The 71,122-nt window shown below is 51.4% G+C and overlaps 2 protein-coding genes across 2 annotated transcripts in view; both read right to left on the reverse strand.

The window, feature by feature from the left end:
- TTLL2 (tubulin tyrosine ligase like 2) overlaps positions 1 to 2,817 on the reverse strand; it is an 8,184-nt gene extending 5,367 nt beyond the window's left edge. Inside the window, 2 exon segments of the mRNA XM_033100401.1 lie at positions 2,196 to 2,285; positions 2,761 to 2,817. Coding sequence (XP_032956292.1) covers positions 2,196 to 2,285; positions 2,761 to 2,817 — 147 coding nt within the window.
- A 9,384-nt stretch (positions 2,818 to 12,201) lies between these two features.
- Positions 12,202 to 40,339, reverse strand: UNC93A (unc-93 homolog A). Its single transcript, XM_033100477.1, has 8 exons — positions 39,934 to 40,339; positions 34,509 to 34,690; positions 33,577 to 33,806; positions 32,378 to 32,503; positions 27,118 to 27,332; positions 24,800 to 24,935; positions 23,005 to 23,136; positions 12,202 to 12,958 (listed from the first exon to the last, which is right to left on the reverse strand). Exons 1-8 carry the CDS (start codon positions 40,018 to 40,020, stop codon positions 12,699 to 12,701), a joined length of 1,368 nt encoding a protein of 455 aa, XP_032956368.1. The 5' UTR covers positions 40,021 to 40,339; the 3' UTR covers positions 12,202 to 12,698.
- Positions 40,340 to 71,122: the final 30,783 nt, after the last annotated feature.

A 71,122-nucleotide genomic window follows, 5' to 3' on the forward strand; every position in this document is an offset into this window, starting at 1 on the left:
TTTCCAGCGCGGTCTCAGGTGGGAGGCTGGATTTCTCAGGTGTGGCTCACGGGCGGGTGTCTGCCAAGTGGGCATGCCCTTGGCAGGTATGTGACCCTCGGCCTATAGACACCAACCAGCTCAGTTGTCAGGAGGCCTGGTTGGGAAAGAGTCCCTGTGGGCGTTCCAGGAGGTGAAGGTCAGGTCGGCATGAAACCACTGGCAGGAAGCGGGAGCGCCCCGAGCTGCCCCCTAAGCCACTGACCCAAGGCAGACGGGAGCACCTGGCCCAGGGGATGAAGGTGTGCCATGTCTCCATCCTGCCAGTGTCCTCGTTAACTTGCTGATGGGCCACAGCACCCAGCACAGTGCCCTGACCTCGGCCTGGGGGTCAGCAGAGTGGTTCCCATCATTGCTGGCAGCAGCAGGAGACAGAGGAGAATGTCCTGTGTGTGTATGTGTGTGTCCCACTCTGTTACTTTGAACGTCACCCACTGGGACATTCTAAAGGTCAAAGCCCTCACCTGGATGGAAAATACAGCATGCCTTGTCACAGACCAGCATTTCACTAGGCTGTGTGTGAACCTGGGACAAGCAGAGGCGTGGCTAAGCTTGTCAGATGCCCCCAAAGACAAATGTTTTGTCAGCCGAGTTCTCATGTCTTCTGTTGGTCACAGCACGGCTGACTTAATCAGAGCATGGTTAGCAGCCAAACCACATCCAAGCACTTCATTAGGTCATTGTTAGAATCACAGGGCTGTGAGCTCTTGGAGTCTGGTTCCGCGACAACCACACACTCGCCTGCCTTTTGCCGGGAAGGCTTCTCGTCCCATACGGGGGCCCCACGGGGAGGAAGTCAGCCGAACACAGCATGTTCCATCACTGCCGGAATCGTGCATCCCAGGAACGCCCCCGTGGGCCCCTTGCTTCTCCCGGAACACTGATCCCCAAAAAACAGTTATGTGGGGGGGGGGGGTGGCTCCCAGCGCCGGGCCTGGCAGGCTGCTGGTTCTCACGCTCTCTGCCCTCCAAAATAGGCCCTCAGAAAAGAACGAGGAACCCATTCTTTCTACTCACACTGACCGTTACCACTTGCTGACTAAAGGACAGGCGACCTCAGGCAACTTTCCTCCGAACTGGGCTCCAGTTAAAGCATTCAACCATGTGGTCTAGTGCCTGGCACTTCACTTGTCACTGAACTCACAGAGGAAATATTTTGGGGTGGGGGAGGGGGACCCTTTAAAGGTGACCCTGAAATCAGATGCTTCAAAAGCAAACAGATTCCACCGATGCAGAGAGCCGATTTCTCTCAGGAGCATCAGCCAGGGGATGTAAGCAGTTTCTGTTTACATTTCAGACATGCAGAAGGTGAAAGGAATGGAGCAGTACAAGTTTCTATAAAAAGCCCCAAACTGGAGGACTTTAATTCCCCAACAGCCCTCTTGCCTTTGTTTGAAATTCCTGGGGACTTACTCTCTGCATCTTCAGATCTCTTGTGAACACGTGTTTTCATTAACGCAGAAGCCCTGCTTCCAGTCATACTGCAGACATAGGAAACCACATGCCATCCTGTTGTGAATATAAATTCATACCCACATGGGATGTTTTCCACTACTTAGCACAGCAGTTCTCAGATTCAGAAGGGAGTTGTTTAGACATAGAAACATTCCATTTTTATTAAAGAGGAGCGAGCAGTAGCCGTGGGTTCTTCTGTGAGTTTTCCAGGTAAGAGAAGCCCCTGACTGAGAAAAATGACCATCGTCTCGTCCGTCCTTATAGGGAGCATAGGCACCTTCTCATGATAAAAAACACACATATACCATTTGCCCCATTTTTTAAGTTGGCTGATTTAAAAACAGAGTTCCTACACACTACATACATGTCCTTTTGAAAAGAAGCTGGTATTGCTTTAAACCCAGAACAATTTTTTATGATTTTAAGTCAGAGTCTATGCACTATGTTTTGTGTTAACCGTAAGGAAAGTTCTGTGTAATCGTTAGAAGCTTCAGGTTCCCGAGGGCAAAGACCACTTGCAATACTACCTCGCCCCCAGACTGCTGAGCGTGTGCTCACATCAGTAAACGCTGGTGGAACAGAACTACCTGAAATGAACACTGCCCGCAGTGAAGGACTTACGGCTGACAGCGCCTTCACAATGGACACAGGAAGGCAGTGTTTGGCCTCCTGGGGAGGCTTCAGCAATGCCCTGCCTCCACCTGCAGGCCGCACTTCTTAGCATGGCGTTCAAAGCCTTCACCTGCGGTCTGGCCTGTGGCCCGTCGCAGGCCCACATCCCAGCCCCTCACCTAAGGGTCATGAGCCCAGTGTCTGGGCACAAGGACACAGGACCCAAGGCACTAGAGGGGCCCAGGCGTCTGCATCTGCGGCCTCTGGGCCCAGAGGCCTTCCCTCCTCCTGTCACAGTCCCTGTGGCTTCAGAGCCCACTTGCTCGCTCTTTCTTTCTCCCCTTCTCTGAGCCCCACGCTGCTTCCTACTGATGAAAGGGAACTGGCATCCTGAGATGACTAACCATAGAGCCGGGAGGCCTATGGGTGGAGCTGGGCCCCTTGTTAGCTCTCTAGTCCTGACTTCCTGTTAAAACTTTATGGTTCCAACTTCTGGGAGAGGGATCTGGGAAGAGTTCTCTTCTTTCCGCATGTGGACGGCCGGCGGAGGTGCGTGTCCCACACTGCTGTGGTGGTGTTTCATTTTCTTTCCCGAATAAACCCTCCTGTGGTGGACTACCTGGAGAATTATTTGGTCCAGTCGACACTACTTACCTTACGGAGAAGACTGTTCCCTCCCACCTTCCGGCCACTTGTGCTCCGGGAGACCATCTCGCTCCGACTTCTAAGGCAGCACCTACCAGTTGGGGAGACACTGGCCGTTGGATTTCCCACGCTCACGAGGGGCTGCATGTGAGCCGAGCTCTCTCCCTCGGATAACTTGTCGCAGAAACCGTTTACCTTATTCACCTTGTATCGCTACCTCCTAGCACACAGTGGGCACTGCACGTGATTTCTGGGCTGAAAGTGCGTTGAAGAGATACGACCCGGGTGCGGGAGGCTTTCCTCCTAGTCCTCGTGAGGGCTGGACGGTGCCACGTGCCCCTGTTGGAATGCATACTCACCGCTCCTAGTGGTCCCGGACCCCTGTGCTCTCGGGAAGGGTGGGGACCCGGGATGGAGGCACACACTGCCATCCAGCTCTGGGTGTGACGTCCATAGGCTTGTCCCTGGGCCTGGCTTGGTGTAAGGACCACAGGAATGCTTTCTCGTCAGGCCTGATCCCGAGGGTGGATGTGGTGGTCTTTTTTGAACAGCTACAGAGCCCAGTTGAGAAGGGCAGGACTGGACATGCTGGTTGCTTAGTGACACAAACCTGCTCTCCTCACAAAGGGGGCAGTCACCACCTCAGGGACAGGTCAGGGCTAGGGACCCCATTCAGAAGATGGACCCAACGGCTCACTTGCATTTTCCTTCGTCTATGCCCCGGAGGAAAATCTTTCCATGGACCCACACACAACCCTGGGAGTTGTGGCCCCTGTCAGCTACAGACTTGGGGCCTCAGAGGGGGCCCCGAGCAGCTGACGGATGGACAAGAAGAGGCAGGAGGCTTTCTCTGGTGGGCTCCCTGGGTTCTCATTGTGTTTCACCCTAGTGGGACCTCAAATGGATTATTTTTACCTGAAAACAGTTGCATTTCCAAAATGAATGTTTATTATTTGTTTAAGGCAAATTTGCACCAGGACCCCAGTAGGACCCATCCTTCCAGCCAAGGCTGAGCACTGCTCGCTGATCTCACTCCGTCTCCAGGTCCTATGTGTGCCATGCCCGTGGACCTTACGACATCAGGCAGAGAACATTCTGGCATTTCAAAGCTGGGAGCCTTCCTGTGGCATCTCTGTGCTCAGCTCCTTTAGGCTCCAACCTGTTACTGCGTCTGTTGATTAATGTTTAATGTTTTGTTGCCTTGTCCTTAATTGCATGCATTGTTATAAACTTTCAGGACCAATAAATTGCTCCTCGTAACTATAAAAAGTTCAGAACACAGCAGCCAAAGATGTTGGCAAGTTGCATCAAGCTGAAGGGAAACTGCAGATTTTCCAATTAGCAAAACGAGGATGAAAACAATTCATCACGTGTAGCCTAGAAGGCATTTTCCTTTTGTGGTTTGACACGTTCGTTTGTTCATTACTTATTGTTACCCTGCAGCCCTTTGTGCGGGTGAGCTTCGTATCAATGGAATGATGGTCTTCTCGAGCAGCAGCGGGTAAGGCCTGGAGACGCAGTGATGCTGAGGGACGGGCTCAGCAGACAGGTGGTCCTGCCACAGGTAAGGATAGCTGGGCCCGAATTTTCTAGCGGAGCAATCTCTAAATCCTGAATTTGTTCAACGATTTTTAATCTTCCCCTGCAATCTGAGATGTTCCCATGTTTCCAAACATCATGGTAACTCTTTACCTGGATGTCTGGGCTGAGAAGGGAGAACAGCTCACACATTAGAGGAGGATCCTTGGGCTACCAGAAAAAGCCGCGTGTACTCACCTGATGAAGACGTGTTGCTTGTCCCCCAACGCGCTCTGAGCAAACAGATGTCCCCAAATTGTTTCTCATCCACATTCAGCCTCCTTTGGATGACTTCTCTGAGTTTGTTCCTGGGGTCAGTCTCCTTGGCTTCGTTCTCATGGGATGGCAGGTCCTCCTGAGACATGGAAAGGTGTGGGGATGGCTCAGTGCCTCCCCACGTCTGACCGCGTGGACTTTGGACCTTGTGGTCAGAGAACCCACCCAAGCGCATGGCAGCCTGGTTCTGGACCACCTCCCACCCCTCTTTCCTGCTGAGGCGGACGCCATCTGGGCCCTCCTTCAGGTATGTGGACAAGCAAACATCTGCTATCTGCGGCGCCAGTCGAGGCTCTCCAAATGGACACTTGCTCTTTGTGCCAGGACGAGCTTTCTGACCTGCCTCCTCTCATGGGACCAAGAGGGAGTTGGCATTATTATGACGTTGAAGTCTAGAATCTTGGTGAAGTCCAAAGAAACTCTGGACCAATACATAGAATTGTCCTTATTTTATGACCTCTCAGTCCTACCCACCCCTTTCCCCCAGTGAGTGCAAAGACCCACACCCAGGGTGACTGACGGAAAAGAACCCCCTGTACCATCTACCAAGGGAGAGACACAGCAAACCCGCATGATCCAAGGGGTCCTGGGGACCTTTCCCACTGAGGTCCTCCAGACAGTGACCAAGCCTTTGACATTTTGCCAGTGGGCACTCCCTGAAAATCCACAGCTCGCACAGCACCTGGCTGGTTTGAAGGATGGTGACACTAAGTGAGAACGGACTTGTATTGATTAGTATGATCACTTCAGTGCTGCCTGAAGGATTCACACAGACATGGTGCTTTTATACTAAAAACTTAATCAAGAGAGAAATAATGCAATTAAGTGGAAAACATGAGTCGATGTTTTGGGGAGTTGTCGGCCTTGGGGAAGTATTGGGCCTGGATCCCCAGGGGTCCACGCTTGCGGTGTTCTGTTTCTTGGTCTGGGGCTGGCTACATGGCAGCATTCACTTTGTGGAAATTTATCAAACTATACCTGTATCTGTACACTTCCTGTCTTGATGCTGTAATTCAACAAAGCATTTCAAAACATGAAGCGCGTATGTCTCGGTTGAAGAATAGCACTTGCAGTTATTAACTAGCCTTTTAGTAGAAAAACACCCGCGACCAGGAATTACAAATCCAAGTTCTGGTCCCATTTCTTCAACTAACCACCCATGTGACCCAGGCCAAGCCGTTAGCTTTCTTAAGTATTCTTCCTTTTCTCATCGCATCACATGACGAATTTGAACTACAATATTCTTCATCCTCTGTCCTTCCCAAGCCCTGCATACTCCAACCAGGTAATGACCCCAGACCCCATGCTGGGCTCTAGCTCATGAGTCTTTTCTGGAGATACCCTCTGGGGAGAATCGGACTTCCTCACCGGCTACACTTCTCCCCTATCTTTGAGCCATTTGCTTCAGGTCTTCATCTCCCAAATCCCACTTAGCTGCTCTGGCCGTGGACACTGTGACCTCACTGTCACCAAATCAGTGATCCATCCTCCATCCTCATCTGACCAATATACCAGCAGCAGTGGACACCGGTGCTCACCACATCTTTGTGGACCACTTTCTCTCGCTGGGCTCTGGGCTATCACTTTCTCGGGGGTTCTCATTTATCCCACTGGTTACTTTCTCTTGCCTCCCTTCCCCCTGACCTCTAAAGCCAGGACGATGCAAGGATTCAGATCCCAGATCTTGGTTTTTCTTCCATGCCCCCTCCTCACTCAGGGTTGGTCTCTTTCTGTGCCATGACTTCCAACTTGATCTGTCTGTGTGTGAGATCTCCCATGAATTCCTGTCCCATATCACTAACTGCCAGTCAGGAAAACCAACTGATGTCTCATCACATGTCAAAACTAACATACTTAACACCAAACTCTTGATGTTTTTCACCCCACAAACCTGCTTCCCTGCCAGGTTTCCCCAATCTAAGTAAGTGGTCAGTTCATTCTTCCAGTTGTTCAGCCCAACTTCTGGAGTTTTCTTCCTCTGCTTCAGCACATCCTATAGACTCTGCCTTTAGAGAACCTCCTGAATCTGACCACTTCTCACTGCCACAGCCACCTGCGTGCAGCCACTGTTGTTTCCACTGGGGTAGGGTGGGTCCTAATCCAATATGATTGGTGTCGTCATGAGAGAAGGGAGAAGACAGAGACAGACACAGGAAAGCCGGCCACGTGACGCGGAGGCAGCGGTCAGAGTGATGCAGCCACAGGTAAGGACACTGAGGGCTGTCTGTACCACCAGCAGGGGGGAGAGGCCGGGAGGACGCCCCCAGGAGCTGGCTGTCAGAGGGGGCCTCGCCCTGCCTACACCTGGACTTCTGACTTCTAGCCTCCAGAACTGGGAGAGGATACAGTCGTGCTGTGTTAGCCTCCCAGGATTGTGGGACTTCATTACAGCAGCCTTGGGGACTGATGCAGGTCCCCACGCTGTTCACAATCAACCCAAAGTCTTTCCTTGGTCTGCGGGCCCTCTGTGACCAGACTGGGTCGCCGCCCCACCTCCTCTGACCACCCTCACCCCACACTGCAGATGCCCTGGACCGGGCTGCCTCGGGCTGCTGGCAGCTCCCTTTTTTCTAACTAAGCCCTGTTCTGCCAGACACCTCCTAAGTGTCCCCTCAGAGGAGCTGGACACTTCCACTTCTGACTTCCCCTGATACCCTCCTGGTTTATTGCTCCTCGACCGCCATTCAGGACACGACTTACTACGCATTCCTCGTTCAGAACAGAAATTTTATGAGAGCAAAACTTTGCTGTTTGGTTCACTGGGCATGCCTAGAACAAGGGCGCTTAGCAAGCTCTTAAAGCTGCTTTGCTCGTGGCATGAACGAATGAATACACTTTAATTTGCTTGCTCGATAACTTCCTTGTGTGACAGGGTACATTGCGTCTTCTTGGACCTTGTGGGGGTCAAGGATGGAAGCCACAAGGACAGCATCAAGTTTCAGGGAGGTTGCCGGGGAGCAGAAATCAGGGCTCCTCTGAGGCGCGGTGAAGCAGAGTAGAGGGCTGGCGGGAAAGGTCTTCCAAATGGCTCTGCTCGGTGTGAACACCCCCAGGTGGTCTTTGCTTTAAGGACACAGCTCCTCGCTGTGTGTGAATGAGCACCGGTGCCTGCTGCTGCCCTTGCAAGCTGGCCAGGGAGGCCTCTGGGCCTCAGGGTCACAGTTGAAGTCTCCAGTGCCCTCACTGACCACCTCTGCGGAGAGGAAGACAACTTGCAGAGACTGGAGGGAAAGAACTATTCCCTAATTAAGGACCGGCATACTCTATGAAAACACCGTCCGGGTACGGGACACGTCACCGAGTGCGTGGAGGATTGCTTTTGAACTCCCAGCGGTGTAGATGTTTGTGGGGACAGAGCCCCAAAAAGCAGTTTCCAGGCTCTCGGCCTCACATAGAAAGGTGCTGGCTCAGGTAGTAAATGGCCATCGACTGTGATCAAATGGCCAGCAGCTGCGGCTAGTTGGCCGTCAGCTGTAACCAGTGAGCCATTGGGCACTAATATAACTGCCATGGCTAGGCTAGCAGAAAAAGGGGGAGCGAGCAAGAAGATGGTGGCTGAGCCTGCAAGCGGCACAGTGAGGGTTGAGAACTGTGTTGCTCCTGGTTCCTGTGTCTCCAACCCAGCCGCCAGCGAGAGTATAGTGGTGTGACTCCCCTACCTATGGCTCCGTGGGTGTTCCTTTTTGGCCTCACCATGTCCTGCGTTCTTGTGTGGGGAGTGGGACCAGAGACCCCGCCTGACACCCCGCACGACAATGTTTCTTGTTTTACTTTTCTAAGGAAACTGGGGAGCAGAGGTGAAGCGGCGTCGCGCTGGCAGATTTATGTTCTCCCATAGAGAAATAATAAACAGGGCACCAAGCCGGCAGCAGGTGGACAAGGGACGTGGACACTGACGGTCGGTCGGACCTGTGTTTTGGGGCGCCAGGAAACTGATGGGCGGTGTATTCGCCCTGGGGGAGGGGAGGACAGATCCTTCTCCGCCCACGTCTGTTAAGGCGACGATGGCCACCAGGGGGAGCCCTGTGACCACCGTCGTCCGCTGCTGGCGCCGGGGATGGTGGAGCCCGGCCAGGTCGGGGACGTGGTCTGCCTGGCAAGGGCAGGCGCATGCGCTTGCGCGCACTTGGCTTTCTCACGCTCACGGGCCCACTGGTCACGCTTCCTTCCTCTGTCCCGTCGTGCGGGGCGCTGAGCCCCAGTGGGAGAGAAGAACAGGGGCGTCTGACGGCCACTCCCGGTTCAGGTCTCCCCGGCTGTGTCATCAGCCCACTCCCTCACCCTCACCCTGGGGAGGGGACAGAGAAGGGGACAGGTTGTTATTGCGGGAAGAGCTTCAAGTGCCAGCAGAAGGGCACAAGGCTCCAGCGAGCGCCTGCACTGGGAGGGCGCCTGACTCAGCAGGTTGCTTCCTGGGGGAGCAGGGCAGTTTTAATAAGATTTCCCACAGGAAGAGCCATCTAAGCTGAATTTTGAGCACTAAATTTCTGCTAGGACATGGGAGGTTGGTAGAGCTGACATGACCCAGGGGACAGACCATTGGTCCTTGACCCACAGACCAGCCAGAGACGCGCCGAGAGGAGCGTCCTGGACTGGCTCCAGGACACTTGGGCACGTTCACAAATTCTTCTCCTCACAAAGTTTAAGTATGAAGAGAAAGCAAACGGGTGCGGCAAGGCAGGCGGTCCTCCAGGGAGCATGAGGGTGCCCAGCCAAGTATCTGCTTGCAGGCGCCGCAGATGGGAGAGGGCGCCTGCCGGCGCCGCCAGCTGCTGTCCAGACCACCTGGCAGCGCGCGCCCTACACCTGAGCCTGCCTACACCTCCCCGTCACTGGAGGGGGCTTGGGCTCCTGGCCAGAGCATCATCTGGCACATTTTCCTGTGAGCATACACAGCAGCAAAGTGACATGTGCTCACCAGATTCCGGGCACCCTTTAGCCGCCAGCAGTCTTTTAATCCAGTGACATCTCTGCTTTGGGAACACCCAGAGAAGCTGTCCTGTCCCATATCACCTCTTACCCTGAAATAGGCTTTGCTGCCTACTCTTCGGACAAGTGGGTCTTTGGGCCTGAAGTTCAAGACTGGGCAGATTATGAAGTGTCTGATGGATCATCAGAGAAACCCCTATGGGACCCGGGCTTGGGAGGAACGGGGCTTGCCCAGCTACAGGCCTGAGCATCTAACCGTGGCCTCCTAACCATGCCGGCCCATCTGAACAGCCCACGCAGGTTCTCAGGAGCAGGCTGCCCCACTCATCAGGTCATACCCGATGTCCAGGACCACTGAGGGCGCCGCCGAGGCATCCAAGTGGCTTGGCCCCCTCCGGCCGTGGGCTCTGACACCAGGACACTCTGGGATCTGTTTCTCTGGAGGTCCCTCCAAGGTTGTGCATGCACCTCCTGACTCTTTTCTCAGCTCGGAGGTCCTTTCCCCCTGGACCTCTGGCACAGGGCACACTGCTCAGTGCCACCTACAGCTCAGGAGATGGGCTTGGTGGGGTCAGGAAAATCTGGTCTGTCATCTCCAGCATAATCTCCAAGGGCCTTCCTAGAAGGTATGAGGGACCCCTGAGGAAGTTAGGGTAACTCACAGTCAGATGCTCTGAGCTGAGTGAACGACCAGCCATCACTTCCAAGTCAGGCTGCCAGCAGCACCACACACTTACTTACGGAGCCTGAACCTCCAAGTCGGAGGGGACGCATGTGTCAGCTTCCTTCACTGAAGGCTTTCTACACAAATGCTTATTGAGCTTTGACTCTTTGTGAAATAACCCAAGCTCCACATTGTGGGAAATACAATGCTGGTCCAGTCTGTAGAAACAAATACAACCCCAGGCAGCCTGCGATAGAGGGCAGGAAAGGGGAAAACCGTGTGACGAGGCTGAGAGGACATAGAGAGCCAGCTTTGCCAAGAAGATTATTGACAACTTCAAGAAGTTATGGCATCTCCTTTGGGTCTGGGAGGATGGAAATGCTTTGGAGAGAGACTTAGGAGCAGCAGAGCTGAGGGCCCACGAGGGGGAGAAGCCGGCGTCCAGGAGAAATGTGGGATAGTTCAGTTTGGCTCAAATGGACGTGAGGCAAAAGAAGCAGCTGGGAAGAAATCACAAAGGGCCTGGAAAGTCATGGTCAGGTGTTCAGACTATAATTGTTAGATGGGAGAGAACCCTGAAAGGGGTTTGAGCTGCAGGGTGGAGTCTAAGTCCTGTGCCAAGGGGAAGGGCTGGTGTCCTGCGGGAAGGACGGGAAGTTAGGAAACAAGGGGGAGAAAAGGTAGTGGTTCCATGAATGGACCCAAAGGGACTGATGGGAGAGCTGAGCCAATGGGCGGTGGAGAGACAAGGTACCACACAGCTGAGGGACAGCCGAGCCTGGGTGATGGGAGGAAAGTGCTACCAGTCACAGACTCTGGGAGTGAAGGGCAAGTCCTCAGAGGTGGGAAAGGGACATCTGAGAGGCCATTAACTCGAAGGAGTAGAAATCTTATATTTATTTGATCAATACCTGTCTCCTCACTTGGCTGAACACTGACCGCAGGAAGAAAGGCGCATGTGTGTATTTGCTCACCATTAGACCCCCAGCTTAACTATTAAATGAGTGAATGAATGGAGGAGTGAGTGAAGGGGCCAGGGTTTGGCTAGAATTTCATGGAGTGGCCAAGAATGGGTTAATGAGTTTTTGAATTGTTGATACGTTTTCTTCACTCAACAGACATTCATTAAGCACCTGCTAGTGTTACATACTAGACACCAGAGAGCTTAAGGTCTGGAGTGGGGAGACATTCCTGCAAAAAATAAATCTAGTGAAGTATATGTTACATAGGCTCTGAGGACAGTCCAGAAGCTTGATGAATGGGTGTTGAGAGGCAGGAGGGGTTCAAGGTTGAGGAAACGTGTGAGCCAAGGTCCAGGGAAAGAGTGCCCTTGAGAGGAGGCTGGCGGCCCCCTGGAGGGCCCTGAGCTGGATTCAGGAACTTCCCTCACCCCGACACGACCCGGGAGCCGCTGCAAGGTTATAAACAGGAGTCTGACCTGACAGGACTTTGCTTCAGGACTGGAGGAATGGCAGGCCGGGGTGGGGGCTGGGGCCGACCCTCAGACAGGTGGGACTTGCCGAGGACATGCAGAGGTGCCACCTTCACAGGACGTGTACAAAGAAGCCGTGGAGAAGAGCACAGACTGAGGAGAAAAGTGGGGGAAGGAGGCATCTTGGGGTGAGTGAAGAAAAGAGAAAAACACAGGGAACACTGGCAGAAAACGCCAAAAGGCGCAAAGTGATGAAAGGAAGAAGCGCTGAAAAAAAGATAGCTGAAAAAAAGGTAGCAGATTACCAGTGGTTTATCCCAGCCATTAAAGACAACGAGGAATGGAAAAGATGGTTGATAAACGTAGGCACTGATTCAAGATGGACCTAGAACACATAACAAACATGCCGTGTGTCTAGTTTTATCGCGTCAGGAGTCTTACGTGTTGTCACCTGTTTGAAGACTTCTCTGGTCTACGGCACGCTAAATCACTTATTTGATGACTGGTGTATGCGATCCAGATGAGTGTTTAGAATAAAAGTACTTGGACAGAAGGTAAGTTCGTAATATAATTACATTTATTTAGAAACTCGAACTCTGTAAGTTTGAAGAAACATAGACTCTAGTCGGGCTGTGTTCCTCACTGCCTCTGGGAGGTAGTCAGCTGACACACCTGGATGGCAGTTTACCCTTTGTAAAATCCTGGTATTGGATTCATTATTTTAGACAGACTTCCAATTCTGAGAACATCCACAGTGACAACAACGAGAACAAGTGTAAGTTGTCGATTCTGTGATTCTAAGCAGGTTCTAACTGACTGTGCCCTAAACATTTTTCTTTTCTATCTGAAATTAACTGAAGTTTTTTCACGCATACCCTTGATCTCTACTGATGAGATGGTGGACTGAGAATGTGATAGAATAGAAAAAAAATTTACATAAAAAATATTACATCTTTCAAATGGCCACATATTGCTAAAATAGTTGTAAAAATCAACTATAAACTCTGAGGCAGCTTCAGATAAAACTCTTGCCGACGCCCAGCTCGTCTGCCATGGAGTTTGCTGCTTTCACATTTTTGTCTGTGTTTCTGTTTCCTCTGCTGCTTTTGTCACAGCAAGTGGCCTGGTCAGGTTCTTAGCCTCCATGTACTCCACGATTCCGTAGGCCACCATGGTCAGACACAGGACTCCCAGGAGAATGTAGAGCTTCACACTGACACACAAAAACGTGCTGTACCCAAACGCGATGACGAAGCCCAGGGCTTCCCAGAGGCGGTAGTTGGCAAAAGCGGCCTCCTTATTCTTCTCAAACAGAACGCCGAACAGAACTGCGGGGGGCGGGGGGTGGTGGGGGTGGGGGAAGAGACAGAACACAAATGTTACTGGAAAGAACTGGCGGGGAAAGACCGAATGGAAATGTTACCAGAAAGCCTCTGATGATTCAGAAAGTAGCTTTCGCACTGTCCAGTGTTCTTGGCAAAGTCAGGACCTTTTTCTTATTAGAAAACAGAATAATCTTATGCTGTGCATTATAGCATAAAAATGGTGACATTTCTCACAGGGAAGACTCATCCTATGTATAAGAAACAGGATTCACGAAATGTGAGCAGTAGCGGGCCCCTTGTGTGCTGCCCCCCAGCCCTCGCCACTGCCTGCCCTACCTGTGACTCTGTTCTCTGTGACCACCATGCCACCAACGTCCTCAGGGCTCTCCCTCCTCTTCTCACAGCGTAGGCATAGTCCTGTCACACCTTTTACACTACTCACTGTTTTTTCAACATCTGTCCTCTCGTAGACTGTTTACTCCCTGAGACAAGGCCCATTCTTATCTGGAATGATAATTCCAGCGAAAATGCTTATGAAATGACTAAGCCGACGAATACATGGCAGTGACTTCAGGAAGCAGGTGGTGAGACTGCACGGGAACGTCGCTTCCTTCGCATGCATTTTGCTATAATCCAAGCTCCTTTTGTTTCGCCTGATAGAACTCTGACTCACCTGTGTTCTCTCGCTGGACCCTCCTGCCTGTACGTATACTGCACGTCCACTCCTTGTAGTCAGTGAGCCCTTAGGACAGTGGGTTCTGCTCAGTGTCAGACTCTCTGAAGAATAAAGTCAGGTCTATCAACCATAACCAGGATACAATGAGCACACTGGAATGAGGTTTTAGTCAAACAAAGCTCACACCTTGGCCTCAGTTACGTGTCAGCTCCGGACCCACGAGAGCAGCACAGCCCCACGGACCAATCCCCTGGGAACCGGACCAAACGATGCCGTGATTGACAGGAGGACCTGATGATCAGTCGCTCCCGCCTTAGTCCCGACCAATCAGGGGAGCCCTCGCCCCCAGCTCCCACAGTAACCGTGATTAACGATTGTTCCCTTATCTAACCTGGCACTGAAGGCCATCAGGGAGCGGCTTTCTGAGAGTGCTGGCTCACCTGTGTCCCCAGGTATGGCGCCAACACCTCAAATAAACCTTTATTTCCTTTGCTGCAAACTCCTGCTCGTGTCTTGTTTGGCTTGGATATGCGCTGGCAAGCGGACCCTTTCAGTCTGTGGTGACAGTGGGGCACCAGCAGGTAAAGCACCAAGCCCGTGGTCAGACCTAACATCCCTTTTCAAAGGTTTGGACGAAAAAGGCGTTCTGTGGAAAGTGTGACCTGACCATAACTTCCTCGCTGGGCCGGTCATGGTGAGCAGCCACGCCCCCGGCCGCGACGTGTTAGCGAAGGCTCAAGTTTGCTTTACGCCAGGCCTGCCCACTGTTTCTGTGAATCTCCCTTAACACACCTTTGAAACGCCGTAAGTAATACCCCTCACAGGGGGTCAATGGGGAGCACACAGTCGCATTCATTAGCCTATACCCAGCCCCGCCTTGCTTTCTCCCATCCGCATGCAATCTTCCTCACATTCCCTCCTTAATTCCAAATGCATAAACGAAGCTGCAAAACTGGCATTCTCGGGAGCATTTGAGGTCTTGCTGCCGGCACATGTCGTCAGTTTGGCTCAGATAAACTCATAAAAATTCTCTACAGGTTTGGACTTTTCTCATGTCAACAAAAGATAAATAATTAACACAATTATACAGTGGGGCAATTCCAGGGGTGGGGGGCTGTCCTTTCCTCTTCTCCCTTTTCTGTTATAAACAAAAGCCCACCCCAGGGAGGGAGTCGAAGTAATATGGGACATGTAACCCCAGACATCAGGGGACAGACAAGCAAAGGCACCACTTTTGCATGAGTGAGGCAATCAGCAAAACAAAATGTCAAGTGTGGGCCTCTGTGTTGGGCAGGATGAACAGACAGCCCTCTGACCCCAGGCGCAGTGAGACCAGATACCATTGTCACCATGGAGACCATTATTCCTGGGGGCAGCTGACTTCTTCAAGGTTGTGAAGATTTTCTTAGCACTGTCCTTCCTCCAGGGTGAGCTAATGATGGACTTTCAGACTCACATTCTTTTTTCAGCTTTCATTCTGTTCCTCTCCCTTTGCCCTTCTCCTTCTTCCTGCTTCAAAGGGGAGTGGCGAGGGTGGTAGGGATTACAGGCCCTGCCAGCGTCGGGAGGAAAGTTGGAAACCAGCAGCAAAGTCTCCTGCAACTCTTCTTGGAAATGTCAACTCCCAGAAGACGCCTCTTGGAACCTGGTTGCTCACCTGTTCATCCACTGTGGGAGTGACTCAGGAGGACAAGGCCATCAGGCAGATGTGATACAAGATAAGATATGCGTTTTAAACAACATCTGTGTGTTTGGGAAAACAAGAATCTGTTTGGAGCACTCAGAAGAAAGTGCCTTTCCTGCCTGAGAGTCTGCAAAACATTCCCCTTCGTAAAAGGAAACATGCAAAGAGAGTCCAATAACAACATCTGGGGGTCAGTCAGCTTCTGATACTATTCTCGAGACCTCCTGTCTCTCTTTGGAGGGGGACTCTTAAAATTGGATCCCAACATAAGATGCTAGAGAAGAAAATCCTCATTGACACCTATGGATACACATTGTAGACTCTTTCATATTCTGTGGCACACAGGCTCCACTGCGCCCCCAGAAGGTTGCAGTGTGAGAGCAAACGCACCCAACTTCATGCATGTTCTGGCAGAATGGGCAGCTCGAAGCCAATATTTTTGCTCCACAAGTCAGTGTCTTGTGGGGATTTCAAGATTCAACTTAGATTGTGATGATTACAAATCAGTGCGCTCCAGGATCGGGGGACTTTCTCCTGCTCTCTCTTGATCAAGTTCAAGTTCAGCTTGGCCTCTTAAGCAGCCACGTGCTCCAAAACTTCCTGAGTCTTTTCATCATCTTGGCTTTCCGGGCCTCCATAGGCTTCTATGCTGAGTGAAGAACTTGACGTGCTCTGAGTCTGATTCTGGAATTGACCTCCAGTGAGGAGACCCAGCAGCAGGAAAGAGGTCCAGAATGTCTGCTAGCTCACACCCTCACGTTCAAAATAACCTCCACGAATTTGGGAGGCGGAGGACCCCCTGAGGACAGGAGGACTCAGAACCCAGAGGCTGGTGGGAAAGCCAGCTGTGCCTCTGGCTGTGCAACAGAGCTGACGAGACTGAAGACGTGTGGCATCTGGATTAGAGGTGGAAGCCTTTCTCCTTCCTCCTTCCTAAGCATGGCTCCGACCAAAACGGCTGGATCACAGTCAGGAGGAGGAGTAAGCCAAAGGACCCTGACGTCGGCAATCAGAATGGGCTTAAGAAAATGCAGAGAAAGGAATCTGGGGGAAATCCATTTGCTCCATTTAGGAACATGCACGAGTGACATCAGGCGCAGCCTGAAGGAGGCAGAGCCAGTCATGACTGAGCACTGATGGTGTGAACCGTGATCTCTGGTTCAACCTTAAACAAAGCCAGGCTTTTTAGGAAGTTACTCATGATCTGGTCCCTATTTTAATCCAAACATCAAGAAAGCAAACACATTAACTATGTCAAAGTCCAGCAGTCAATGAGATGGTGGGCAGAGGGGAGAGACATTAAAAACAGGAAAAGTACGCTAAAAACAGTATTTCCACGTTTCTGAAGGCATTGTACATGTCTACCAAGATTGGACAAATATGTCGATATGGCATGCCTGGTGGGAACCAGGTTTCTCACGGTCAGAGGAGGAAGTGACAGAACGGCACGCGGGGGATGAGAACGAGCCCGGGCTGCTGGAGTGGGGGCGGCCGTCAGTGTGAACGCCTTATTCAGTACGTACACAGAGAGGCAGGTAGAGAAGGAAACACAGGTGTGTGTGCAGAAGTGCTGAATGGGCTGAGAAGCAGTGTCACTTCAGTAACACCCCCACACAGACCTGGTTTCCGACACCATTCTCCGGGGAAATGAACCCGGCGCCTTGGAGAAATGGCTGGCTCCAGGGCTGGCACAGGAGAATGACAGACGGACCTGGAGTATTTCATAGTGTAAGAAAGTAAGAAAGTTCTTAAAAAATAGACGAGGCGTGTCAAAGGACACAGGTCGCAACGTGAAAGAGCTCCCAATGGCCAAAGTTGGAGCAACCAAAGCAACCCGATATACAAAGTGCTAGGATTGTAAGCAAAGGATACAGTCTATACACTGCATTCCATGGTGTGTAGGTGAATGGCTGAGCCAATAACTACATAAAATGGGAGAAAGGACACATATTCCTTATGAAGAATTACACGTAATTTCTGTGCACACCCCCTCGAGGAGATAGAGATTAATCACTCCCCCTTGGTTGTTGGCTAGCCATGGTGAGTAGAAAGGACAAATAGCAGCTCTGAGTTGGGGACATCTGGCAGATGCCCAGTCGACTGGCGACCAAGGTTTATGCCACCAGGATTAGTCATGTGCTGTCAGATACCCCTGACTGATGTGATGAGAAAGGCACTTCACTCTGGGGTCTTCCTCCCCCAAACCCATCACCCGAGCCAAATCATGAGAAAACATCCGACAAACCTAAATTAAGGGACAATCTATAAACTGCCTGACCAGTATTCTTCAAAAGTGTCAAGGTTGGGGTGGCCAGTTAGCTCAGTTGGTTAGAGCGTGGTGCTGGTAGCACCAAGGTTGCCAGTTCCATCCTCTTATGGGCCACTGTGAGCTGTGCCCTTCTTAATAAATAAATAAATTTTTTAAAACTGTCAAGGTCACGATAAAAAACAGAAAAACGAGAAACTGTCACAGTCCCGACAAAGGAGAGGTGACGACTAAATGCTACGTGGTGCCCTGGATGGACTCTTGGGGACAGAAAAGACATCAGTGGGAAAACTGGAGAAATCCAAATAAAGTCTGAAGTTCAGTTCAGTCATGAACCCAAACTTATTCTTCGTTTTGACAAATGTTCCAGGGTTTGTAAGATGTTAGCAGTGGGGAAACTGGGTGGATGGGACTTCTCTGCACGGGCTTTGCAACTTTCCTGTAAATGTAAAATTATTCCAAAATAAAAAGCTTATTTACAAAGGAAAAAAACCTCGCTCTCAGCCTGACCTGCCTGCCTCATCTTCCCAGGGAAGACACTAGATGCAAGCCCTGTCTTCGGATGAGAAGACGTCGACAAGGGGTCAGGCAGTCTTGTTTGGTTAGAAAATACAGGTTAAGTGAACTGGATACGTAGAGAAGTCAGGTTTTCTGAGTTTATCAAACCAATAACAGCCCCTTTGGCAGCTACCAGGGCACAAGAGTATTTTTAGAGCAGACATTCTGAGTCTTAAATGCAGCGCATTGGCGTGTAAGGGTTGCTATGGCAATGGCATCCTTCTTTCATGAACTGTCAGGGCGAATAAACAGATAGGAGTTACTGGCCCAGACTGACTGCTCCAGAGGCTGGAGGAACTTGGAGCCCAGTGGGAAACACCGAGCGGGGAGTTGCAGTTTCCACCCCAGGCCCAGGGGCTCGGGTGGTTCATATGACCTGCTTCTGAGTTTCCACTGAGAATGATCAGTGTTTCTTTCAACTGAGACGGGATGAGGGGAGAAAAGGGTCAACTTGCTCTGACATGTACTCAGTCTCATTCATTAGGAAAGTATGTGGCTCACATATTTTCTTAAAAAAAAAAAAACAACACTCAGGGAGAAAAGGATTAGAAATCCAATTTGCTATTAAAAATTAAAAACAAGAATGAGAGAGCAGCTCTTGGGAGGTGGCAAAACCTACACACAATTTCCTGCTTTAAAGAAATACAGAGACCGTACGGATGTGCCACCCTGCAGGGTGGCAAGTTCTGGGAGAGCCCGGTGGAGTCAGCCGGCCTGGATTCAGTCAGCAAAACATCACTCTCGACGATTGCGAGTAGAGACCCCAAAGGGAATGCTCAAATATACGAGAATAACAATGTTCCCCAACAACTGATTTTTCCTTGAAAAAAATTACTTTTCATCTGTACAAAAAGACAGAAATAATTCATTTTAAATGAGCACCCCTTCTTCAAGGGAGTCTCTGCAAGTCATTCGTTGGACCTCATGTCGTTCTGCACCATCTTGACAAAGGCTTTACCTGACAGCCTCTCACGTCCGTGACCAGAGAGGGAGAGTTAAAGCAACCATTCCTAGAGCTCAGGGAAGGAAACTGTCATGCAGGGTGTCATGCAGGGTCTCTGGTCCTGCTCCGCACATAAGAACGCGGGACACGGTGAGGCCAAAAACAAACATGGAGCCATAGATACAGGAGTCATACCACTATAGTCTCACTGGCGGCTGGGTTGGAGACACAGGAAGCAAACATCCGCCAGCACCCCATTTTCTGCTAGCGCACCCACAGCAGTTATATTAGTGGCCAGTGGCTCACTGGTTACAGCTGACGGCCATCCAATCACAGCTGATGGCCGTTTACTACCTGAGCCAGCACCTTTCCACGTGAGGCCGAGAGCCTGGAAACTGCACTCCTGGCTCTGTCCCCACAGAAACCAAACACTTTTTCTGCAGTTATTTGAAGCACCTAGAGAATTATTGCAGAGTTTTGTGCAGCTTCTTATCCCGGTCCTTTACCTGACTTTCATGTGTAAATACTTTTAAAACTTCAAGTGACTTCAGAGACACCAGCTAACATCTTAGGAAGCAAGACAGCATATGCATTTGGGGTGTTCAGTAAATACTGGGTGTCTTTCACACGTCACAGGGATGTTGAAAATCCTCTCCTGATGCTCGCTGGGTAAGGTGTGTAGGATTGCTGCAGGCGACGTGGCCTGCCTGTCACTAGTCGGATTCCAGACTGCCAAGAGAAGCTGAGACTTTCTGTTTCTCTCTACTGCCCTGACTCACGCTTCTGCTGTTGAGCAACGCTGAAGCCTCGCCTGTGAGAAGTTTCGGTCATTCCTTCCGAGTGTTGGCCTTCATCCACACACACCAGATTACAGCACCGAGCCAAACACATTTGTCACCTGGGTCAGAACTTCGCAGGAGCCACCTGCATTGCTGAGCCCGTAGAAAGGATTGTGAAACCCGCACTCTTCAAACCCAACAACATGACGTTTTTTCAGAGGTGTTTTTACAGCTGTCCTAAGCTGGCAAAGCACTGAGACCCTAAGGCAGGGGCCATCCTGTGCTGAGGCCACGGGCACCAGCTGTCCTTGGTGTAGGGACAGCAGCCGGGCCTCCCATCCCTGGAAACGCTGGCTTGTGGCTTGTTTGGGGATTGGCCCGACCCAGTTTCTAGTCGCCAGGTGTTTCCTGGATGAGGGCTGAACGGTGATGTCTACAAGGGAAGAGGCTGTCTTCTGAGGGGCCCCGGGTGTCTCACTGCGCTGCAGACTGCCAGATGCACAGCTGGAGGCCTCCTGGGGCCTCCGACACCCCCAGCCCCGCCCTGTGCCGGCCGTACCCGGGCCTGTGGGGAGCTCAGGGCTAAGGGTGCCTGCCCTAAGCCCTCCCCTGCCATTTTCAACAACCACCCAAATTTGCCCTGTAGTCCCCGTCCCCCACGTGCTGTCACTCACTCTCTGCTTCCTCCTCTCCTGGTGGCCTCCCTCCGAAACTCGCTCAGCTACAGCTCATCTTGTAGAAAACAGGACCAGCCAGCCACCCAAAGGTGTCTTGCTGGCGCTCCAATCGCCTGGGTAACGCTGACTCCCACGTCCAGCCCGCATGCCAGCTGCCCCAGCCTCCCTGCTCAGGCCTCGTGTAGCACCCCTCCTCCTGGCCCTGCTGTCCTGCTCAGCACGGGTGACTGTGACCTCCACCCCACAGCCAGTTCTCCCTGCTCAGCTGGACAGCTCCCTGCACGTGGCAGCTCCCCCCACGTTCACTGTGGACATTCGCCTCCGGTTCCAATGCCCTGCACCGCAGCTCTGACCCTCTGACCTCTTTGATGCCACCAGCCCCCCTCCTGTGTCCCTCTCACCATCCTCCTGTGTCACCGGATCACCCATGTCAAGCCTGACACCTCCTTGCCCTGCCCCACCTCTGCTCTGGTGATGAGTGCTGAGGCGCCAGGCCGCAGGGAGCTCTACTGTCACCGGCCTGAAGGCAGCTCAACCCCAGCGCCCTGGCAGGCCCTTCCCGCGCCCTCAGCAGCTGTCCCAGGCCTCCCTTCACACCTGTTGACCTCAGAGACTGCATAACGTAAAGGCTGAGGGCTTAGGGTACCGGGCACACAGGAAGTGCCAGGGCTTAGGGTACCGGGCACACAGGAAGTGCCAGGGCTTAGGGTACCGGGCACACAGGAAGTGCCAGGGCTTAGGGTACCGGGCACACAGGAAGTGCCAGGGCTTAGGGCACCGGGCACACAGGAAGTGCCAGGTGTTAGGGCACCGGGCACATAGGAAGCGCTCAGTAACGGCTCTGCACGGAAGCCATCGCTGTTACACGACTCCTCCCCCCACGACGACAAAGTCTCCCATGCGTCTTTCATTCCAGCATCCTGCCCCTTGTCCCCAAAGAAAGGGCACCGCTCCTCCTGGTCAAGGGAAACCTCTGCTCAGTCCTCCCATTGCACATGGCCCCTTAAATCATCATCAGCCCCCACGTCCTCTCAGCTTCCTTCCCTCCCCCATCTTCTCATCACAATCATTAGCTCTGAAATGAAAAATAACCATCATAATAGATAGACATTAAAACAGCCACTCCTAAGTGCTATGTCCCCCTGATCAGTGACTCTCTGGGCCCCCTTCAAAGCCAAGGCCGTCAGCAGGTGCACCCAGCCCTGCCACCTCCGTCCGTCTGCACTCCGTGCCTCCACCTGTGAATCCAGGTCCCACCATGCTGGGGACGCTGTGCCACGTGGCCGCTCACTCCGACGGCCCTGCAAGGACTTCCACCTCCTGCGCTCTCAGCCCGCTCTTCCCACCCTCTCCCCTCCTTGTGCACCGCTGCTGCCAACCTGCAGGTCAGCTGTATCAGCCAACTGACTGACAGCTGGGGTTACCATGCAGCCCTTGTCCGCACACAGCTGAGCCTCACTCCCTGCTGTAAACCCTTTCTGTTGCTTCCACCGGGGGGCCAGCCAGCCTCTGCCCTTCACCCCTCAGCAGTCCCCACTGCGGTGGGAGGAATGCTGTGTCCCCCAAATTCACATGCTAAAGCTCACCCCAATGTGAGGGTGTTGGGGGCCCTCTGGGCAGTGATTTGAGCATGAGCACGGAGCCCCCATGATGGGATCAGTGCCCTTAGAAAGTGGACCTTGAAGCTCCTTGCCCCTTCCACCCCATGAGGACACAGCAAGAAGACGGCCCTCTATGAACCAGGAAGAGGGCCGTCCCCAGACACGGAACTTTCCAGCGCCTTGATCTTGGCCTTCCAGCCTCAGAGGGGTGAGAAGTGAGGTCTGCTGTGTCCACGCCTCTGACCTGTGGTGGCCTGGTCAGCATCCCACACTGACTGACAGCTTCCTCCCGAATCCCGCTTCCTGCTGCTTGGGCCTCCTTCACCACCGGCTCCACCAGGAGCTGACTCAGGAGTGACCTCCCCTCCTACCTCTCACTTGGTTCTCCCAGATGGACAGCCCCAGCGTCCACTGCTTGGACATTGTCACAGTAACCTGTAAGCATTCTCCTACAGAAGTCACACATGTACCTCCCTGTCTCAGCCAGAGCACCCAAGGATTCTCCATCCCCCGTGGGCCAGCACCAGGCACGCAGCAAGCACGCCATGCCGCTCGGACAGGTTCCTCAAGTGCCAAGCCACGAGGAGCGTCCCTCTTAGGACTGGAAGTCGCACACTCGGGGTGATTTCTCTCTTTTGCCTCATGCATCTGAATAAATGCTCAGAGAAAGTACTTCGAACCCACAGTATGGATGAAGCCGGAGTCCTCTTGCCTGTTTGGTCCCCATTCCACTCCCCTTGCTGCAGCACAGCGCCATGTTTCCTGGGTGTCCCGCAGCTGGCCGGTCCTCCAGCCAGCCCATGTCCGCCCACAGCGGCCCAGGTAGGGGACCTGAGCAGGAAAGGGCTCTGTGCTGGGTACTCACCATTGTTCTGTGTCTGCCACACGGCGTCAGCAATGCCCCAAAGGCCAGAAAAAACAAAGAACACAGCCAGCTGGTCAGGGTTTGGTTTCCACAGCAAGAGGGCGATTATGCAAGAGAGGTGGGTGACCGCACCTGTGCACGTGCAGAGGGGACAAAATCGCCCAGGAGATGAGTGCTGTGCCAGGAGCTGAGCTAACGTGTCTTAGATGTGTTCATGCTAAAGGAAATTTCTTCCCGATCATTTGCTTCATGCCTGAAGTGTTCTTTCCTTAAAACACTCCAGACCGATTTCTGCAGGTGGGTTTTGACATTGAACATGGGGGGGCTGATGTGTGTGCACTTCGCACAGTCTGACTGCAGCTCTGCTCCCCTCTGGTCTGCACACCGACAGGGCAGGACAGAGGGGTGACGAGTCACAGAGGGACACATCGTCTTGCCCAGGCTGAGGAGCCCCTAGAGTATGAGGGTTCAGACACAGTGAAAGAGAGAAGGGCTTCTTCATTAGGGGTGAGTCATAGGACCCCCGCTTCTCACTGAGTGGTGGGGGAGTGGGGAGTGGGAGGGAGGGGTGTGCCTCCTGTGGGAGCTGGGCCTTCACAAGGAGAGGCCAGCCAGCGTATTCCTCCTGACTTTTACCCCAGTGCATCCTAACTTGTGGCCTCATGATTTCTGCAGACACTGTGGCGTCTCCAGAATGTAGTAGCAGAACAGCTTATGACACTCCAGAAACTGCTGCCCAGGGGCCGCCGGATGGCTCAGTTGGTTAGAGAGTGAGCTCTGAACAACAGGGCCACTGGTTCAATTCCCACATGGGCCCGTGAGCTGCGCCCTCCACAACTAGATTGAAGGCAACGAGCAGCCGCTGAGCTTCCGGAGGGGCGGCCGGAGGGCTCAGCTGGTTAGAGCGCAAGCTCCCAAAAACAAGGTTGCCGGTTCTAAACCCCAACTGGACTTGGAGCTGAGCTGCACCCTCCACAACTAGATTGAAGGACAACGACTTGGAGCTGATGGGCCCTGGAGAAACACACTGTTCCCCAATATTCCCCAATAAAATAAAACAAATAAATAAAAAAAAAGAAACTGCTGCCCAGTGGGAAGAGCAGGGTCTGCAGGGTCAGAAAGAGCAGGTGCATACTGGGTTCCCTGAAGCTGTGTGACCGTGGGCAAGTCACTACACTTCTCTGTTCCTCATTTCCTCATCTGTCAGGTGGGCAGTGTCTGCTCCACAGGACGATGGTGAGGATGAAATAGAGAGACATGCACAGGACTTGCCCTTAGTGGGCCCTGACAGAGGTTTATTGTTCCCCCTCTTCTTGCTCCATTGACACAGACCCCTTAGCCCTGGACTGGGAGCTGGGTAACTGTTCTGTTAGCGCCCTTATTTCTCACTGCTCACATCGTCCCTGATTCTTCTTCCTTCCTTCCCAAGGGAAATAGAAGGTGCCGCGTGTTTAGCATGCAGTCTGTCCGCTTTGAAAGGTCAGGCTTCATGCACTACGTAACACAGGTCGTGTCCTTCAGAAGCCAGCCCTCACTCGCCCTGAGGGCCAGTCAAGACACCCCTTCACGTGCCTGCAGAAACCCTGTGCTTAGCCCAGTCCTAGCCCTCATGACACGACCCCACAGCGGGGCAGCCCTGCCTGCTGGAGGGAGGGAGGGAGGGACGGAGGGGGTGAGTGGCTTTCTTAGGGGCTGGACAGATTTCCAGGCAGTTCCCCGCGTGCTCTCAGCCCTCACCCACCCTCTGGGCGGCAGTGTCGCTGTTCTTGCTGGCGTCTGGGAAAATGACACTTACCGAGTGCGTAGAGAGCAATCCTGCCCGTGTACTGGGACAGCCGTCCGTACAGCTCGGAGCACAGGGAGTTGGTGGCTGAGAAGCAGATCATCACGTAGCCCACAAAATGGATGCCCAGGGCGCAGGTGGTGTAGGACTGCGGAGGGAGCACAGAGCTGCGTCACAGCCGTCCTCGGCCGGCCTGGGCCCTCGGCAGGAACTTGGGTGGCTTTGATCAGGCATGTGCTGTAGGCTAACACGGGTCCCACCGGGTGACAGCTGACTTGCTGAATTGGCCTGAAACCTCTGTCTAGGATTTCTAGCTCCCAGTGTAGAGAAAAATGCTGGTGCTGGCGCTTCTAAGAAAAATCCTCTCCAGGGCATAATCTAACAAAGTGTGGCTGGGACAGACATCTGGACATATTTGTGGCACACGTATTATTTATTTAGGGGCTAATCGGAGCTCCTCCTGGTGGGGGCTGATCGTTTCCTGCCCAGCTGATTAGACGGTGGAAAGGTGGAGGGAGAGCGGGCTGCGTAGGGGGAGCACAGAGGGTTTTAGGGCAGTGGGTACGTGTCACCATCCAAACCACAGAATGTGCAACACCAAAAGTGACCCTCACGTCAACTACGGACTCAGGTATTTATGACGTGTAGGTACAGATTCACGGATGGTGACAAATGCACCCTCCAGGGGGATGTTGACAATGGGACAGGATTTGGGGGGCACACGGGACATCTCTGTACCTTCCACTCAATTTTGTCGTGAACCCAAAACTGCTCCAAAAATAAAGTCTCAGTGAAAGAGAAGATGGAAAGCACGTGAAGGGAATCTCAACAGAGATGAGGAGAAAGGGCTTCTGCACAAGAGCGTGAGGCTCCCAGAAGCCTCCATGCCTGTGCCCAGGCAGAGTCAGGACAGACACACAGACAAGGGAGCTGGCTGGGGGCCCACTGCATCTGGATGGCGGGGCGATGGCTGAGGTCACTTGAGGGTGGTCAGCAACACGTCCGATGGGAGGTGCCATGGCCAGACACCACGGGACTGTGTGGTTATTTTGTTTTTACTGTTTGGAGCTCTGAGACGTCCCATCCGGACTGCCCTAGGAGAAGGGAGCCAGAGAAAATCTAGGATGCCAGGTACTGCACGCACCAGACTTGTACTACAGACATTTGTGCTTTATCTGAAATTCCAACTTAGCAGGACCCTACTTCTCATCTTGCTGATTTGGCAAGTCTACCTGGGAGGGAGAGTGGTGGGGACGAGACAGGCAACGTTCCCTTCCTGGATAAGCTGGGCGACCCTCCGAGGGGTCCCCTGGGCTTGGCCCCGGCTCTCTCCACACCCACATGGCCCAGTTCCCACACAACACTTTCTGGAAAAGGGAATTTCAACTCTCTAATGTCCCCATTTGTGACATCGCTTCTATGACATTCCACAAGGTTGATTAGGACAGGATACCACCTGGGCAAGGGAACTAGAGAGACAGAGACTAAGTGACAGATCCACGAGGGAAGGTAGCTGTGAGTTCCAATTGTGTCCACCCCAAGGGATAAGGGTCACTCTGCCTGCCTGTCCAGTGTTCCCACACTGCTCACCGCCACCAAAGAGGGCGTCCAGCTATCCACAAAGGGGGCATCTAGGGAAAAAGGGTGATCTGAGTAGACAGGGTGACAAGGCCTGAGAGCCACGTCCATTTCTAGATGGTGAGGCATAGTTTAAAAACTAGAGTGATAAGGAATATCAGCGTTATTTGTGGATTTCATGTTTTCCCTGTTTTTTTTTTTTTTTACTCTAAAATAAGGACATGAGGGAGATGCAAGTAAGCACTACACAAATGAATGTTCTATGTAGTGACTCACAAATAGCTTTGGTCCTTTCCCCTGAAGGGACATCTCAAGACAGAAAGGTCCTCTTCCAAGCTCAGGGGGGTGGAAGTCACCTAGAAGGTGACATCCTGAGCAATAAACTCAGCTACCCTCGGGCCAAGAAGGACCTAGCACAGCACCAAGAGCCCTGTTCCCCCGGCCGGGCTCAGGTAGGTGGCCCTGCGACATCCAGTCATCCCTTCAGTTACAAACACAACTTGGTGTAATAGCCACACCATATTCTGTGCGTGTGGCTTTTTGCTTTCTCTCCTTCCCTCGCGGACTCGCCCTCCGGGCCACACCCTCGCGGAGTCGCCCGCCAGGACGCACCCTCACGGAGTCGCCTGCCAGGCCGCACCCTTGAGGAGTCGCCCGCCAGGCCACACCCTCGCGGAGTCGCCTGCCAGGACGCACCCTTGAGGAGTCGCCCGCCAGGACGCACCCTCGCGGAATCGCGCACCAGGTCATACCCTTGTGTAGTCGCCTGCCAAGAAGGCCTGTTCGAATCCACTGTACATTGGTAGCAGCACGAGGAAACGCAGACGTTTGTCTCTAAAAAGCTTGAAAGTCGACAGCAAAGTGGACCAAAACGATGGTGGTTTCTTCTCTCCTTCACTTTTCTGCTGATCGTCTCTTACGGGTTCGAGAAAGAGCGCTACCAGCAGGACCCCTAGGATGCCACTCCCTGAGAGGCAAACAACAGACAAATGCTTCTGTTATGGGACCCGGGGCCACGAGACCCTGGCACAGGCGGATTCAGTCACTTCTTCCCTCTCTGCAGGTGCAGGGCCAACGGTGAACCCTGACGGGAGATCAGAGCACACAGGCCGAGCCTGACCACGCCTCACACCTCCAGTGTGACATTGGAGCTGACACACACTACCTTGACCGCACACCTGTCGGTTCTGTGATTAACTTGTGACTGTCAAGCTCTCACAGGAGACCTGTCACCCTAGGTCTGTATTGTCTTCAGTGGCATAAAGTACAAAAACTTGGGGAGAGACCCCTGGATGTCCTCAGCACCCTTAACCATCAACTATTGTCTCGTCCTAACACTCAAGCCATTTCTTCCAACAGCCAGTGTCCCTTCTCAGGACTGAGTCCCAGGAGGTTACCGTCCGCTCCACGTTTATCCCAAATCTATTTGTCTAGACGTTGTGCAGGAGGCACATGCATCATGGTCTGTCCCCTGCCTGGGGAGCGTACACTGCCTTGGTGGGCTGAGACGGGGAGGTGCCCCAGAGAAATGGTCGAATTGAGAGCAAAAACAGGGGTGGGACCGTGTGTCTGTTGTGCCACCGTTGTGTTTAATAAGGCGGGGAGGACATGAAAACATATTTCTTTATATGCTCATCAAATACATCTAAGAATGAAAGAAGACATAGTTGCCTGTGGGTGCAGGAGAACTGGGTGGTGAGACATGGCCGTCACAGGGGACTGGTCCTTTTTACAATGTTTGCATTTTGAACCATGTGAACGGGCTATTTACACACACACACACACACACACACAGAAAATCAAAGAAAACGATTCAGTTTCCCCCGTGAGGGGACGTCCTCCCCTAACCCCAGGACAATGACGAAATGGCTTTGTCTACAGTGGCCTCTCATTAGTAGAAACACCTCCTTTCCTCTAGGTCAAGAAGCAATGTGTGGTTAGTCTTGGTTTTTTCTTTACACGACAACCTCTTTGCTCCCTTCCTGACTTTAATAGCTCTGTGGTATCTTTCTATCTCCACTGCTTTTCTTCTGTCTGGCCGTGGTCATTATGCACAGTGCTTGGGAGTCACTCCAGAGCAGCGACCGTCTTCCTTCCCCTGCTGGGTTGTACCAGAATCTTTCAGAACAGGCTTTAGTCACTTGTTCCTACCCGACCCTACCACAGCGTGGGTCTGTCATCCTTTAAGGATGATTTGAGTTACTTTATCTCTTTACTTTGCCTTGCGTACCTCATCTACCATATTTTCCATCTCTTACAACCAGCAGGTACCTTCCTGCGGCCCATGGCCGCCGGCTCGCCACCGCATGACGGCACAGCCGGCTGAGCATGACTGAAACCGTGAGGTGTACAGTCAGCGCTCTCCCCAATTGTTTGCAGAAATGGTAAAACCAGTCTTGCACCCATCTCAGAAAACTATGCTGTCAACACTTTTCCACCCAGAGAAGCACTAATGTACTTCTACGCTTTATTTCTGTAAACATAACCCCTCCCCCCACTTCAACATTTTAATAAAGTTTATTAAACACCGTGTGACAGCCCGCAGAGCTCATGCCCACCAAACCGTCAAGCCAGGTTACCGTGCCTGGGTGCGGGGCTCTCTTCCAAACCAACCTCATCAACTGACTGTGTGCAGTCACGTGAGAAAGGCACCTCCATTGTCCACTCACTGGCCACAGGTCCTTCTCCACAGTCTCACCTTGTGGGTTCTGACTGCCTCCCTAGGACCCTCCCCCTCCCAGCCCCAGGGACAAGTGCCACGCAGGCGCCTGTGAGACGAGGTCATGGGTGTAGAAGCTGCATGTTTACTAGGAAATATGTGTGTGTGCAGAGCTGCCCTGTGACCCAGAGCCTCCTCAGGGGCGTGAGCTGGGAAACTGCCGGCGTTGCACAACTAACATGCTGTATTCTAAAGAGAAGCGCTTTGCAAGACACCTCTTTATGAGGACAAAGCTCAGAAATCCAGGAAAATCACTCCAGGAAGATGGTGTTCTGTCTCCTTTAGTCCATTTTTCTCCTTTGCTATTTTTCTTTTGTCTTTATGGTAACGTGGCTTTGCTTAAAGGAAAGAGACATATAAGATCCTGTAAGAAAGCCTGGATTCAGATAATAAGAGACAGCCCCTCCATGTTACACATGCACAATGTGTGTTTCACGTAAACCTCGGATTTCAGCTCCCTCAGGCTGCAGGATTCTCTGCAACAGGAACTGTGTGCAGCGTGCAGGTGGGACTGGGCTGCTGCCAGACTACGTGCAAAGGGTTCTCCAAGGAGAAACACACAGAGAGCCTGGCGTTGAGGAGAGAACGTAACAAAGGGCCTGCAGTGCGGACAATCTCCTTGCCATGGCCCGGGCTGTCCCATGAGAACGGGGTCAGCAAACTCCAGTCTGGGGGCGACATCCTGCTGTGCACCGGCTTTTTAACTAGAGTTTCACTGGCACACAGCCGTGGTCACTCGTGTACACGTCTGTGTCCTCTCCATGGCAAAGATAGCACTGAATAGTAAGCAGACCATGCAGTCCTCACGCCTAAATATGTACTATCTGGCCCGTCACAGAAACAGCTCGCCACCCCTGCTCAGACCATCACCGGTTCACAGAGGGGAGGGCTCATGCCGGGGACTGCATGGCCAGAATGACAGAGCCGGGACGAGACACGAGGACCTGGACTCGGCCAGTAATTTCCATGAGGCCCTGGCCTGTCTGCGGGGGGCTGGGGGGGAAATGTCGAGAGGGCACCGGCTGGGCTGACCCCCGTTCCCCTCACTACGTTGATGGGACACCGGGACCTGCTGGGAAAACACACGAGCAGCTCCAGTCTGCAGAAGCCTTAGAGGCGGTGGGAGCCCAGCACGCCTCCTTTCCACAGGTTCCCTTCCCACCTCCCACTCACTTCTCAGACCACTCCTCTCTGGCCCGGCACCCCAGCCTGACCACATCGCTTTCTCAATGGGTGTCCATGCCTCTTGATGGGGACCTCACTGCCCGAGTGTCCCGGGAGCCTTTGTCCCTTGTGACCATCTTAGCCCCCCGAGCCCCGCTGCTGCTGCAACCTGGGGTGTCCCCCAGGACCTCTGGCTTTGTGATCCACCTTCCTCAAAGGCTCCCACTCTCCACCAGGCCGTCAGCATGGGTCACCCAGTTCCAGGCTGCACGTACCTCCTCCCTAAGAACCACATCTTAGGGAATTTCTTTCCCTAAGAATCTTGTCAGCTCCCGAGGTTTCAGCCATCACCTGAAGAGCTGCTCCCAGCTGACAGCCGCTCTCCGGTCTGCGGCCTGAGCCCACACCACTCCTAATTGCCTGCCTAGTGGGAGCCCTGCAGCTTTGCGGGCACATCGGGGGAGAGCGGCCGAAACTGAGCGAATTCTTCTTTCGCCCTCAGGGTTGTTTGGCCCTTCCTCTCCCACGTTCCACGTCCACTCCGTGGAAAAGCCCTGTTGGTCTTTGCCCTGAACTCTCCTTATCTCCCTCTCCCCTTGCTCGGCCACTGTCCTTCTTCTTCATTCCTCTGTGGGTCACTGTACTTGCCCCTAACTGGACTCTGCCCACCGTCTTTCCACACTTCCTAGTAATGCTGACACTAGATTGTGTCTAGGGAACGAACCTGTGCGTGTCCAGACCCTTTGGCACAGCAGCAAGGCCTTTCCCAATGGGCCTCAGCTAGCCGCCCCCACCTCCGGCTTCTCCGCCCCTGCTCACAGCCATCCTCCTTCCCTGCCGCCCCTTGTCTCTGCCTTCAGTGCCCTTCTCTGCTTGGGTACCACCTCCTCGTCAACGCGGCCCTAAAACCCAATTTCCCAAGAAGATGTAACTACGTACCAACTGGGAACTTGTATCCAGTTTTGGTTAGTTGAATGTGTACCTGTGCCCTGTGCAGGACTAAGCTTACCGAAGGCGAGCTTCCTGTCTTGCTAGGTCTTGGGCCTTAGAAGGTCTAGCACACCGCTTGGCACACACTAGAGCTCTCTCTGCTTTGTCACCATCAAGTGACTGTTTTCCAGGGGCTCACTCAGCGCCTCCGGTTTGGAGACAGTTTCAAAACAGATATAAGTGTTGGTGGCACCTTATCATGTCACCGTGGAGACACTCCGACAGAGCATGCGGCCTTTCTAACCTTTGATGCCCAGCAGAATCCTGGATGCCGTCCCACCAGATCGACATGCATCAGGCCCTTGAGTCTTAAGAAGGAAACATTCCAAGACCTTTATGAATTCCAAATTCGAGAATGACAAAAAACTAGATGTAAATTCCCTTCAAAATGGTAAAAAACAAACAAACGAAAAAACTTTCAAGGTGTTCCCTTCGAAATAGTAATACATCTATGACTGCAGAGTAAAGCCACTTAGAAAAGAGGTGACGTAAACGTTTCCCACGAAGAGGAACTTCTAAGGATTAGAATCGTTACACAATTACCTTCTCTGGGCAGCCCTCTTTTGTGTGCCATCAGCTGCACTGTGACCAGTAAATGGCATCCCTGAGGCCTCATTCATCCAGGGTGATGGGGGCAGGAGAAACCCGTGCCCCACATTAGCCTTTCAGGAGGAGCCGCTCAAATATATTCCTCAGAAAACGATGACAATGTATAGGGATTTTGGATTTCCACGGTCACGTGGACGTAGGTGAAACAGGCCACCCACCGGTGCCATGTTCTACCATGTTCCACCATGGTGGCCATCAGCCCCACGGGGCCGTGGAACACTTGGAATGTGGCTGTCACACTTAGCAACAGTATTTTTAATTTACTTGATTAAAATTTAAATAAGCACCCGTGGCTAATGGCTGCTGTGTTGGACTGTACCAAGGTACAGCGACTGCCTCATCACAGGAAACCATGGACCAGCACTGTCGGCTGTATGCGACTCTGTGTGAAAATCCCTGAGTGCGATCCAGCGGAACACGCCGTGTGGGAGGTCATTTATACTCTGGGGAGAGAGTCTCTTCCAACACAGGAAGGAGTTGCATCTGGCCTCTGCTGGGACTCGGCCCGGAGCCGCGGAGACCACTCATACCTGTGTAAATGCCCAGCAGGGTGTAGACGAGCTCCTGGGAGGGCCGCTGCGTGCCGTTGGTGGGAACCGTGGCCATCAGGCAGTCACTGGCCCCACAGGACAGGAGCTGCTCCTCAGGGATGGCACCTGTGAAGTGAGAGGAAGCAGGTGACATGAGAACGCGGGTGTTTGATAGGACGTGGGACACGAGGAACGGCAGTGCCCAGTGACGAGGAGTGTGGACACGCCCAGGGCCAGAAACATAATGACTCCATGTCACAGAACATGGTTTGTTTGACCAAGCGTCTCAAAATACGTTTCCCTTAAGGCACATGTGTGTACGAGTAATTTTAAGACACTCTGGACAAATGTGCAATAAACGTTGGTGACTTGTTATATTACTTTCTTGGACATAAATGAACATTTTCAACATTTAAAGAGTTAATTAAGAAGAAACAAAGTGTAGGATGGCTGGGTTGTCTTTCTGATTCATCTATATCAAGTTCCATGACCTTGGGCAGGTTATTTCATACCTTTTCTAAAAGGTCGTTTCGATGTCTGTTAAAAGAATAAAATTTGAACTATCACATCATATGAGAAAAAAGGGAAGAAGGATTTTGATTACAGTTTACATGGGCTAGCAGGATGGAGGCCCAGGAGGAGGAGATACTGTAACTGTCAGGAGAGGTAGGACTCTTTCCCTCCATCCCCACAAAAGTCTCCTGTGAGAATTGAAGAGATCTGTATCCCCTGCCTTTGGTTGGAACCCTCCGACATCAAAGGTGCAGACTTTATACCCATGTCTGGGCCAACTCAGGTAAAAACAGATGCTTTAAAACGTCAGTCGTCAAACGTTCAAATCAGTTAAGGAACAAACGGTCTTATGTGTGACATTTAAAACACTAGTCAGCGGGTCAATTCAGAGGGAAAGGAAATCAGTGAACCCCGTTCTCACACAGCCCAAAAGCTAGGGCTCATCCACGAGCCCAAGGTCCGCTGGCAGCGACCAGTGGAGGGCAGGGTCAGAATGGCAGGGCAGCTGTGGATGCGACGGCCCTCAGGCCCCCCCACGTGTGGGGAAGAGGCTGAGGCCCAGGCCAGCTGAGAACCACGTCGTGTGGGCCTCATGTGTCCACCCACTCAAGTCACGGGATAAAGACGTGGGATGTCCAAGGGGTTGGGGACCCTCAGCAGTCATCACCGAGCCTTGTTCCTTGTACCTTGCGTGGGCGTCTGGCCAAACACCAGAGATGAGATCAGGTTGCCCCACACACCGGACGACTGGAATATGAGAAAGAACATGCCGAAATAGTGGTTCACCACATCCTTGCCAACTTTTCCTGCCTTCTTGGCGTGTGTGTTTCCCATGATGGTGAGGTAGGTGGAGTGAGCAGACCAGAGCGGGGCGGCTCCGAGTCCCAGCAGGATGGACGTGGGGATCAGAGTGTACCTGTGGAGTGAAGAACAGACATGCGGTGCCCTCTGGGGAGAAGGACAGTCAGGACGGGCTCACTGTGAGCAGGGTGATGTTTGTGGGTGGGTTACGTGGATGGAGTCACCGTGAGACCCAGTATAAATGCACAAATTCTGTGCCTTTTCTGGTTCAGGCTTGTCTGTAAGCATGAAATGCAGAGCTGGTGAACTGCCACGGGCTGGGGTGACAAACGAGGATGGCAGGTTTTAGGTGCTTCTAACAGCTTTGCATTTAAACATCACTGATTGAGATTGATTGGTTTTTGCCGTCCTCGATGAGGGTTCTGCCTGAAAACTCGCTGGTAACCAGAAAAAGAAGACTGTGAAGCCACGTAATCAATCAGTGTCCTGGGTAACAAGGGGGTGTCTCAGGTTCTTAGGACATCTTAGGTTCTCCCCTACGTTCATCCCTGGGGCCACAAAGGTACCCTGGTGCGAAGAGGGAGCCCGGCACCAGCCTTAGGAAGGGTCGGCAGGGGGCGGTGTGCCAGTGGAAGGGACGGAGCCACCCAATTGTCCTGACCCAGAAGCTGAGAGAGGGTGTCGGGAAGCAGAGTTCATTTTAAGGCGGAGGCAGTGGGCGGGCAGGGGGCGAGGGATCGCGTGTGCCCGCTGAGGGTCCCGAGCGGCTAGCCCTCCCTGGGCCCGGGTGCCCGGGGCCGTGAGCTGCGCGCTGTACCAGCTGGCGTAGAAGTTGCCCAGGGAGAAGGTCACGTAGCAGCTCATCGAGAGGACGACGGTCCACTTGCAGCCCAGCATCCTGATGAGCAGCGGCGGCAGGAACATGGAGGACAGCAGCATGGCGCCATACAGGGTGCTGAGCACTGTCACCCCCAGGCCCTCCTCGCTGTACAGGCTGCTCTGTGGGGACAAGGCAGCCCTGGTCGGGGCCCGGGCCGCGGGCAGACGGCTCTGCTCCCCGCACGCCCCAGCCAGCGCAGCGGGCTTTCCGGACGTGGCCTCTTCCCCTGCACGCTGAGGGGTGCGGGAGCAAACTGTTGGGGATGCTGAAAAAAGTGAGTCAAACGCTTCTACACCCGGCAGAAGCGAGCCCCACGGGGCGGGGCGGGGCCCTCTGTGCCACCTGACTCATCTATAGGACGAGGCTGCTGGACTATGAGTGTCCCTCTGTCCCCAGGCCCCTCAGGACGGGGCAGGGCAGTCAGGGGCAGCCGGCCAGCCTTCTGGTTCACTCTATACCCCAGAGCTCACTGCTGCCTCCTGGTTCACACTGTACCCCGGAGCTCACTGCTGCCTCCTGGTTCACACTGTACCCCGGAGCTCACTGCTGCCTCCTGGTTCACACTGTACCCCGGAGCTCACTGCTGCCTCCTGGTTCACACTGTACCCCGGAGCTCACTGCTGCCTCCTGGTTCACACTGTACCCCGGAGCTCACTGCTGCCTCCTGGTTCACACCGTACCCCGGAGCTCACTGCTGCCTCCTGGTTCACACTGTACCCCGGAGCTCACTGCTGCCTCCTGGTTCACACTGTACCCCGGAGCTCACTGCTGCCTCCTGGTTCACACTGTACCCCGGAGCTCACTGCTGCCTCCTGGTTCACACTGTACCCCGGAGCTCACTGCTGCCACCTGGTTCACACCGTACCCCGGAGCTCACTGCTGCCTCCTGGTTCACACCGTATCCCGGAGCTCACTGCTGCCTCCTGGTTCACACCGTACCCCGGAGCTCACTGCTGCCTCCTGGTTCACACTGTACCCCGGAGCTCACTGCTGCCTCCTGGTTCACACCGTACCCCGGAGCTCACTGCTGCCTCCTGGTTCACACTGTACCCCGGAGCTCACTGCTGCCTCCTGGTTCACACTGTACCCCGGAGCTCACTGCTGTCTCCTGGTTCACACTGTACCCCGGAGCTCACTGCTGTCTCCTGGTTCACACTGTACCCCGGAGCTCACTGCTGCCTCCTGGTTCACTCTGTACCCCGGAGTTCACTGCTGCCTGTTTTTGTCATTTTTCACTTGAGACCTAGCAGCTGGGTATGGTGACCAAAAGATCACATAGGTGACTAGACCCAGCTTGGCCAAGGCAGTCACAGGGGTGAATTGTGGCTTTTGCTGTGAAAGAAAAATCAGCATAACTGTTTCTTTTTATTACCCTTGTAAGAGGAAAGAGGATGAGGTAGAAGAGGAGGGGGAGGAAGAGGATGGAAGACGGCAGGGAAGGAGGGACGGAGTGGGAGGGGAGGGGAGGCGAGGGGGAGGGCGTGCCCAAGGACAGCACGTCTTCCTGTCTTGTGCTCCAGGTAACTGGCCAGACCCCAGAGGAGAAAAAACGTCTGGCACAGGGGTTCTCCTTGCAGAGCCAAGACCAAATCACACGTAAGCACCTTCCCCGAGTGCTGACAAGCAGACCCTGGAATGACAGCATTTATTTTCCTTCTGCTTTATGGCCTGGCCGGGAGACGGCATTACTATCCTCGTGGAAAAGGTGAAGGAGTTTGCTGAACGCCTTGTAGCATCACAGGCCCAGCCAGGGAGTCCAGGTGACCCCACGGTGCCTGCACTTTAATAGTGCCTCCTACCTGGTCTCCCATGCGACGGGATCGCAACAAAGGGTCCCGCAGCAGCAGGGGCAGCCCTGGAACACCCCTGGGCGTCATCCTCCTGCCCACTGGTCTCCCAAGCCCCTCGGGCGGCGCTCTGACCAGCATGGTACCCAAACCCCCGGGTTTTCTCCTCCTTTCCTCTTCCAGCCACCTCCAGCCCCAAACATGCTCTGACCATTCTCGTTCTCTTTCCAAAGGTGCCGTCAGGGGTCTCCAAGGCCCTCCCTGAAACACGCCCCCCGAGCCTACAGATCTCTGCTTTGACACTGAGTTAAAATTTCTCTCTGGACAGCCCCTGCCCTCCAGCGCACACCACCTGGTGACCCTCAAGGTCACCCCAGCCTTCCCAATGCCTTGCCTAAAGGTACTGGAGCCAGTACTTAATAATATGTGTTGATTCATTTAAACTGAAAGTATTATAAGAACATCCGGGAACATTCTGAAATCTGGTTGGAAGATGAGAACTGAGAACTGCGCTCCGAGGTGGGGGCAATCTGGAAATTTCTGTGTATAAAACTCTAGCTGCCAAGAATAGGAGAGAATCGGTTCAGCCTCGGCCTTTTGTTTCCTTGATACTTGTGTGTTAGATTCTCATGTATTAATGAGCTCACCATTTTGTATGCTAACGAGAAGCTCAGCACTTCTCTGCACAAAAATTCCTTCCCCCCCACAGAGCTTGCACATCAGCAAGCTCTATTTGTCACTTGTCACTTATAATCGAGTATGATTGCAAACCACTGTCAATATCCAAAGTGGGAACCAAATTTTAAAAGCAAATTTCTTTTCTTTGTGAACGACCACTTTCAAACACTCGTATCTGCTTGTGTGAGGAGAGCCAACCCACAAAATACGCACGTGGAGATACGCACACGTGCACGTAGAATTTGTGAAGCCTGTTTGCATAAACAGACATTCGCTCAATGCCTGCAACACAGATTCTTCAGCAGTTACTGGTGGAGGCTCTCTGCGTGGCTTTAGTGGCACAAAAAATGCAATAGCCACCGCCTTCCAGGAGTGGATGGTGACAGGAGCTGACAGGTGTCCGTAACACCAGCCAGCAGGCCACTGCAGTGGGGCTGTGAGTCCTGGGGGTGGGGTGGGGATGGAGCTCAGGGGCTGGCTCCTGGAAGGCTGCTAATGTCAGCCTAGTACAATCAGGAAGACCTTCTAGAAGGAGTGAAGGCCACGTGAGAACCAGACTGGGAGGAGGTGGCGTGGGAAAGAGCAGGAGGGACAGCCGGGGGGAGATGTTTGGGGGCTGCGTTTGCACAAGCCTGTCCTGAGGTGAGACAGCAGGGAATGTGTGATGCTTCCGGTGGGATGACGGTGCACAGCCGGCCAGACAGACCCGGGGGTGCGCTGGACTGCACCCTGGGAAACTGGGTTGGGTCTTTAAGCTCTTGGAGAGCCCCTGAAGGGAGTTCAGCTGACTAACACGCCTTGCCCAGATTTAGTTTCCAGGGCACAGGGAAGGGGTAGAAGGATGTGACATCCAAGCTGAGCTCTCAATGATAAATAGGAGATCAACCGCCAAAACGGTTGAGAGGCCAGCAGCTGCTGCGGTGGGAGGGTGTAGGTGTGTGTCTAGGTCTGGGGGAGGCTCGTGACTCTGGCTGGGGCCTGAGGATGCTTACAACCACCTTTGCCGCCCCTTTGGGGTGTGACAGTAAAGCCAACCCAATGAAAGCGGAAGGAAATGACAGAGGCAGGCAGGTCCCTCCAGCGTGGCTGGGACATACTTGTTCCTAAAGTCACTTGTATCCACGTCATCCATTTTTGGCCTGAGCCAGTTCCGACTGGCAGACATATCACCACAGTTAAGTATACGTGGTCTTGATGGGGGCGGGGGAAAGGAAAGAGGGCGGGGTTAGGGCTGGAGGGAGGGCGGGTGAGTGGCTGGGTGGGACGGTCCATGTCAGACTCGGAGCTCTGCTTCTCTAACATGTGCCATCTTCTGGGGCAGAGGGGGCCACACCAACGACAGCAGGTGCTCTACTCCCAAGAGCCCGAGCAGGCCACCAAGACCTGGTGCAAGGTGGGGCTCCCCTCAGCTGCACGGCTGTCCCCCAGCTGCTGCCACTGTTTCCTGAGTGAAGCTTCCACTGACCTGGGGGCAGAGGCCAGTGTTGTCTGCCCACATTCGTCTGTGGCCTCGCCCGCCCGCCCCCCCTGCCCCCGTCACAGCCTGATGGAGGGACCCCAGCAGCTTCTAAGGCTCTCCCCCTCCCTGCCCTCCCCCTTCCCTCCCTCCTTCCCACTCACTCTGGCTCCCAAGTCCAGAGGTCATTTGCTATAATTCCGCCTAACAGCTGTCAGATGCCAATAAGTGCTTCCTGAGAGTTCTGGCCCCCCACTAAGGGCGGGGGGCGGGCTACCCTGCCCGGTGCTGGTGTCGTCTGCAGGGTTCCCTTCGTGGGGGCTCTCCATGGGGAAACGGACCGGGGCCCACACCCTCGTCAGGTCCTCCTTCCAGAAATCACCTCCTACATTAAGGTGAGCTCCATTCAGCACAACCAGACAGGTGCTGGACACACGGACATGTCGCACAGTCAGGTTTCTGGAGGGGACGGCGCCTGGAGTCCTGACTGCACTCGCAGGAAAGGCCACTGCTTCCGGGAGGACCCAACGGTCAGAGTCAGTGTCGGCTACAACTTCGTTCTCTGTGGGCCTCACTGGAAACAAGACCAAGTCGGGGTCCACTGGGGAGACACACACTTGAGAATTCAAGGCTGAATTTGAGCTCTTGCCAACCTACACGTGCAGAGCGTTGGCGTCCCAGCAGCAGGGGTGGGAAATTCGAGCCTCTCCCTTCCTGTCCTGCACCTTTGGTTCTGAACCCCGTGTGTTTCTGGTTCAATACCACACACACGCAGGGGCCTGCTTCTTGTCTCTGAGTGACAAACCATGTAAGATACGTGTCATAAGAAGCCTCGAAGATGTTTCATGCCGTGGCGGTTCCCGGGCCACAACCCTGGACCTGATGATGTGTCTTCTTCCCGACCCGCCTTTGGGGTTCCCAGAGGTTTTAGCCACAGTTAAAGACCAGATTAAAATGTAACTGCCTGGGGAGGGTGTAGCAAGTCTGCTCCCAAGCACACGTGTCCCCTGCCACTGCCCTTTAGAGAGGGTCGCGGAGGAGACAATGCCACAGATGGAGAAACGCACAGACTGCTTTGCCCCAGAATCTATATGGCCTTAGTGGCATCTGATGAATTCCCATTACTGCCCCTGACCACAAAGCCGCGGCACCAAATCAAAGAATTCACAATGATCCTTCTTGCGTTTTCACCCAGAGGTGAAGAATATCTTATCACATCACTAACCCATGACCAGCCCTCCTGGTCCAAGGTTCAAACACACACTGGCTGTTATGTGCTCCCACTGGAATGGGGGCGGGTCGGCGCTGGGGGATGGACGGCGTGTCACAGCCTCTGCCTGTTTCAGAGGGTTTGGGGGCTGAGTTGTACAACAAGACCTTGGCGTCTGTGACCACAGGGACTTGTGGAGGCCAAGAGAGCAGGACGCCTGTGCACACGTACCTGCAGACTCTGCAGACCTCCGTAGGCAGTAAAGAGAAGCAGAAATCCAAGGGAAACCACAAGCACGTTCCTCAGGCTTCTGTCCATTGTGCTGATCACAGGCTCCCACCGTCCGTGGCCGTGCACACTCGCGGATCCCTAGAAGAAGGCAGTCGGGCCCAGGGATCAGTCCAAAGGCGTCATTGCCTCCTGTCTGAGGTGGAGCGTTCGTCCCTAAGGCTGCCTGGAGCTCATGAACTCGGCTATCACCAATGCCATGAGCCCCGGGGTCGTTATGCATCTAACTTTGCCGCTGTTCACAGGAACCAGTGTCCAACAGGCCAGAGGTCAGGACTCACCAGCGTGTACGCATGTGTGCTTTTTTCCCTGTTAATTTCCAGTAGATGTGGTCCTTGCAGTAAAGTGATGATTTAACAGTATAGACTATAATTATGCGTTATGTAATAGCACCTTTTTGCACCGTCCTGTATGTATAATGGGCCCTCCCACATAAAGGGACATTGTCAGTGGTGCAGGATGTGAAATGAACTTCAGACTCACAGACCCAAGTATAAACGGCAGCTTCAAGACACACAGTTCAACTTCTGGAAAGGCGGTCACGAGATTATAAGGGCCGAGGGCCAAAGTATCAGCGCCTCCAGGACTCAGTGACTTCACAACTCTGCACTAATTGACAAAGACACTCAACTGTGTGGGGGGCAGCGCTCTGATACGCGGCTCCCATCATCCCCCAGCACTGCTGCCGTGGTGTCCTTAGGACTCCGGGGCCCGAGCCCGCACAGGGCGCTGAGCTGCAGAAAGGCTCAGCGAGCCTGCCTTTCAGGCCAGAGCAGTGGTGCCTGAGACAACTCTCTGCGCTGCCTGTCATTCTGTCATATGCGGCTGCGACCCCTGAAACGTGGCTAGTGCAATCGAGGAAATGAACTCATAACTGCATTAATTTTCATTCAGTACAATTTCAGTTTAAATAGCCATGTGGGGCCACTGGCACGGCACTGGCCTAGAGTTTCAAACCACTTAATCCGTACCTCATAGCTAACACGCAAGCAAAACCGTTTGTTTTATCCAATTGTTGGTGAAAACTCGGTGTTTGAAGATGGTGCCCCAAGGTCTGTGAAGCCAGTTCTTTTTGTCTAGTTGGGCTCAGTAAAGGCAACCTGACTGTGCTGGTACATGTGACACGTGGTGCGGGCCCTGCTCACGGAAGCACGCCGCCCCGTTGGAAGAGCATGAGGAAGTCCTTGCCCTTGCAGCTCAACTTATTCTAATGAAAATGAATTTTCAGGATAATAATGGTTTAGAGTGTTGACTGAGTGTGGGTTATCACTTACGTAGACGCGCGAGCAGCATAATCTGGGAGACGGTATGCTGACCACGGGGACACATGACGTCTAGAGAGTCAAACCCTCATCCTGCTCTTCTTCGCTGGGCAACCTCAGGTGGATCGGAAAACTCTCTGAACCTCAGTCTCCTCTTGAAAAAGGAGGGTTGCAAAATTCAAGAGGCCAGTGATTGTGGAAGCCCCTGGAGCAGTCCTGACACATAGTAAACCCCAGTTAATTGGCTAAGGTGACATTTTAACTCTCAGAGAAAATGCCAGTTGGAACATTTAAAAACATATAATACGTAGTATATAACATGGACTTTTTCATACCAATCTTGTCATCAGTTAATGAATCGACAAATGACTTCCTTTTCACTTTTCAGCAATCCTTTAGGTCACTTTATTTCTTTTTTTTTTTGTGTGTGTGGCTCACTTCAATTCTGGCCTGTCTATAACTACCCGCAAGTGACTTATGTGCTGATATTAGAAGACCTCCTTGAGGTTTTCTTCTGCTGCCCACTCTTCAGACTTACCAGAATGATCTCCTAGGCTTTGCTAACTGGCTCTGGGAAGCCACTCCAGTAGCTACTGTTCCAGCCCTTCCCACAGTCAGCGCTCCCGAGGGGCTCCACGCTGCATGGAGAAACCTCCAGGTCTGTGTCTGTCTTTGCAGGCCACTCCCTGTCCCTCCCGCTCTCCTTTTTCTCATCAGGAATTTGTCACAGAAATACTTGCTTTTATCATGGTTGCTTTGCCCATCTCCCCGATTCTTCCCCTTTCTCCAACTTAACAGGGACTTTTATTTTACCTGTTGGTTTATTTATTTATTTATTTATTTATTTTTAAGTTATTATATTTTTAATTCTCTTCCTCCACCTCTTCCCCTCTGGCAAACATCAGCTGGTTCTCCGTATCAAAGGGTCTGTTCCATATTGTTTTGTTTATTCATTTGTGTTTTTTTTTTTTCAGGTTCCTCCTATAAGTGAGATCGTGTGGTATTTGTCTTTCTCTGTCTGACTTATTTCACTTAGCGTAATACCCTCTAGGTCCATCCATGTTGTCACAAATAGTAAGATTCTATTCCTTTTTATGGGTGAGTAATATTCCCTTGTATATACGTACCACATCGTTTTTATCCGTTTGTCTATTGATAGGCACATAGATTGCGTCCATAGCTTGGCTATTACCAGTAATGCTGGGATGAACATGGGGTATAGATTTTTTTTCAAACTAGTGTTTTTGTTTTTTTCAGATAACAAAAGTCCCTCTTTTGAAGGATTTTTAAATGAACAGGTATTTTACAACCTGCCTTGTCTCTCTAGCGGGACGAAACGCTTCTTATCAGAGGTGCCCCCAGCACTGACCCCAAGCTGTTAATGTGACAAGCACAGGGTTAGATAATGAGGTCGCCAATGCTTTCCTCGTAACCAAAGGGACCCAGACTCAGAGGCGTGCCCCGACCACTTCCACCTTCCTTCAGAAACGTGGTTGGGGTGGGGGACAGGCTGGGAAACTCCAGACACCCGGAAGATGTGTGGACTTTTCTGCCAGTTTCAGCAAAGGGCAAACCTGAAATGGTTAAAGAGACGTAGGTCTGGATGACTCAGAAGAGACCATCATCTCACTCCTTAGAATTAACATCAATACCGTATCACTTCGCAGAAAACGGATGATTTTGTCGAACTGCCTGGGTTGTCATGATCACTTATTGGATATCAAAGCAAAAGACACAGTGGCATGCATACTGCAGAAAGAATGAATGTTTAGAGAACACCCCCCTTTGGACAATGCGGGTGATTCTTCTAGCCACTAGATGTCACTGTTTTGCTGCTACAGAGTTCTCCAAAGTGGAGCGGGGTTTGAGTCCTGTGAATCCCACTTTACATCAGTAAACTTCCCCCTAAGAAGCGAAAGATTGCTCTTAATATAAGGGAGGTCTAATCAATGGTTTTCTCTTTTAAATAAAGTACTTTGTAGCAAATCAATATCAATTTTCTTCACATTTAAATCTGACCCCTTTATTAAATGTGGCACCAAATATATTCAGATTTGTCTTATTCATTTATACTTTCATCTACATAAAGTTGAAAAACGTATATAAAGGGAACGGGAAAAATCATTGCCTAAGTTAGCAATTATTACTTTTTGGAAAGAAATGTGCTTGGTGCTTTTCTTTTTTTTTTTTTTTTAAGCAATTTCTATTAGCACAATTCTGGGTTGAAAAAGTGTTTTCTCTCAGTGAGTACTCCAAAGCAGCTACAGCTGTGAGACAGGGGGTGGCTCGGCTGTGACAATGAGTCTGGCAAGACAGCCCTGAGGAGTCAGGTGGGGCTTCGGGATCCAGTGCTCCCTGGGCCGAGGCGCGAGTGCAGAGCCAGTCAGGAAAGGCTGGGTGTACGGGCTGCCGGGGCAGAGACCGGCCTCAGGGCACACTCACCTGAAGCGGGGCCCAGAGACAAAATAGTCCAAACACTTTCCCTTCACAGTCTCACAAGGCGTGTCAGTCCTCTAAGCCCGGACAGATTCCGGGTCTTCACTGGTCTGTCCGCATGGCGACGCTGAGTGAGTCAGAGAGAGAAGCTACTGCACTCCCCATGCTGACGGAGGCAGCAGACAGCACACAACTAAGCTCACAGAGAAGTCAAACAAATTGGATGATATGTGCTCTCCCCAAATCAAGCCGGTGATATGAAAGAAAGCATGGGGAGGGGGCCCCCCTTGGGGTGCATCCCCCACATCTCCACAAAGGTAGAGGAGTAACGCCCAGCCACCGACCCAGCTGCTCAGCGTCACGGATGCTGACCTCGGCAGACTCTCTGTGGACAGAAACTGAACATGCCAGTGCTGCAGCTCACGGACCGGCCGAGGGAACCCGCAGGTCGGCGAACGCATTTCTAACGGGGCCATTGAGTAGCTGAGGAAACTGGAACTGTAAAGTGGACAGCTGAGGGCACATTTGTCCACGACAGCCAGATGGGCCAAACATGGTGACTGTGCTGGAATTTTCTAGGGAGTTTTCAATCGCTTATTTTGTGGACAGGCAAAACCACAGAAATGTAAAATTACCTTGGTAAAGCTCCAAAGACAATTCTGTGCCTTTGCTCTCCCAGTGCATAAACATCCATAAAATTTAAAATGTGCCCCCAAATTCAATAATACCATCCTCTGTGGATTTTACCTAGTTTTGTAGCCTCCTTAGTTCCAATCACTGTTATAGCGCGTGGCTTCTTAAACCTTGGAGCGTGTCAGACCACGGAGACGCTGTCCTCGTCTGCCGTTGTTTGCCAGGGAGGACGCCTGACTGTACAACTGAACACTGGGAATCATTGCGAAACACCTGTGTTGCTTGAGCAAGTGGCCCAGCGTGTTTGGAAATCACAGTCCCTAACAGCCGCGTAGCTGAAACTACTTAACTGTGGGAAAGATTCGCTGAAAGGTGCAGGGAACTGGACTGGAACAGAACTCGATGTGATTAAGTGAGGACATTTTTAAAAAACTTCTATTAGAAATCATCACTTGGTTTTTGAATAAAAACAGTATGAGCCCATTTTAATGAAAACAATTATTCACATACGTGTATGCACCTCTGAATATAAATGCATGTGTGTGCACACACATGTATATGTGCATACGTACACCTGCCTACAATGTGTCTGTGAGTAGGCTCACAGCAAACCCTTCTTTGGACAATGGAATCTGTGGGAGGAAGGGCCACGAGCATCTCCCTGTGTGATGTGTCTGTAAACTATTGCCACATTTTTAGAAACAACATCTAATTTAAAAAAAAACAAACAGATTTCAAGGAATAGACTTTTACAAAGAAATTTTATTATAAAGATCTTGAAAGATTACACTCAAACTCCAACATATTTTTAGGCATCTTATTTTCATCACTAACCTGTTTCCACTCAGCTTTTCTTAACCCGGCTCCCTCCACGCCCCGCCCTCCCACGCCCATGGTTTACAAAGCAAACGCACAGTCGTGCCCAGGCTTCAGGCGCCAAACGCCAGACACCACGAGAGCTGCGGCTGAGCCCTGCTCACAGCACCCTGTGCTTCCAGGGGGACTGTCACTGTCCCTCCTCACCCCTGCCTGGCACACCCACGTAGGCTCAGGGAGGCCACTGTCTGGGAACAGTGGTGCTGCCACCATGATTCTGCCGCTACCATGACACATTCCAGAACTGATTCCCCGTCTATGGTGAGCTGGGAAGATGCAAGAAATGTGGCTGGGGTGCTGGAGGACGCCTGGCAGACAGCTGTGCAGACAGCTGTTTGCGTTCAGCAATTACTCCCAGTGTTCTACTGTGCACTAGACACAGGCGACATGTGTAGTGAAAAAAAGCAGGGCCTTCCTGCAGCCTGAAATCCACGGCCAGGGACGCTCTCAGTGGCGGCCAGCATGACTGGACATTGCTCCCAGTCCCTAAGTCTCTGCTGTCCTCCGTCGGGGCGATGACCACATACCTGCTCATCTTAGTCAGTCGAGAAGCACTTCCTGGCCCTCTGTGACAGGCACAGGACAGCGGGAGCGAGGTAGGGAGTGCTGTCTCTCTCAGGTGAGGAGAAATCAGGCTGATGATGTCGTGGGGACAGAGTCCCAGAGAGCAGTTTCCAGGCTCTCGGCCTCACATGGAAAGGTGCTGGCTCAAGTATTAGATGACCACTCGCTGTGACTAGTTGGCCGTCAGCTGTAACCAGTGAGCCATTAGCCACTGAGATAACTGCCGTGGCTAAACCAGCAAGCGCAGGTTGTGGCTAACAAGTGCGGTTAGCAAGCGGATTACATTGCAGATCGTGTTGATCCTACTTCCTGTGTCTCACCCGGCCGCCAGTGAGACTGGGGTGCAGGAAGACCCCTCGTTGGGGTACTGGTGGATGTTTGTTTTTGTGTCTCAACCAGCCTCCAGTGAGCATATAGTGGTATGAACCCCTTGTCTGTGGCTCCATCGTTTTTTTTGGCCTCGCCATATCCTGCGGGGAGCGGCAGCCGAGTCCCTGCATTACAACGTGTTGTTAGAACTGGAAGGATTACGACTTGCAAGGGTCAGTAAGACTTCTGTGCTCACAGCACGTCCCAGGCAGGAGGGCTGGACCTCTGTGGGTCTGGGTCCAGCCACCTGAAGCCACGTGTCCAGTGTGCCCAAGGCAGGGCACCCAGCTGGTGTAGGGCCCAAGGTCTCCTGAATGGCCTTAAATTACAGCCAAGAATCGCAGTGCATGCAGCCCTACCAAGGCCTCCTGAATGCCAGCGGCCTGCACCTGAGCTTGGGAGCAGGGCTTTCCTGGAAGAATGCGCTGTGCCCGGGTGCCCCCGGCCACAACCCGTTACCCAGTATCTCTCCTAACGCCGTTCTCAGCGTGCATTCAGTCAGTGGCACGGGATTAGCTGGTGTTCCCAGCCGACCCCGGACATGTGAGCTCTTCCCCCGAATGGCAATGAAAGCCAGGACTTGGGGGGAGCCTGCGTTGCCAGACGGCTCTCCTTTTCCCCAGCCTGGGGGCTGTAACACTTTGTGATCGATTTTCTCGCTGCGCTCACACTGCAGGCCTTTTATCGTCTAAGAGCTCAGCCTCTTGACCCCTCTCTCAGCAGCTGTTTATTGAACACCTGGTTGGTGCGTCCACTGTGCTGATGGGCGTCCGGGAGCCACAAGCCTTGGTCCCCAGAATCCACAGCAGAAAATGTTACCTAAAATTGAAAAATAGGTATATAGAGTAGTGTTGCCCTGTGCTGCAGTAGAAGGTGTGTGAGGGGCTTGAAAATGTCAGCGCACGTCCCCACGTCCCCTCCCGCCTCTGGGGCTTGAAGAGTCCAGGTTGGCTCTGTGGCTCCCAGGCCGGGACCTGGGGAGGGCCGGCGGCCACCACAGCCAGGTGTCCTGTGATCTGAGGGTGTCGTGTCCTGTGATTTGCACTCAGTCTTCAGTAAATGTTGTGGATTTGGGAGAACAGTCAGACTCCTCCAACATAAGAGCCTGGACTATAACTGCTAACATTCTGTGAGTTTCTGAGCCTGTAAAATCATTTTCTGAAGTGCCCTGGAGTCCAGGAAAGTCAAGTCATCCTTGAAAGGTTGGGAAATTGCTGTATTTTTGGCCTCCTAAGTTACGATTGATTTTGCTGGTTGGAAGTTCTCTATTGGGCCCGTACTCTTTCAACAACTGAGCAGTTATAGTTTCTCTTTCATTGTTACGAGGTCTCGGTTACCGAGCCTCTTTTTCTGCAGACCCGCGACTAAAGAATGACAGTTAAGGTGATGTGTGTGCTCGCAGGTGTACGTGTGTATGTGTGCAAATGTGTGTGCTTGAGCATATGTGTGTGTGCGTGTGTTGTGTGTGTGACTCTCAACTGGGAGCCTGTTCCTGTCCAGATGGTAGGCAATGAGGGGGCGAGCGTACTTCAGGGTTGGGTTTGTCCAGATGTACTTGCAACACCCCTCCCCCGCCCACCCCCCACTTTCCTATACGGATACACAGCCTTACCTGGGACTCGGGGAGCAAGGACATCTTCCTGTCAATGCCACAGCCCTGGAGCATTCTATGCTGTTGTTCACTAGCAGTGCTGAACTTTTCCTGCATCCCTGGTCCCAGATGGGAGCATGGTGCAGTTATGATCCCGACCCCCCCCCGCCATGGTGTTTTAGAAAATCTCCCTCTTTTGTGTCCCAGGAAATGTCTCACTACAAAGAGCCCCTCCGCACAGGACACAGCTGAGAGTCCGTCCACACTCATGACCCCGTAACACTCCCGGATGACCCCTGGTGCATCTGCAATGAGCCAGACCCAGCCCTTCTGGTCCCCATTCTTGGTCTCGCGGTGGGTTAGTGGTGATGGAGCCGTGTGTCCCCCTGACACCAGCTGTGCACAGGCGGAGACATTTCCGATAAGGTCTGTGCCTGAGACACCCGCCCCTCCACAGCTCGTCTGCTCCTCCCCTGGAGACCCCAAGGCCACCACCCTGCTGCCCATGACCTGCACGGCTGGGCTTTTCTACTGCCAAGGTCAAGTGCAACCCACCTCCTGACCTTTGACCTCTCACACGCGTTTATGTTTGAATCTTACAGAAACACTGGTCCTGTTTTGACATGATTCAATACACCGCCCTGTTTCTTTCTGGTGGCTGCGTGGACCGTGCACCGTATGGAAGGATCACAGTGTGCCCGGTAGCCAGCCCCTCATGCGCCACACGTAAGCGGCTTCTAGCTTCCTGCTGCTCCAAACAAAACCCCAGCAAACATACTTCGTCTGTTGTGGAACACACGTGCTGGATTGGGAGACGAAATCTGTAGAACCAGAATTACTGAGTACACACTTGTTAAGTTTCGACCTTACCCTGTCCCCCCACTAGGTCATGCTGACACGCGGATGCAGCAGGGCGGGCGGTCCTCGTTCCCCAGCCCTCACACACCGTTGTTGTCAGTAGCCTGACTTTTGCGTTCTGTTGGGTGGGAAGAGGTATCTAGTGGTTTTACTTTGCATTTCTTTAATTACAAGTGATACTGGGCGTCATTTCCTGTGTTTTTACGTCATTTGTACTTCTCTTCCCATAAATTGGCTTTTCATATCACTCATCTGTTATTTCATTAAGACTTTCTTATTAATGTCTAAATGTTCGCTCACTGTTTGTTAAGAACCTGGCACGCGGATACATTCAGGGTCCGTCTTCTCTCCCAGCCTGAAGTCCTCTGCCCTGTATCCGTGTTCATGGACAAACCGTGGGCACCTTGGTAACTCTGTCCACACCGGTGGCTGCGGGGAATTCCCGCCCTGCCTCCTTCACCCAGCTAACTTCATTCCTTCTCGAAAGATCCCCCTCAAAGGTGACTTCCTGCAAAAATCTTTCCTTGAAACCTCTCAGTCTTGGTGAAGCCCTGCCCTTGTCTGCACAGCAGTTCCCAAATACCTCTATCCTGGCACCTGCCACCATTTATTTTCTGAGTCTGTCGGTTGCACCGACTCCTGCAAGGAGCTCTGCCTCCGTATGAAGATGAAGTGTGTTAGTGCAGCGCCACTCCATGGTCATGCGCCGCTGGCTACTGAAGAAATAAATGGACATGAAGTCCGAAAGCATTCAGTGAATTCATCCGACAGTTCCACGTGGCGTTTGCCTGACGGCTCACATTGGCTGATTGTAAATCAAGGGGGCAGGTGCCTTCAATAGTTTGCCACAATTTTCTGACCTTTATACCTACAAGTTATGACCAGAAGTTTTGAAAGCAAAACAAACCAAAACAGGCTGTGAATTGGTGAAGTGGAAAAAGCAGGCCGAGGCAGAGAAGGCAGGTGTTTAAATCATTTAAACATCTGTAAAAATTTAACTGAAGTCAGCCCAGAGGGCAGGTCTGAGCTGACTTTCTAAGGCTCCAGCTTCACCTAAGTGCAGTGGCTTTAATCTAGGACCCAGAGCTCTAGCTCATGGTGAACGGGGGCTCATATTCCACGTCTGTTTTGCTTCTTTCAAAGTAAATCTTTGTGGTTTGTGGTTGATTTGGGGACTGAAGGCGTTTGGTGCTTTATTCAAAGATCAATGAGATGGTAGTTTCACAGGAACTGGATTAACCTTCGGGTCAATGGAGCTTCCTGACAAGACCCACTACTGCCCTCCACTGTCCCAGGATGGAACTCCTGCTGAAAGGGAGAGTTCCCTGAGTGCCCATTCCAGGATTTGCAGATCTGGGTCAGCATCCTGGCTTCAGGGAACAACTGAGGTGCGATTGAAACAGACACCCACAGAATAGGAGGAAAGCAAACTGCTCGTCTAAGAAGGTCCTAGTGTCAAGAACATACAAATGCAATGGCTGTATGTGATGTCAGAGGGGTAATAGATTGGGGGTGGGGGTTATCGCTTTGTGAGGGGTGTAAATGTCTAACTATTATATTGTTTTGTACACCTGAAACTGAAAAAAAAAAAGAACTCTTACAGCTCAACAATAGAAAGAAAATCACCCAACTGAAAAATAGACTTTTATCCAAAAAAGACATTTATACCGATGGCCATCAGCATATGAAAAGACGGGCAGCATCATTAGCCAGGAGCTCAGGCAAATCAAAACTGTGACACTTAAGAAAAAATGTATATTCTTTACATTTTAGCACAGAATGACATATACATATACTCTCTATTTATCAGGTGAAGCGCGTTTAGTGTGCTTCTAAAATCATTCTATAGTTTTACTAGTTTTTCTCTGCAACTGTTATAATTGGGAGAAATAAGATTAAATTTGGCGCTATCGAGGTGGATTTATCAATGACTCCCCAATGGAACCATAAGATTCGCTTTAAATATTTTAAAGCTTATTTCTTGACAAGTTTAGATTTATTATAGCTTCTCATTGAATCAATCCTTACAATTATGTATTGACCCTATTTATTAATAACAAGGCTCTTCTGATCCAATTATAAGGATAAAGTTCTAAAAATTACCATTTGCTTAATATAGATGTTTTCATACGTTTATATCCTCATCATGTAGGTGTCTCTGAAACAAGACATAGCTGAATTAAAAAAAAATCCTGATCTGAAAAATCCACCTAGTCGCTTAAGATTTAGTCCAGTAATATTGTGACTAATATTTAACTTGCTTTGGACTCAGACTGGAACTTACACCATCAGCCCCCGTGGGTCTCCAGCTTCAGACGGCAGGGCTTGGGGCTCCACAGTTATGGCTGTGAACCAATTCCTCCTAATGCCATGTTCCCCCGAAAATAAGACCTCGCCAGACAATCAGTCTAATGAGTCTTTTGGAGCAAAAATAAATGTAAGACCCAGTATTACATTATATTATACTACATTGTATTGTATTATATTATATTATATTATAGTAAAATAAGACCAAGTCTTATATTAATTTTTGCTCCAAAAGATGCATTAGAGCTGATTGTCTGGCTAGGTCTTATTTTCGGGGAAACACGGTATATCCATCCCCTATCGGGCTGTTTCCCTGGAGGACCTGACTAACACAAAGATAGTAGGAGACTTGCCCACAGCCAAACAAATAACGGCTTGGGGACATTCAGAATTAGGGGGTATTTTGAAATTTGTGCACTGCATCGTATCTTAAGGATGTTTTGCAATATCATGCCCATATTGAATAATAACAGGAATTAAGAGATAAAAAGCATTTGTAAAGGAATATCACTGAAGCACAGAGAGCTAACAAGATGGCTCTGGAAGGCAGAGGGGGCCCGTGGCCGGTGCTAACTCCGAGCCCCTGTCCCGATGGTGTGAGTGTGACCTGTGCGCCGTCCTCTGCGTGGAGCTTTGTCTTGTGCCAAGTGCTTTGTCCCCTGCATTTGGTGACAATGGCGCAGTGAGGCCCACAGATAGCTGTGCTTCTAAATTCTCAGCTGGGAACCCTGTAACAAAAGACAGATTCACAAGAGAAAAACAAATAGAAGTTTATTAGCGTGTACACGCTAATAGGAGGAGACACCCAGGGAAAAATGAGCAGCTTTGGCTGACGAGGGTGAAGAGGGGACGCCAGCTCTGGGAAGCCACCAGGAAAAGTACATGTGTGGATGAGAAATCTGAGGCTAAGAGGTGTAAGTGTCAAGCCCATGTTTCTTGGGCAATGCTAGCTGCCCCTGCACATAAACCCCCAAATCTCAGTGTCTTAATCCAAGGAAGTTAATTTTTGCTTAGAAAAGTGCAATGTTATGTTCCTGGTTGTTAAATGAGGTCGTGCAGGAGTCCCTCGAGCTCCTCACCCTCCCACCAGAAAGGAAGGAGGGAGGCCTGCCCTCTGTCAGAAGCTTCCAGAGCTTCTGCAAGAAGCCCACTTCCCACTGGCCAGACTCTGTCACATGGCCGTGCCCGCCAGGAGGAGAAGCTGGGTGCATAGGATGTGGTCTGGATGAACAGGTGGCTGTCAGGGACACGTTACCCACCTCCGTCAGCCCGAGTCCAAGCCCCTGCTTCCTCTTGGACTTAAGCTTCCAGACCCAGGGTCCTCCCCTAGATAGCGGAGCCAGCGCCACAGTAAAAGAGAAAATGCCTGCGGAGGGGATTTGGGAACAATTAGGTACAGGCAGGGGTATTAAGAGAAAGGGTGGTGGCTTATCTCTCCTTCGTCCTTAGTTAGGGACTGGGGGTGTCACCAAACAAAACGGGGCCCCTGCTCACTAGGCAGCTGTGGCAGAGAACAGAAATGGAGCCCCTGCTGGCCTGGCCCGGCCTGCGCAGGCGTCCGATCGCGCACTGACCAGGCCGTTCAGTGAAGCATGACCAGGGCAGCACAGGCAGTCAAGGAAACCAGTCTCGCTAACTTGGCAGAGAAACCTGAAAGAGAAAAAGAATATGAGTTGTTTGCTGGAAGGGAGCAATAAATAACTGTCGCCCGTCTTCAAAGCAGCTTTCAAAACTGAAGCACAGTGCTGGCTGCAGGGCTGTCCTTTGATGTTGGAACCTCCAGACACGGCCAGGATTCCCTTGAGAGCACGTGCACCATTGCTAGGAGGTGACCAATTGTATATTTGAAAATTCCGGTTTGTATTCCTTCTTTCATATATACTAACCTAAATAAAGGTTAGTATATATAAAAAGTATATATAAAAAATGAAAGTGAGAGGCAGTAAGCATTGATCTGAGATCAATCAGAACAGCGATTCAGGAAGCACTGACTCAGGCAGAAGCCCAAATAATGTTCGGATGAGTAGACAAAGGCGACGGTGTGTATCGCCAGAAGGGGAAGAGGACAGTGACATCTGTAGAAGGAAGGTGTTGCTCTCCGTGCAGATAACGTGACATAGAGATGCTGATTGTAAACAATGGTTTTAGTTTTCAGTGCTGCAGTCATCAGTCCGGTAGTCATAATGTCTGTTTTCTTGGGACACTGTTTTTGTAGGCCCAGTTCAAAGGTTATTTTGCCCTGTTTGAACATCCCAGAAGTCTGAGGCATCAGACGTGCCAAGCGGTTCCTTTGGGACGGCAGCTCCAGCTCCATTTCAAAGTGGTTTTGTTTATATTACTTTTTTACAACTCCACCCCAAAAATAGGCGAGAGTGGAAGCGACTGCTTGATTGACAAAGTGGAGAAAGCCACCCTGTGTGTGATTTTCATGGCTAATTGGCCCGAGTCCCCAGGAATGCTCTCTGCTTCCTGACCATGAGGCTCAGATTCCCCGCAGACTGCGGCCAGGAGACCGTCCAGGTCAACTTCAGGGTCACCTGAGGCTGGATTAGCATAAGGCTCTTTAGAGTGGCCTTCAGTTGCATAAGGTTTTCTAGAGACAGAACTGAGATGTCAGTGGAGGAAGAAAATAAAAATCCTGCAGGCCACAGGTCATGTACTATTTTCTGAGTTGGCTCATCTTGGCAGTGTGGGTCCAGAAAACAGAGTGTGAGGGCAGGGCTCGTCCGCTGGCTGTCTAAGGGACAAGCAGGAAGGCTCTGGCCTGTGGCTACGGACACAGAGTTCCCTGATCAAGGATCTGAGCCTGGAGTGCTTCCCTCATGGCCTGATAAGCCCTGATCTAGTCTCGTGCTTGGCTCAAAAGTCATCCTTATTTCCAACTCACTGAGCCTGGACACAGCTTATCAACACGGTCTCCTTGTTTGAAAAGCAGAATCCAGGAGCCGTCTGTGAGGCATGATTCGAGAGGCACAGAAAATTCCCACTTACCCCTTAATCTTTCTCTGCCATGTTTTCTGAAACCTGCCCATTAGAAATAGATTCTAGTAAGACCTTGAAGCATTTCTGTCTTCAACAGAGCCTGATAAAAATGTCCATGGCCCCGAGAATTGTCCTACCAGGAACCGTTCTCAGAAACACGGTTCAGCTTTATCAGACCACATCCCACTGTAACAAGTATTTTGTGATGCTCCTTTGTGATCTTCAGATGGATCTCACACACAGCATAACCTCTTTCAAAAGCAAGAGGCTGTAATGCCCTCATCTTTATACAAAGGAGAAGTAAAAGGAACGTAATCGTGATGGTTAGTTTTATGTGTCAGCCTGACTGGGCGTTATCTGGTTGTGTCTGTGAGGATGTTTCCAGACAAGAGCAGCATTTGAGTCAGTGGGCTCCATAAAGCAGATGCCCCCCCCCACCATGTGGGTGGACCTCGTCCAATCTGCTGAAGGGCCAGATAGAACCAAACGTGGAGAAAGGAGAATTCACCCTTTTCCCGCCTCACTGCTGGAACTGGGCCAGTTTACCTCACCCTCTCCTGGCCTCAGACTGGCTACACCGGGGGCTCCCCTGGGTCTTCAGGCTCAGGCTGAACCTCACCACAGGCTCCCCTGGGTCTCCAGCTTGCAGACGGCAGTCATGGGACTGCTCAGTCCCCATAATTGCATGAGCTAATTTCTTTCAGAAATATGAATATGAACATAAAAATATAAATATAAATGTGCGTGTAAACATAAATGTAATTGTAAGTAAATGTGAATGTGAACTGCTCAGTTGCCCTAACCTACGAGGTCTGATGAGGACGCTCACGCTGACCGGCCACACTCCAGATGCAGACCTATACCCAGATATCATGTGGCCAATCGAATAATGCAAAGTAGTGGACATTTCAAACAAAGTCAAGTGCGATCTGCCTTCAAGTCAGGTGTTTGCACATTCCAGGTCAACTCCATCGCGGTGAGACGGCATGGCTGGAGTTAAGGGTGAACACGCTAAGGCTCTGGGCTGGCACAGGTGGCAGTGGGTGGCACCTGCAGGGATGTCCCATTCTCAGGAGAGGCAGCGTCCTGCTCCTGGCCCAAGTGCCACATCATTGATCACTGAGAAGATAACATGCTGACAGTGTCCCCTAGGGGGCGATGTCACACCGGTTGAGAAGCAGTTATTGGCACCATATGGTGAAATGATGGAACCCAAGAGAAAAGAATGAAAAAGAAAAGGAGGCCACCAGTGGGCTCCTAGAGAGGGGAGAATGTGCTGCAAAGGAAGGTGGGCGGCAACTAGGCAGGATGCAGGTGTAAGGGGCCCATGTGGCCCGTGGTGAAGTCATGCCACATTTAAGCTCCTAATCATTGAAGAAGTTACTGCACAGCGGTTACCCAGTCACGCTTGTACCCACGATTTGGATGTGGCCGCACGTGCTCTCTCACCACCATCAGCCCACACAGCTCAGGAGCCAAACTGTGCCAGACGGGCACCTGAGAAATGCCTGATGATGACACAAAGGGACACGTTTTCGTGTTTAAATAGAGAATATTTGTAAGGATAGGGACACAAGCAGGAAGGGGGCTGCCCACCCCCTTACTGGGAGACGTCATGGGGGCTGGATTGATATCCTGGCCAGGCTTGATTTGGGACCCTTTGGCGATACCAATCCTTGCCTTCAGGCTTCAGGCTGAGGTTCTTTCTAAAACATCTGCACGATCAAAAGTATTAATTAGTCCATGTCTTCAAAAGAACTAAATAGAACTCTACAGCAGGCTTTAAATATCATCTACTTCTAAATTGTTGTTTAGAAGGAGGAAAACCCAGACCACAAAAAACAAGTAGGGAACTAGCCGTCTTAATAAAGATCTACTAAGTATCAGCTGCTTTCCAGGCACTTCCCTTTAACCACATCCAAATGTCCCTGCTGTAAGGATCAGGACGGTAAGGAACTCCCCCCCAGGTGTACAATCAGGAGCTGCCCGCAGGGCATCCAGGTGGAGGGTCCTCAGGTAGAAGAAGGTCCTCAGGTAGAAGGGCTTGAGCAAGAACCATGAATTGTCAGAGTTTTTTCCCTTACTTCCTATTTCCTGGGGCCAAAAGAGACCTAACAGAAAATGAGAATATAATTTTAGGTAGAGAATCTTCTCAACTTCAGCTTTGGGTATTTTGTAGTGAAGTTCTCTCTCCCTCATTTACCTAAAACAAGTGAAATGTCTGGGTCACTCTCATTCAGTTTGCAACCAGCACAGAGTGAACTTGTGGGAAGTGAGGTCTGGCTGAGCCCCCCTCTTCCTCAAACCAGCGTGGGAGCACTCAGCAGCGTCCACACTCCCTGAGGATCCCCCCGGGGCTGACGTGCTCCGAGGGGGTCAGCGGGCAGGACCCCCGTGCTCCAGCTTTCTGTACAGAAACCCCTCGTGTCAATGTGTCAATACAAGGATTCTTTTCAGTGAGGTTTCAAACTGTGTTCTGGAAAGTCGGATTAGACCTCCGAAGAGGTCATTCAGAAGCCATCTTATAACTAAGCTGGGCGTCACTGGGGGTCACTGCTGAGACAACATGCAGAAAAGTATCTTGATGCTAAATGCTGTCATTGTTTTACATTTGGCAGCATCAGAAGAAGTATCTTCAAAGTCCTGAGATACATTCTTAATGAAAAAGCCGAGTTGGGTGGGAACAACGAGTCCTCCTCTTGGGTACAATGCTGATGGCCAAGTGGCTTGGGTACAGTGCCCCCTGGTGAATTGCATCTCAACTGCAGGTAAAGTGTCCAGATATAAATCATTCTTTGAGGGACAAACTTGTTTCTTGCTACACTAAGGAGAAATGAATGTGCAGCTTTTTGGCGTATGTCACAAATGTGATTGAACATTTGTATTTTGTTTCTTAAATTATTAAAAACGTTAAGTGAAATATAACATAAATAATAAACATTTAACATATTATGACTCCAATATAATTGGCACATAAACAAAAATAGTTTTATTAAATATAACAGGGTGCCAAAAAGTATATACAAGTGGACACTTTGCCAACGTTGCTCAAGCAGTTTGTTCGCCGTCATCAGAAGTGTCTGGACGCTGATGGGAACCGCTTTGAGCACCTCTTGTTATTTGCAGAAGTCACACGTGACTTTATATTTTTTGTTATTGATATATATTGAGTATTACAATTTTAATACAGTTTTTCCTTTCTGAAAATGTGTATACATTTTTGGCACCCTCTGTAGACAACTAAACATCATAATGAAATCAAGAAAATTTAATCATCTGTACAAATTAAAATGGCATACGATTTCGTATTTTTAACAAGTTCTCAATGGTGTTCTTATTGTGAGAGAAGCATGTTTGTGTGTGTGTAAAATTATCCAGAGTTAACCTGTTACACTGCACACTGGTTCATTTTTTTTTTTGCATAACTCAAATAATTGAGCCAATGATCTTGATTTTAAAATGTAAGTACTTTAGATTTTAATTTTTTAAACAGTGGTATTATTGTAGTATGCCACCAAAAATACTGGTATTTCAGTACTTTAAAACAGTACTACACATCAGAATTTCAGAATATAAAAAGTACATGCTGCTATCATTAGCTTTGTGAAGATTTAGGATAAATGTAAGTATCTGATAGTTATTTAAAATTCATCAATCACCATTTCCTTTTTGGATGTCTCTTTGAGGTGAGTTACAATCTTAATTGTGAGACATATTAAGGAAGGGAATTATTCAAAGCAGAAAAACTTAACCTGATGGGTTTCATCACCTCCTAAAGAGTCTACCCCTGAAAATGTGGGCACGAGTTGAAGGAAAACAGTGAGGAAAATGAGAGGGGAACTCTCCAAAGGGCTATGTGTTTGTCTATGTCATGCTAGCTCCGCCTGCATTTTCTAGTTCTGGTTCTCACTGTCAAATTCTGGAATTTCTAAAATAACACAAGTGAAGACTCATGAATGATAAGTGGTAGATGCATATCCAAGGGAAAGAAATGTCTTATACTTTGGCAGAGTTTCAGATAACTAAAATATCAGAAACCTAGACCTGTTGCTTTACTGAACACACACCTTGCTTATTTACACTCCCTCCATGTTTCCTGTGGAATCTGGGATGATGACGAAATTGGTTATAGAAAGAAAAACGACTGGATGGGGTTGACCCAGTGGAGCCTCACCATTTTGGGGGGGCACCCTTGGAGTCAAACTTGGTCTGAGTTTATAATCATGCCCCATAAATTAATCAAACATTTACTAAAGAATGGAATTGTACAAATGTACCGAGTGCTTTGGCAAAAAACGTGCACTCGTAAAATGCTCTTCCGATTCCACTTACATTGCCATCATCTATTCATATGGATAACTGCATTTTTTCCAGCAAAAAAGTAAAATTGTAACTCAGAGCATTTTGCTAACCAACCAAGGACAACATGGAAGCCGAAAATGTGACTCCTTAAAATGACCAGACCAGGGCTTAGTCACGTGGGAAAGGCAAATGCGAGAGCCAATTGATTTGAAATTTGAATAATGAAAGCTTTTCCAGTTTTTTTAAAACACAACCAAAGAGTATTATTAGTTAATTTTTTTTTAACAACAACCAAAGTATAAAATGCTAATTGTTTCAAGTAATTACTGTGCCTTTTGAAATCAAGCGGAAGAGCAGTTTGTGTAGAGAGCAGAAGAAATGGTACCCCAGAGGAGCTGAGAAAATGCCGTCGTGTTCTCTGTGGGGTCCCTGACCCCAGGAAGTGACTGAATGTCCTGTCTGGGCACCACACCTCTCCATGGCACGTGGCCAAGCTCACCGCTTCCGAGTAACCTGGTCCCGACATGCTCTAGGGGCTGGTGTTGGGTTTTAAAGCCGTTCTTTTGGCTTCCTGTCTGAAGCTGAAAATTTGCCTGAAGGATGGATAGGTCATATCTTAGTCATCAGCCAGAATGTGTTTACTTGTAAAGGCATTTTAAAGGTTGCTTATTATTAGCGATACAACAGAAAATGTCCTTGACGAGTGTGGGGGAATTCATCCCCGGAGGCACTGAACAGAATGGGGGTGGGATCTGAGGCAGAGCTAATGCCATCCTGCAGGCGAGGGTTTCAGGCGCTGCCTTCCTCCATAACGTCCTGTGGTCAGACACCCGCTGCCCTGCCTCTGTCAGCAGCAAGGAGGACGCAGACGCGGGGGGTTTGCCGGGCGGGCAGAGGCTGCATCAGCTGGCAGAAACCCCGTCTCCCCTGGGGCCTGGACACCCAGTGCATCGGAGTGCTCTCGGGAGACAAACATTTCAGTACCTTCCTTGAGGCCGCTGGGTTTTAATGTCAATGGCTCTTGACAACAGCCTCGGGTCCTTTCCTAAAGGGTCACAGCATAAGACACATCATGTGTGCAGCTAGGCTTCATTTTAGCAACGCGAGGCCTCTTAGTGGCTTCCGGTGTGTTTTAACGGACGAACACGTTGAAATGTTTGGGTCTCTGGTTTTCACTCCAGTTTCTACAGAAAAAATGACTTTGTCAGAAGATTTCTAGGAACATCGTGACTGGGACAATGGCAACCAGACTTTGTTTTTTGACCAAAAGCAAAGAAATTTCACCCGCCCCCTCAGACCCATTCTGACATTCAGAGGTCTGAGGTCATCAATCACCTGACCTCTAACCCTCCTGGTCCCCCTCCCCTGACGTGGAAGAAGCCTGAATTCTGTGCTTCCTCAAGGTCATTCTTGAGGAGGCTAGGACGTCATCTTTTCTGGCTTTTCGAATACAGTCACTTCTTGCCTCAACTTCTTGTCACTCAACCTACTGGCTGTCGTGCGGGAAGCAGCTTGAGCTTTCACCCAGTTACACCGTAAGCAAAGAGCGTGAAGTGGGAGCCGCGAGGCCTGGCTGTGACACTAATGCTATGTGAGCTCGAACTAACCCTGCACCTCTCTGGGGTGGTCACCTCACCTGTGACATGGGGCTAGGACTCCTTTCTCAGGTGTGCGAGGTTGGGTTACTAATCCCAGTTCTTGCACCAGCCTCAAAAGGACTATGGGAGTTCCCACCCTTTGCCACATGACTTTGCCGTGTCTCCCAGGAGACTGATATTGAGCATGACCACGGGACTGGCCTGCCATTGGGACTGGCAGGACACTGCGGAGGTCCCTGTGTGCTCCTGCCACTCTTTCCGTGCTCACTTGGACATTCCACCCCGAGAAGATATGCCCGGCCAGCGGCAGACCTTCAGCTGCAGCCCCGGGGGGGGCTGGGGGCAAACCTGGAGCCCAGCCACCAGCCACCCAGCGGAGCCCAGAGGAGACCATCTGAGCCACAGGGACCCCTGCGGTGAAAAGCAATGCTTGTTCTTGGAAACGCGGAGTTTGGGGCTGGCTTGTCACCTGTTAACTATGACCAGTGCTGACTGACCACCCAAGCCCTTCACAGATTTGTTGTAAGGTGATCATAAAACAGTGAATGCAAAACTGCTTTGCAAACTATTTTCGTTGAAAGAAAAAGGTATTTATCGAAAGCAAACTCTCTATAAAGGCTGCCATTTTCGTTACTGTATCTTGAGTTCTTGACACGAAACAGTAACTCAATAGACAGGGTATTAATTGAACTGAAGGAGGGACAGACGGATGGACGGATGGACGGACGGATGGACGGATGGACGGATGGACGGACGGACGGATGGACGGACGGACGGACGGATGGACAGATGGACGGACGGATGGACGGATGGATGGATGGATGGATGGATGGATGGATGGACGGATGGATGGATTGATGGATGGATGGATGGATGTTTCAGTGAATGGATGGAATAAAATATATGTGTAATAACCTTGGAACTTCCACCATAGGCAGTTTTTTCTTGGATCTAAATAATTAACTTCTGTTAAATATAAATACCCCTGAGAAAGATACATTTTTGTTTGTTATAACACTTGAATTGGAGGATGTTCAATGCTTGATAGTGGAGTGATTAGAGAAATTGTGGAAAAGCCGGGGTGAAGAACAGGCATCTAAGAAATAGAGTCCCCACTGTGGCCCATGGCTAGTCTCTGTAGAACCTTTGGCAAAGGCCTTGGGGGTTTTACTATAACTAGCATTCTACCTCAGACACGTTTCTTAAATAAAGTACATACACAGAGGTAAACACTCAAACATGTAGACTAATATGGTCCTGTATACCCTTATATAGGCCATAATTGTGTCTATCATCTATCATCTATCATTTTCGAGCTCTTTTTACAGGGAGAGAGATTTTCTGGAATGACCAGGAAACTGATGGTTTTTTCTATCTGTGTATCTCCTATCTCTATCTATCTATCTATCTATCATCTATTATCTATCTATCCATCTGTGGGGACAGAGCCAGGAGAGCAGTTTCCAGGCTTTCGGCCTCACGTGGAAAGCTGCTGACTTGGGTAGTAAATGGCCATCAGCTGTTATCGGTTAGCCATTAGCCAATAACTGCTGTGGCTTCACTAGCTAGCACGGACTGTAGTCAGCAAGTGAGGTTGGTTAGAAGAGAAGCAGACGGCAGGTTGCAGATGGTGTGGCTCCTGCTTCCTGTGTCTCCAGCCCAGCCACCAGCGAGACTAGAGTGGTGTGACTCCCCTATCTATGGCTCCGTGGGTGTTCCTTTTTGGCCCCCAAATGTCCTGCGTTCTTGTGTGGGGAGGGCGACCAGAGACCCTGCGTGACACAATCTATCATCTTCTATCTCTTTATGCAGAGAGAGTGGTTGGAACCACTAGGGAACTGATGTGGTTTGTCCCAAGCTCTCTGCTCCGGGAGGTAAAATACAGAGCTTTGTGGGAATTATTCGAATTGTTCTGAATCGAGGCACAAAACATGTGTGTCAGGCAGGGTGTCAGGCGGGTCTCTGCTCCCGCTCCGCACATGAGAACGCAGGACATGGTGAGGCCAAAAAGGAACACCCAATGAGCCATAGATAGGGAAGTCATACCACTATATTCCGCGCCTTTCTGCAATCCACGCTTGCTAGCTTAGCCACCATCTTGCTAGCCCCCATTTGCTGCTAGCGTAGCCACGGCAGTTATATTAGTGGCCAATGGCTCACTGGTTACAGCTGACGGCCAACAGCCACAGCTGATGGCCATCCAATCACAGTTGATGGCCATTTACTACCTGAGCCAGCACCTTTCCACGTGAGGCCGATGCCTGGAAACTGCACTCCTGGCTCTGTCCCCACAGTGTGTGCTTCGATGAGGCAGTGCCCAAAAATGTGGGCTAGAGCCTTTGCTTCTAACATTGGTGGTGCAACGTTGGACAAAACATAAAGTAAGGGAGTTGGGTTAGGCGAACTCCAAATTCTCTGAAATTTGACTGTTCACTGTAGCTTATAAAGGCAAAAACAACAAAAAACCAACACAAGAGAAAGTGTTCACCTGAGTAGTCATCTGGTGATTGCACTGTGTTAATGCAGGCCTGGCCCTCACACGCGGGGCACAGAGTCTTCTGGAGATCGTTAATTTCGAAATCTGCCCAGTGATGGCTGTCATATCCACATCTCCCCGATCCCACTATCCCAGCGCCTGGACAGGGATATGTTTGCTAAGAAACCTGCAATTCCAAGAGGACGAACTGAATGCAGGGTGTGGTTTGATTGTGAGAGATTTGCGTCCTGGCAGAAGAGCCTGAGTGAGCCACAGGCTGCCAGGATACGTTGCTTCTGGAAGTTTGTTTGTGTCGTTTCCCCTGTTATTGTTTGTGTTGGTCAAAGTTTCTCTAAACTTGGATGCTCCTGGGGCCAAACGCAGCCATCTGGATGTCTTTTGAAAACTCCCATCAACCAAATGGCCTTGCACGGACCACATTCACTCTTCAAAGGAGGACAGGTGTCGGCCTAACACGGCAACGGCTCTTCAGCTATTTATAATTGGGGGTGTTTGTTCCCTGGTTGGGCGCAGCAGGAGCATTTGGAGACCTCCCCAGTGGTGGCAGGGTTCACGGCGTGCCTCTGTCCCACCCCCACCTGTGCAAACTGTGGTTTATTTATAATTTTAGATTGGAGAAGCAGGCTCACTCCCCTGTGGTCTCCCCGGGTTACTGTAGATGGCAAACATGACAGCATGACGCCAGCCCAGGTCCTGGGTGCACGATGCAGATGGCCAGGAGGTGCCATCGCTGGGCCCTCATGCCTTCAGCTCAGCAGCACCTCACACCCTGGGCAGCCGTCCCCCCCATGGTGCCCGCAGGGCTGCTGAGTCCACCTGCTCTTTCTGAATTCTGGGAGCAACTACTGTCTACGTTGCTTGTCAGGGCGGGCTTCCAACCCTGGGCTTTAGGGACATAGGAGCCCGTGGTCCAGGTTCCAAAGCTCCGCTGCAGCGTGGTCTCAAGATAGAGACACTTGTCGGAGCAGGGCCTTGGCTGTCATTTGGCCTCGTGAGAGAGAGCTGTGGCCTCATCCTCATGCCCCTGCCGCATGCCCCAGGGACACTCAGCACGCGTGTCCCCCACCCCCACTTGCTGCAGGAACGCCAGGCAGGATGCCAGGCGGCCGAGCCTGTCCAGACCCAACACCACCCGGGTGACCTGCGTAGGAAGAGGGCAGGGCAGGCGAGGACGTGTGGTGCAGGACAAGTCTTGGGACAGGAGCAACCCCCTCGCCCCCACCCACTTTAGACTGTGGCCGCAAGTGTCTGGGCTGAGCCCCATTCCCTAATCCCCTGGGCAGTTTGGCTGGGACAGCTGTTGGTGGGTTGGGACCCCTGAGTCTTCCTCTGGCTGGGGTGCCTGGGTCCCGCCAGCCTCCTCCACTGCTCAGGGTTCAGGGAGGAGGGAGCTTCGGGGAGAGGGCAGGTTGCAGTGGGCTTGGCAAGGGGAAATGGTAGGGGACCACGAGGAGTGCCAAGCTCTGTGCAGCTGGTCTGCTTTTAGCTCCCTCCCTCCAGCCTCCCTCCCTTTGCCCTCCCTCCAGGCTTCCCCACCGCAGTCAGCAGGCTGACAAATGGGAGCCCTTTCTTAACTTGTTTTTCTCCTTTAAAATGTCAAGCTACTCATTATCCAGCTGCATTCCCCCTCTTGGCAGCTTACTGAAGAGCAGAGTGAATGTTGATTTGTGCCTGTGTCACAAGTAGAATCAATAAGCCACCTCACTGCCTCTCAGGGACCTTGGTCTGCAGGACCATTGGCCGTTGGGGGGAGAGCATTAGATGGTGGGGCCTCCTGCACAGGGTTTCGCACTCAGGTGGTGTTTGGTCAATGCTTCTGGCGTCTGATTGAAACAGGGACACGAGTGAGGCTACGCCCTACTTTCCTTTCTAGTCTAACTTTATCAGCACCTGCTGGTTCAATGCTGGGATTAGGCTCCGCCCTCCGGGTGGGACTGGACCCTCTTCTGAGACTGCAGAGGACACCGAGGGTGCCGCCGGACGCAGACCATGGGCTCTGGTGTCAGGTCAGAGACCCGCGAGCCATGTGGCTTTCACCTGGAAACCAAGGGCCTTTGCCTCAGCTCCCGCAGCTGTAATGGGACGACAGGAACAGTGTGAGCTCAGGGTCCTTTGGAGGGTGCAGTGAACGAAAACACATCAGGTTGTCAGACGATGCCTGGATCAAGAAAGCACTCGGGACTTAGCTGTCACACCTCTGTCAGCCCCCTGTACGCTGCTGCCTGTCTCTGGTCCCTCCACTGCCCTCTCAGTCGATACCTCATAAACCTGACTCTCCTCGCTGCCCCTGCAGACCTGAGCCCGGCCCGGCCCATCTCACGTGGACACTTGGGTCTTGGTCTTGCTCTTGGTCCTGCAAGTGACCCTGAATCAAAGGAGCAACCGGATAAGAGCAGCCACAACAGCGACTGTCGTCTACACCGGCGAGCAGGCCCTTTACTCGGCCACTTCATTCATTTCCCCAAATGGCATGGGCAGCATTGTCACACCTACCTAGAGATGAAAACTAAGGCCCAGAGAAGGAAAGTCATTAGCTGAGGCCACACAGCACAGGTGGGGTTGGAAGACAGCCCTTGCATTAGCCCCCAGGCACCAGTGTATACCCTTGGCATGGCCCCCACGAAGGGCAGGGGTCCAGGTGGCTCCTGGCACAGGACTCTATTCTCTTGGCCTGATGGTGCCTCAGGATTCTGAAACCTCCCCGTCCCTGCTCCCCACGACCACCACTGTGTCCCTGCTGGCACCTGGTTAGGGCCGTGGGAGAGAAGCATCTGCCCTACTGTGCACGGCTGCTTGTGGGCAGCCAGCACCCTGCAGACAGGTAGGGAAGAACTCATGGGCACATTTACGTCCCCAGGATGCCGAAGGGCAGACATACCTCCCTTTTCTTCTGGCCAGTCCCTCAGAGTCTCTTACACTCAGGCTTTCTCTTCTCAGAAAGAAACCAAAAGTCTGTACTCTGGATTCCCGAAGAAGTCTTGGTCCTCTCCGAGCCCAGCTGCTGCGTCAGCAGGAAGCATGACCCCATCAGGCAGTCACAGGAACGAATAGATTGGTGGGCTCACGTGACGGTGCCCAGGAAATGACAGAAAGCGGTGCGTTTGTCCACACTTTACACATCGGATAAGCCAAGTGGGGTTATTACTCCCCCCACAGACCAGATGAGGTCCATCCCCCCGATGGGGTGCAGTGTCGCCCTCCTGGAATGACCAGCAGGACCCCCATGCACCGTCCCTGCCCTTTCCACCACATCAGCAGACATGGCACGAGCCCTCGGCGGTGCTTGCACAGGTTAGCTTGTGATCAGAGTCAGGTCACAGCTGGTCGGAGGAGACCTGGGAAGGGAGCTGACATTCGACGAGGCCTACATTGCCTGTTGCCCGTCTTACTTGGGACACTGGCCTTGTTCACATTCAGAGCACATGCACGGTGGCAGAGGGAGCTCACAACAGTCACACGAATGAGCCCGTGCTCTGTGCCAGCAGCTGTACCAGGACCCTCACTTCTGTCATGGCTCTGTGAGATGGAGCCACCGTTTTGCAGGTGACACCAGGGACAACTGAGCCAGCCCCGCCAGACTGGCTCAGGCCGTCCCCAGGCCAGGACTCCTTCAGCGCTGCGGGTTGGAGCCTCGTACAAACACAGGATCCCCCCTCCTCTGGGGTTCTGACTCGGTCTGTCTGGCTTGGAGTTCAGAAATTTATACTGAAAACCAGCACACCCAGGACCCCCTGCAGACCCCTCACTGTCTTCCAGAGTCTGAGGGACAAGCTCTGGTGCCATCGACTGGTCTTTCCCCTCAGCAGAACCTCAGGCCCCACACTCGGTGCTTATTCAAGTTTGGGGATCCCCAGGTAGAGGCTACTGCTCAGACAGTGGCCTGATGAGTATAAATGGTCACCATACTGACGCAGCCCCTTAGCTCGTCCGTGACGCATGGTCGGTAAGGCCGTGGCTGCCCGGAGTGCTGAGCTCAATGCCTGGCTCACGATGAGAACTCAAAACGCTAGCTTCGCTGCCAGTAGCGACATGGCCGTTGGAGCATGCCTACTCGTTTTTCTCTTCCTATTTCCTTTCATGCTCTCTGTTTGTAGTGCACTGTGGTGGCTGCTCGGCACACCCTGCCCCTGCTCCCTTGCAGCCAGATGACCTGCAGTCAAAAGCCTGACCTGCGGTCACTCCTCCGGCTACCCCGTGCTGGGCTTGCTCCTGCCAGTGTGGTGGCAGGGCTCAGAACTAGCTTGACCTTCTGAGCGGCTGTACACCCCACACGCATAGCATGTCTCAGGCCACTGTCCCTTCTGAGAGGCCTGCACCTGCCTGCGGCCTGGAGCTCAGGTGAGCAGCAGCCTGAGGCAGAGCTGTCCAGCGGACCCACTGTGAGAAAGAAAGCGCTGCTGCTGTGAGTCCCTAAGAAACCAGGGATGTTTGTTACACAGCCAGAAACCTGACCAATGTATGTGGGCAAGCACTGACTTTATTCAAAATTCACACGTGCAGAAGTGTTTGCAGTGACACGTCTCCTCCCACCCCGTCCCTCAGTTTCGCGGTTCCACTATCCCAAGACAGCTAATATTATTCTTATAACAATTCTTAAGTGTGTGATGATTGTATATAATTTTAGGGAAAGGCATTACAAATAATGGCACTATGTGGTCCTGCAAACTGTTGCAAAATGATCTGGAAAGAGATCAGAAGTGGATCAGATGCAATGTCATTATCTGAAAACTCCCCTGGCCCCATTCCTAGCCAACCTTCTTACCTCCAGAAAGAAAAGGAAGGAAAGAAGGAAGAAAGGAGAGAGGAGAAGAGATGGGGCGGGAGAGGGGAGGAAGCAATGCAGAGCGGGAGTGACGGGGCGTCTGCTTCCTGCCTGTAGGAGGAGGCACTGACATCGTTTCAGACTCTTCTGTGTGACAATTACAGCTGCTAAATGCTAAGCGCTCACCTTGTCAGAGACGCTACACCTGTGTGCGGTTTGCGTTGGGTAATCGGAGCAGCTGGTCCCCTGTCCCTCCCTCGAGCTCCACTGAGAATGACAGCAGGTGAGATGAGCTGCTGGGGGTGGGGACAGGGGGGCGACCGGGTCCTGTCTCCTATTGGCTGCTCATGCTGGTCCCAGTTTCTGTCGGGGGGTCATTGTTGCTTGATTCTATCCCCTTCTCACTGCCACTCACATGTCTCTCGTTGAGTCTCCGTGTTTACAGATCTAAGAGTCATTTCTGAGATGGTAGCCTGTCAGATTCACCTTCAGTTGTCCCCACCCAGGCCACAAAAAGACACTAACAAATGACTTTAAATAAAACCTCCAGAGGCTGGGGGAACAGAGGAACACGCACAAGCACGTGGTCTTCTCACCCTGTGGTGTGGGAGGGCGTGACCACGACGCCCTTCTTGCTAAGGGCACCCGGGATGTCCCCTCACTCAGCCCGGTGTCCTCAGATTGGGTCGGGTCGCCGACCTTCCCTTCCCTGCTCGCTGTCCTTACGCCACCACTCCTCTCACTACGCAGCTCACCGAGGGTCCGTGTCTGCCGGCCACAGCGGCTACACCGGCTACAGCAATAGGCTGAGGACTTTACAAGGATCCGAGGAAGGTCCCTCGCCCTCACCCTGTGCTGGGAGCCCCCCCACTGCTACAGCCTAACCTCCCACCTGCTGGACGAGATCAGGCTCAGAGATATTGAAGGGGATTAAAAAACGCCCCTCCACTGACACCAAATGCTCTTTATTTCAGTTAACGGTTTTATTGGGCTGTTACCATCACAGGTCATTCGGGATAAAGTGAGATCCCGGGGCCAGCATGGCTGATGACGTCATGGGATCAAGTATATGATGTCAGAGCTTACAAAACCAACGAGGCATAAGTGCCCTCTGAGAAACATGCTGCTGGGGAGAGGAAGGTCCTGGGAGGGGCAGGAGGGGGCCGAGGGGGGTGAGCAGTGTCCTGGGCGGGCCCGGATCCAAGGAGGGCTGACTGTCATGAAGAAAGGCAAAGCCATCTCTCGCTCTGTCTCTCTCTGCCCCCACCACCTCTGTCTGTCTGTCTCTCTCTGTCTCTGTCTCTCCGTTTATCCTCCATCACCTCCGTCTTTCTGTCTATCTGCCACCACCTGTCTCTCTCTGTTTCCAACTTCAAAGAGACTTTTTTACTGCTATCTCATAAGTATATTATTTTTATTGAGATAAAATCCACGTAACAAAATTCACCATTTTAAAATATGAAATTCAGTGATGTTAGTAGATTCACAAAGTTAGCACCCCTCTGACTCCAGAACATCCCCATTGCCCCAGAAGGAACCCCGCCCCCCCCCCGCCCCAGCCCCTGACGAACCATTTCCCTCTCTGCCCTGTGAATGTGCCCAGGTGCCTTGTGAGGGAACCATGCAGCACTTCTTTTCTGCATACTGTCTTCACCGTGCCTCCATGTGGTAGCCTGTTGTCTTAGCTCCGGCTGCTGTAACGGAATACAATTACTGGGTGGCTTAAGCAGCAAACATTTCTTCCTCACAACTCTGGAGGCTGGATATCCAAGATCAACGTGCTGGCCCATTTGTGTCCTCACGTGGTACAGAGAGATCACCTCTCTGGGTCCCCTTCATAAGGGCACAAGTCCCATCATGAGGGCTGCACCCCATGAGCTTGTCACCTCCCCAAACCCCACCTCTAAATACCATCACATCAGGGCATAGGGCTGCAATATATGAATTTGGGGGGACACAGACATTTCCTCCATGCCACCAGGATCAGAATTCCCCCTACCTTTTAAGGCTGCATAATATCCCACTACATGGCAACCCCACGCTTTGTTTCAATGCTGGTCAAGTTCCTCGTTAGGAGATGTGAACCAAGCCTTCCGAGCTGGCCTTCTCAGGGTCCACCCGGTGGGTCACCCGAGGATAAATCCTCCTCAGTGAGGTCTGTTTGGCTCCCTGCAGGGCCACACTGTCAGCCATTTGTTTATTCATTCATTCATTCATTCATTCATTTATGCAGTAAGTGCTCCTCAAGTTGCTGCAGGCTTTGATTAGTTTCCAGAGTTCTGGAAAAAGCAGATGAACAAAAAACACACGAATGAAAACATGGATTCTTACAGTTTTTGCCATATTTACTTACTTTTATGGAGGGCAGAATATTGGAGTTCCCTACTCCACCCTCTTTGGTGATTCCTACGTATATTATTGGCTTTCAACTTTTAGCTCTCCAGTTCTTAAGAGCTTTCTATTTTGTAGAGTTTCTACCATAAATCAAAGTAGATAGCACCATTAACCCCCAAATGCTCGACTCATGTTCTGTCTACATTCCCACCCACTCCTGCCTGCCTGTGTGGTTTTGATGCAAATCCAAGGCATTGCCGTGTCATCCATTCATCCTCACTTCGATGGATAAATATCCTTCCAGGATAAATATGGGCTCTCACAGCTCACTCTCACCACAGTTAGACTTAGCCATCATCCGTCCAACAGTGGAAAATAATGAAAATACACCTCAAACCTGGGTTCGAAGCGCATCAAAGCAGCAAGGAAAGCTGGTGAAATGCTCCCCCAGTCTCTTCCATCTCCCCACTGATGGCAGCACCCAGGCCCTGCCCCCTGCTCTTTGTTACACACGTCCTCCTTTGTTGTCTAGTTCACACCTCCCTGCTCCTCTCTACAACTACCAATGTGACACAAATGCCCTGGACAGCCTGTGACGACTCCTAGTCTCCTTGTCTGGTAGCTCCTGCTTCAGCGACACTGGTGATGGAGAACAGCCCTCGTATCAAAGGTTCTTCCTCGTACTGGGCAGGCTGAAATCTGTGACCCTGTGACTTGTTAAGTTGCTTTTAATTCTGCCTTTGGGGGCACTGATAATTGGTTGTCTTTGTTATGGTTGTTGTTTTCATTGACCAAAGTGTGGTTGTTCCAATAATTAAGGTGAGTGTCACATTTTCTTGAAACTTTCCTTTTCCAGACTTAACATTCCCAAGTGGTTCCTCCGATTTCCTATGGATTTGGTTCCTATGACTTAAATGTGGGTCTTCCACAAAGAAATGGAAAGACACTCCGTGCTCATGGATTGGAAGAATCAACATAGTTAAAATGGCCATATTACCCAAAGCAATATACAGATTTAATGCAATCCCCATCAAAATCCCAATGGCATTTTTTTAAGAAATGGAACAGAAAATCATGAGATTTGTTTGGAACCACAAAAGACCCCGAAAAGCCAAAGCAATCTTAAGGAAAAAGAACAATACTGGAGGTATCATACTTCCTGACTTTAGCTTGTAATACAGGGCAACAATAATCAAAACAGCATGGTGTTGGCAGAAAAACAGACACATAGACCAACAGAATAGAATTGAGAACCCAGAAATAAACCCACATAAGTATGGACAGATAATTTTTGACAAAGAAGCAAAAAACATACAATGGAGGAAAGACAGCCTCTTCAATAAATGGTGCTGGCAGAATTGGAAAACCACGTGCAAAAGAATGAAACTGGACTGCTATCTGTCACCGTGTACCAAAATTAATTCAAAATGGATCAAAGACTTAAGCATAAGACCTGACACAATAAACTGCATAGAAGAAAATATAGGTACTAAACTTATGGACCTTGGGTTCAAAGAGCACTTTATGAATTTGACTCCAAAAGCAAGGGAAGTAAAAGCTGAAATAAATGAATGGGACTATATCAAACTTAAACGCTTCTGCACAGCAAAAGAAACCATCAGCAAAATAAGAGGCAACCAACTGAATGGGAGAAGATTTTTGCAAACAGTGCCTCCGATAAGGCGCTAATATCCAAAATATACAAGGAACTCATGAAACTCAACAACAACAAAAAAAAACAAAAATGGGCAGATGACCTGA

Source organism: Rhinolophus ferrumequinum (genome assembly GCF_004115265.2).
Source record: "Rhinolophus ferrumequinum isolate MPI-CBG mRhiFer1 chromosome 3 unlocalized genomic scaffold, mRhiFer1_v1.p scaffold_36_arrow_ctg1_4, whole genome shotgun sequence".
In the NCBI taxonomy this organism is placed as follows: Eukaryota; Metazoa; Chordata; class Mammalia; order Chiroptera; family Rhinolophidae; genus Rhinolophus; species Rhinolophus ferrumequinum.

Coding starts and splice junctions, on each gene's coding strand:
- UNC93A (XM_033100477.1), bottom strand. CDS start 40,020: ATGGACAGAAGCCTGAGGAACGTGCTTGTGGTTTCCCTTGGATTTCTG. Junction 32,504..33,576: donor TGGCCAGACGCCCACGCAAG/GTACAAGGAACA, acceptor CTCACTTCACAG/GTGCCATCCCTGAGGAGCAG. Junction 23,137..24,799: donor GATTGCTCTCTACGCACTCG/GTAAGTGTCATT, acceptor GCACGTGCACAG/GTGCGGTCACCCACCTCTCT.